Source organism: Musa acuminata, chromosome BXJ2-8 (genome assembly GCF_036884655.1).
Source record: "Musa acuminata AAA Group cultivar baxijiao chromosome BXJ2-8, Cavendish_Baxijiao_AAA, whole genome shotgun sequence".
Lineage (NCBI taxonomy): Eukaryota > Viridiplantae > Streptophyta > Magnoliopsida > Zingiberales > Musaceae > Musa > Musa acuminata.
In genome coordinates, this window is record NC_088345.1 from 42,440,743 (window position 1) to 42,510,711 (window position 69,969).

The 69,969-nt window shown below is 42.9% G+C and overlaps 6 protein-coding genes across 11 annotated transcripts; 1 reads left to right on the forward strand and 5 right to left on the reverse strand.

Moving 5' to 3' along the window:
* Nucleotides 1-6,721: 6,721 nt before the first annotated feature.
* On the reverse strand, nt 6,722-13,853 carry LOC135583901 (zinc finger transcription factor YY1-like). 4 transcript variants are annotated; one of them, XM_065121581.1, is made up of 6 exons: nt 13,656-13,853; nt 13,435-13,493; nt 12,631-12,830; nt 11,986-12,075; nt 11,592-11,735; nt 6,722-7,577 (listed from the first exon to the last, which is right to left on the reverse strand). In XM_065121581.1, exons 1-6 carry the CDS (start codon nt 13,742-13,744, stop codon nt 7,032-7,034), a joined length of 1,128 nt encoding a protein of 375 aa, XP_064977653.1. In that variant the 5' UTR covers nt 13,745-13,853; the 3' UTR covers nt 6,722-7,031. The 4 variants fall into 4 exon arrangements, with proteins under 4 accessions (XP_064977653.1, XP_064977654.1, XP_064977656.1 ...); XM_065121582.1 differs by having other exon boundaries at nt 13,435-13,553; nt 13,656-13,793; XM_065121584.1 differs by lacking the exon at nt 13,435-13,493 and having other exon boundaries at nt 13,656-13,787.
* Nucleotides 13,854-16,094: 2,241 nt separating this feature from the next.
* LOC135619500 (ammonium transporter 3 member 1-like) lies at nt 16,095-20,502 on the reverse strand. Its single transcript, XM_065121588.1, has 3 exons — nt 19,179-20,502; nt 18,802-19,087; nt 16,095-17,297 (listed from the first exon to the last, which is right to left on the reverse strand). Exons 1-3 carry the CDS (start codon nt 19,821-19,823, stop codon nt 16,774-16,776), a joined length of 1,455 nt encoding a protein of 484 aa, XP_064977660.1. The 5' UTR covers nt 19,824-20,502; the 3' UTR covers nt 16,095-16,773.
* Nucleotides 20,503-20,552: 50 nt separating this feature from the next.
* LOC135619499 (uncharacterized) lies at nt 20,553-25,400 on the reverse strand. Of its 3 annotated transcripts, none has more exons than XM_065121587.1 (6): nt 25,175-25,400; nt 24,308-24,494; nt 23,250-23,336; nt 22,818-23,168; nt 22,121-22,283; nt 20,553-21,980 (listed from the first exon to the last, which is right to left on the reverse strand). In XM_065121587.1, exons 2-6 carry the CDS (start codon nt 24,374-24,376, stop codon nt 20,914-20,916), a joined length of 1,737 nt encoding a protein of 578 aa, XP_064977659.1. In that variant the 5' UTR covers nt 24,377-24,494; nt 25,175-25,400; the 3' UTR covers nt 20,553-20,913. The 3 variants fall into 3 exon arrangements, with proteins under 3 accessions (XP_064977659.1, XP_064977658.1, XP_064977657.1); XM_065121586.1 differs by having other exon boundaries at nt 25,134-25,400; XM_065121585.1 differs by having other exon boundaries at nt 24,308-24,500; nt 25,134-25,400.
* Nucleotides 25,401-32,492: 7,092 nt separating this feature from the next.
* On the forward strand, nt 32,493-35,487 carry LOC135619502 (uncharacterized). Its single transcript, XM_065121589.1, has 3 exons — nt 32,493-32,732; nt 33,348-33,845; nt 35,053-35,487. Exons 1-3 carry the CDS (start codon nt 32,538-32,540, stop codon nt 35,281-35,283), a joined length of 924 nt encoding a protein of 307 aa, XP_064977661.1. The 5' UTR covers nt 32,493-32,537; the 3' UTR covers nt 35,284-35,487.
* A 1,835-nt stretch (nt 35,488-37,322) lies between these two features.
* On the reverse strand, nt 37,323-40,263 carry LOC135619503 (actin-7). Its single transcript, XM_065121590.1, has 5 exons — nt 40,105-40,263; nt 39,215-39,285; nt 38,737-39,130; nt 38,047-38,660; nt 37,323-37,736 (listed from the first exon to the last, which is right to left on the reverse strand). Exons 2-5 carry the CDS (start codon nt 39,272-39,274, stop codon nt 37,671-37,673), a joined length of 1,134 nt encoding a protein of 377 aa, XP_064977662.1. The 5' UTR covers nt 39,275-39,285; nt 40,105-40,263; the 3' UTR covers nt 37,323-37,670.
* Nucleotides 40,264-43,186: 2,923 nt separating this feature from the next.
* LOC103994714 (2-Cys peroxiredoxin BAS1, chloroplastic) lies at nt 43,187-47,452 on the reverse strand. The gene is made up of 7 exons (XM_009415133.3): nt 47,138-47,452; nt 46,976-47,050; nt 45,073-45,154; nt 44,892-44,971; nt 44,193-44,318; nt 43,911-44,024; nt 43,187-43,456 (listed from the first exon to the last, which is right to left on the reverse strand). Exons 1-7 carry the CDS (start codon nt 47,351-47,353, stop codon nt 43,340-43,342), a joined length of 810 nt encoding a protein of 269 aa, XP_009413408.2. The 5' UTR covers nt 47,354-47,452; the 3' UTR covers nt 43,187-43,339.
* Nucleotides 47,453-69,969: the final 22,517 nt, after the last annotated feature.

The window sequence follows — 69,969 nt, forward strand, 5'->3', positions numbered from 1 at the left end:
GAGTCTTGAGTAGGAGTCCTATTAGGAGTTGGTTAGAAGTAAGAGTCTTAAGTAGGAGTCATATTAGGAGTTAGGGCTTAAAAGCCCTATAAATAGCCATGTATTCCTTCTCTTTTCTTAAGAAATAGATGAATCTTTTCTGCAGCCTTTGAGCAGCAACTTGGAGGGAGGAACCCCTATAGAGTTCCAAGGAGGCCGATCTCCTAAAGAGATCAACCCAAGTTTAGAATCTGCAAGGGTTCTAACATCCCCTCCGTTGAAGGAGACAGAGAATTAGGGTTCGATTCTGATCGCATAATGCTCGATGACACGTTAAAGTTTGTTATGAACATTACATTGTGTTGTCCTCTTTGCTACGATTCATTTTCCACGTTAAAGTTTGTTATGGACACTTGTTTGCGGCAAATTGTTTGTTAACTCATGCAAAACCTTTGATCCTGGATTAGTAATTAATTTTCTTTTGAAGGATTTCCAATCTATCAAGTATATTTCACTATTTTTTCTCCCTTTGTGCTTTTCCATTGTTTCAGTTTCCTTAAGTATTAATCATAAAACTCTTTTTTATTTGTTTCAGATTGCTTAGTAATCAAACATAAAACATGAAAAGATAGTGGTGAAATATATAATTAACAATGACAAGATTTATCTCTAGCCCTCTTATAATTGACAATGAAAAGATAGTACTAATACTGATTGAATTGGATTATATATATATATATATATATATATATATATATATATATATATATATATATATATATATATATATATATATATATATATATATATATATAAAAGATGTGGCATAATGATAGACTAAAAAGTTCATATTGTTGGGAATATAATCCAATGCAATCAGTATTAGTACTATCTTTTCATTGTCAATTATATATATATGGAGCCACTTGCAGGACGGATACATGATTGGGTATTCACCCCCACAAGAGATCGATTAGATCGAACTAAAATTAAGAGGATTAGCGAAAACACGTTATATGTAGGTTTGTGCCTCATAGCGAACGAATTATTTTCTCCAACCAAGATAGGATTTGCAATGACACTTATGATTGGAAGCAGCACGGAGCTCGCAACGGACCCACTTGTTGGGCCGACCGTGACTCCAATCATAGGAAAGGTGCATAATCCGGGTATCTGACAACGCAAGTGGTAGATTTAATCGAATTAAAACTAATCATCATTAAGGAGAGGGATTAAGGATATTACATAGAGAACATTACGTATTTATCGTTTTGCCTCGCAACGGACGGATCCTTTTCTTCTAGCGTTTCTGATCCCTCTTGCTCTCTCTCTCTCGTTTTCCCCCTCCGTCGAAGGAGACGGAGAATTAGGGTTCGATTCTGATCGAATAATGCTCGATAACTCGTTAAAGTTTGTTATGAACATTACATTGTGTTGTCCTCTTTGGTATGATTCATTTTCCACTTTGATGGTATCAAATTTCAGTAAGATATAATTGTGCAGGAATTTAGAATCAGGATTATCTATGCCTGGACACTTGTTTGCCGCAAATTGTTTGTTAACTCATCCAAAAGCTTTGATCATGGATTAGAAATTAATTTTCTTTTGAAGGATTTCCAATCTATCAAGTATATTTCACTATTTTTTCTCCCTTTGTGCTTTTCCGGTTGTTTCAGTTTCCTTAAGTATTAATCATAAAACTCTTTTTTATTTGTTTCAGATTGCTTAGTAATCAAACATAAAACATGAAAAGATAGTGGTGAAATATATAATTAACAATGACAAGATTTATCTCTAGCCCTCTTATAATTGACAATGAAAAGATAGTACTAATACTAATTGAATTGAATTATATATATATATATATATATATATATATATATATATATATATATATATATATATGAGGCATGATAAACTAAAAAGTTCACGTTGTTGGGAATATAATCCAATTCAATTGGTATTACTTTTTTTTATAGTCAATTATATATATATAGAGCCACTTGTAGGACGGATAGATGGGTCTCCACCCCCGTCTGAGATCGATTAGATCGATCTAAAATTAAGTGTATTAGCGAAACTAATCATCATTAAGGAGAGGGATGAAGAAGATTACACATTACGTATTTGTCGTTTTCCCTCGCAGCGCACGGATCCTTTTCTTCGAGCGTTTCCGATCCCTCTTTCTCTCTCTCTCTCTCTCTCGTTTTCCCCCTCCGTTGAAGGAGACGGAGAATTAGGGTTCGATTCCGATCGCATAATGCTCGATGACTCGTCCGGCTTTGGCGACGGGGATCGCTGCTGGTGGTGGTGGTTATGGGTGCACGCTACCGTCTTCCTCCTCCGCCCTCTCCTTGCCGTCTCCTTCGTCCTGTCCTTGATTCTCCTCAGTTAGCTCTAGTCCACGAAACCCTAGATCCTCTCTGTCTTCTCGATTCCTGTTTGACCTCAGCTTCGATTCTTCTGCAGGTTGGTTCGTGGCGTGGAAGACGGTGTTGATTCACGTTCCGCTGGTGCAAGAGATCTGCGGCCTCCGGAAGAAGCCTGCGAAGCCCAAACCCCGCGACACTCACCGCCTCACCCGATTGTATAACTCCAATCCCGCTCTAAGGTTTCCCTCCTCTCTTTTCCTCTTAATTCCTTAGCAGTTGTTAAAATCTTGATCTTTGATCTGTTTTATTGGTGATTTCATCTTGTTTCATTAATGATGTTAGTTCTATTGGATCATCTATGTTTTCTAGTTTTATGATCATGTATTATTTCCATATGGCTCATACTCGTCGATTATGATTGTCTGCGTATTAGCATGGTATACCTACAAGAAAAAAAGAACAATACTTTTACATTCAATTAAAAGGAAATAAAGCTCAAGGCCAAACAAATTGCATATCTATATTTCAACTTATTTTTCTTTCTGACTGCATAGAAGAGGCTTATTAGTTAGTTGGGGCATGTCACATATCCATATGTTCATCTTTGCAAGTTTGTATACCTCCTGGTTAGGGGCCCAAAAACCGCAAGGAGAGGTGATTGGAGGAACCCATCCCTTTAGCATAAGTTACCACAATTCGTTAACCACCCTCTTTTACTTGCATATGATTGCATTAGTTGGCAGTTAAGAGATATGTGGTATCGGTTAAAATGCCAGAAATATGATTTGACTGCATGATTCAAGTTGGAAAAATATTTAGGACTCAACTCAGAGTTAATTTTTGCAAAGGAATATGGCTATGCCAAAAAGGGAAAAGGAATAAAGAGAAAACCAGTGCCACAAAGATGTCAAAGAGCCAATCATTATGAATGAAAACATAGAAAAAAATTGCATATTAGGTGACATTGCCACAATTGTCATTAAATGAACCGGATATAATTTATGTAGCCACAATTGATTATTTAAATAAAAGTCAAGGCTTCCTTTGGCTTGACAGCGAGGCCCACAGGATTTTCATCAACTACGTAATTCCTCAAAGAGACATGATATCATAGTGATATACACCACTAAATCAGAAGTCCTAAGATGTTAAAGTGACAGCGGATGTCTACATCCTTGTGACCATGTGCAATTTCTGCACAGCAACACTAGTCAATGCATGAACACTTCTTTTTGCTTGTTGAATATTCTTCTTGTCAAAAAGCTATGAATGACTATTCTGAGGCCTCCCTTGAAGTTGCAAGAGAACAACAAACTTTCATCTTCATTTTTATAATCATTTTCAATTTTTCATACCCTTGGCCTTCAAAAGCCCTCTTTTTTTTATCCTTCACTGTAACAGGCCTTCATGTCCTTGAAGGTTCTTGTGCAAGACTATCAAATTCGCTGTCCTACCTAGGATCGTAAGGGGTCACAAACTCAAATCGTAGGATCGGATTGTAAGATTGTAAGATCATACTAACTGTAAAAAAAATAAAAATTATAATTTTAAGATACATATATATACCTAAAGAAATTTATAAATAGTATATTTCAAATAGGAATATGGTTAATAAGAAACATTGGTTACATATATCAATGTAACTTAGAATTTAGATGAAATTTGCATATGTAAACGGACCATATAATATTATTGCACATCCTAACAGTTTCTAAATTCTTATCATGACATTTTCCACATCCAAATAATAATCTATTATGTAAAGGAATATTGTGCTTGGCAAATTAGATATAATTTTGTAACCTCTATGTTAGATAACATCAATGCAAGAAATATGAACTGTCTTTCAATTATATTAAAGATGACACCTCACAGTATAGATGCTATTATGGCCAAATGAAATACAGAGATCATTATATATGGAATGGATAGGAAGAGAGGGTAGGAGAGGAGAAGAGAGAAGAGATGAGAGATGGAAGGAGAAGAAAGGAAGAGGTGATGGGAAGAGAGGTAGAAGGGAGGAGAGGAGAAGATTTCTCATGTATTATTAGTTAACTAATAAGCGATGATACTTATCGTTATATGTTATCTCATGTATAACTTTTAATTGATCAAATGACGATAAGATCATATGAAGCAAGATTGATTTGATAAAAAAATATTTGTGTACAAATATTTATTAAACTAATTGACCGTTGAATGGACTAAAATATAGATTGTTCTACCATGTACCAGTGTTATACTGGCTTAAAGTATCCAGCTGGGTCTATTTTTCTTTAATCTTCAGTGATATAGGCAGTATAGGTTAGTATACCATCCAGTGTTACTGATACTATACCAATCAGACTAGTTGTGGAAACCGGTATTAGACCAGGATTTATAACCTTGACTGGTATGTATCACCTGGTTCAGTTGAAACCATGTAAAGAAGGGGGCTTCTCCACAACCTGGATAAGGTTTGGAGTATATGCTTGTAGACAGAAATATGGTAATTCTTGACTCAAACAACTGGCAATTTTAAGTCCAAGAAGGATAAATCTACCTAGAGATCTATCTAGGACAAGAATGCAACAATATAGCTATTAAATTTTAGGTGATGTATAATAACTACTACAACATATGTTGCAGTGTCCCAACTATTTGGGGAATGTAATGACACTTTTACATTGTAATCATAAGAAGAAAATGTTAAAGACCTGGTAAACAATAACCAATTTAGAGGACCTAGGGCTAGTTCACAAAAAAACATTCTCTTCTTGCTTATGTAACCTATCACACATCCAGTAAAATAGCAGAAGAGAAGTTGAATTCATAGGTAAATAGCAGAAATAGCAATGGCTTATTCGTGTCATTTGAAAGAATGAAACAGATGTAATGTTAAAATTGTAGGAATGTTAATTTGGTTAGTGAGAATCTTATGCACATTATGCCCTATTTTCCTTCCATGATCTTAGCAGAACAGTGAATAGGCTCCGGATCTATATGAAATTTATAAGATGGTTTGCTACTGACATTGAACAGAATTTATTCACCCCTCTAGCGGTTAAACTTTCTTGGTTTTGCACAATAAATTATCATCAGTAGGACCAGTGAGTTTGACACCCTTCTATTTGATTTTATGCATCAGAAGTGATTGCCTTTCGTAGTTGCACGATGAGAAACCATACCAAAGGATAAGATGTTATTCCAAGGTTTTAGGAAAGCCTGACCTGCACCATAGTCCAATAAACTATTTGTGCTGATGGTTATTTTATGCCTTTCTGGACTGCATGGTTGAAATAAAATCTGTTTCTCTTTCGCTGCATTCTTTTGTTAGTGTTAATAACATTCGGCAATAAAGATACAATTACTCTGATAATTTGCTCTGCCCTCTCAGACGCAACAGTTCGAACGCCCAAGAAACATCATGAATACTTCAGGACTTCGATGACAGGCATCCATCGGTAGCAAAGTTGCAGGTTGTCATTTTATTTATTTGCCAAGATTCATAGCATTTTGTTTTCCTATGAAGTAGCCATTGGAGTTTGGCTCGTCCTAAGTGGGTTGTGCCTCAGGGTATTTGATGCATGCCGTATTAATTTCTTTTTTCCTTTTTCTGCAACATTGTTTCGTCAGAGACGTCTCTGAATCCCATTATCTGTACATACACTAGTTTGGCATCTCAAAGCCTGGTATTTGGATTTGCTTACATGGATCTCAACAAGTGAATATTTCCTCATAAATTCCAGCACAAACAGCAGATCGTGGATGAGAACGTTAACACGCAGTTATCGTCACTGTTCAGCTGTTTTTGTACATTCGTTGATTGCGTGAAATTTATTTTGGGAACATGGATTTGTTGGTTGTTTCGGACATTCATTGATTGCCTGAAATTTATTTTGGGAAAATGGATTTGTTGGTAAACTTATTTTTTCGGGGTGATCATCATCGCAGGGTAGTGTTGTTGACATGCTACAGATTGTTCAATAATAACAACTGTCATAAAGTCCCAATTATTTTGACCCAATAAATGCATCTGTTTTTGCCATTCAGTCCTGCAGGGTAGTGGTGTTGACATTCTACAGATTGTTCAGTAATAACAACAGTCATAATATTATTTTTGACCCGATACATGCCATTCACTCCTGCATGTAAAAGTTTGCTGACTAACATAAACCCCTGATTCTATTTGTCATTGTTTGTTATGTCAGGTTAATACGTTTTGCTTTGGTGGTGGTGTTCATGGACCCAATAAATCCATCATGTCTCTGGTTGTTTTGTTACACCCCTTCTTGTCACCAACTTAATGATCTGCTTCGTGAAAACACAAAGCAACACCAAATTAGATCACAATTTATCGAGTTCACCATTATGTCAAAAGAAACCAATCACACATAAATATATGCTAACATTTATTATGTTAATTTGATAGGATTCCAATCATAATGTCAGCAAGCTTATTATTTTAGCTGTACTCTACAGGCAATGTGGTACGGCATCGATGCTAGTATTGTTTGACATATACAGATTCGGAAATAGAATAAGGAATAACCCCCCACGATCAATTTTACACTCATCTTTCATCACATTCGTCGATATTAAACAACAACTCTGAAGTAAATACATCGAGATAAAATAACCATTGCTCATAACGACATTGTCGTTATTATTCAAAACAACATAGGCAGCAACTACCATCGCTCATTCTTCCTCCTCTGTCTCCTCGTCGTCCCTGTTCACCTCCTGACATCTCCATCCTCCATCTTCTTCTTCGACATTATCCTGGTCTTCCTCTGTTTCCTCGCTGTCTTCCTCATACATCTCTTTGCTCGGCAATTGCTTCTTGACCACCACCACCGGTGTACTCTTCTTGGGAGTCGAACTTGTGCCTTTGCGGTTCGAAACTTTTGCAGGTGGCATCTGCGGCGTCAGGTTGGGCTTGCTCCGCTTTGAGTTCTTGCCGACGCTGCGTTTTGCGAGGTACACTTCCTGATCACTGCCTTCCTCCGCAGCTTGGTCGACAGCCGGAGAAGGTTTACCATTTTCCTCTGAGTTATGACCAGGATGTTCCCTTCTAAAATGGAGATTCAATTTGTACTCATGGATGTAGGCTTTCCCACAACCTTCATATGGACAGACATACGGACGCTCTGCAGAACCGGAACCATATGCAGCTGCAGATGACTTGGGGGTAGTATGTGGCTTTTCCACTGGTGTAGTGTGCTTCACCGTATCCATCACTGTGCTCTGTGATATAAAACTTAGATTAGAGATTTCACACGACCAAATATAATGTCAGGTTCTATTTGACCATTTATAATTCAGAAAAATACATGTCTTTATCAGTGCATAAGCTACTTCAAGGACTTCACCTCACCGATAGCTATCTAGTGTCGGGTAACGAGTTACATCCTCAGAAATGAAAGCTAAATTAGTTTGATGGATTTTGTCAAAGGTCCTTACGAGTGTATTCGGAACCTTTGATGAACATCAAACCAAATCATTGGCTTGCATTAGTTTTGTGCAAGTAAATTACCGTACAAAATGTCTTGAAATTTGAGCTAAAAAAATTATCCAGGACTTCTGTATTACATCTATAACTATCCACGCAAAAACATTGCTAAAATCAAAGTTGAACAATAGATAAAGTGGTTGTGCGATAGATCATATTAGCTTACACCGCAATAGTTGCACCTCTTTAAACCTTTGTTGCCTTCTAATCTCTAAAATAAATAGTCATTTTTATATGTTTGTCTATTTAATATTGATGTGAGATCATGGTAATTATTGTTTATTCAAATTAAGATATATTACTTTTGGGTGTTTATGCAAATTGAAAATGTTATCATATGACAACATCTAGAATACTCGTAATTTTAGTTTCCTATATTATTCAAGAAAAACAGAAACGAAGCAAATGTGAAAAAATGAAAATAAATCAAAATCTGAATTTGAATAAAGATTATAAATCGTAATTGTAGAGGAAAAAGATTCACATAAGATGGAAGTCTATCAAGAATATATCATCGAATTTTTTTTTTCAAGTTGGATATGGAATGTTATCTTATTTGAAGAAGGAAAGAATAGATTATTTATTTGATTTGATATAATTATAATTTTTTATTTTTATATCTTGTCTTTTACTTGGGCCATATAGAAAGAGGCAAATGAAATATAATGACCCATTTTAATGGATCAATAGAAAAAAAAATTTCTCATATTTTGTGTGAGCAGTGTGAGACCACCTATGTTTTTCCGATGATCTGATGGATTCCATCTTCCACGTGATGTGCGAAAATACACAACTTTCATCTCGTGATTCTCTCATTGAACCAGAACGAGTCTAGTAGTTATTTATTTATTTTATTATATTCTTGTTATTATCTTTCATCCCTCTGTTCCTCTTTTACTATCACAAAAGAACTTCCTATGTTCATCACTATCTTGTTCGACATCAAATATATATTTCAATTCTCTTTACAGGTTCCTTACCCTCTCTATATGAGTCAACTTTACAAGACTCGTAGTATAGTGTAGGGGATTAGCTAGTTCTTAGTTACATTCCAATCAAGGAATGTCATCTTGTAACAAACCCATAGCAATCCCAGTCCAAACTGGTACATACCACCAGCATCGGTGTACCAACATTGGTGCACTAGTATGTACCGAAGAGAGAGACGACAAAGGAGAACAAGAAAGAAGAGGTGCTGGAGGAAGAAGGAAGAGGAAGGAAGAATTGGATGTGGATACATCAGAATGTATTGAAGAGGAAAAAGAAGAGGAGATACTGAAGGAGGAAGAAGAGGTGATGGTAGAGGATGAGAAGAAGAGGAAGGAAGAAGTGGAGGCGACGAAGGAAGAGGAAGAGGCGGTGATTCTCTTTAAACAATTATTTTATGGACCGGACCGTCCGAAATGGGAGCAGTCCCGTCTCAATTAGGACTAAGACCAATAAATGTTGGTCAATACAAGCCGAATTGAGAAATTGCAATCATCAATATAAGTTTTTCATTCAAAAAATGTGTATGTCAAATGTGATAGCTCTTTAAAGCAATACAACCCAAAACATGGTATACATTAGTAGACCATGTTCTAAGTATACATTATTTCCAAATTTTCCTTTACCTTCTTGTTTAGTTTTAATGGAGAATTTTCGGACAAAGTCCTTTTTGAGTTTTTCAAATAAGGTGCCCCTTTTCAAAATTCCCAAAGAACAAAACAACTTGTGCAGGTATGTTACACCCTATGAACCAGCCTATAAGGTAAAGTTATCATTATGCTATAGACCAGTCCAATCCCCATATATAAGATTTATGATTACAAGATTTTTGAATAGGCTTCAAAAGTATTTTTGACACTTCACCAAAATATCATGAGTCCATTAAGAAACATTGTAAACAAACTCAAAACCAATAAAAACATACTCATATATAAAAATAGGATCTCAAATACGTATCACTATTGGTTTATGAACAATAACAACAAATAGGAAGATTTCTATATTAGTCACAGTGCTTTTGAATAAGCTTATAGAATTTTTGATAGCATTTTTGGTAGTACCTCCAAAATACTATACACCTATAAGGTTGTAACTGAAGCAAATGGACCCAAAACCTAATAGAATCCAGCTTATATACAAAAGTAGAGTTTCAAATAGGTATCTTCAGGAACAAGACAACCAGGGTTTCAAATAGGTATCCTTGGGAACAAGATTGACCAAATAGAAAGACTTCTATGTTAGTTATAGTATTTTTTTAATAAACTTACGGTGTTTTTTCAAAATACTGTAAGATTAACCAAAAACAGTTTAACTGAAGAATAATTAACTGAGGAATTGTTCCCCTGATATGACCATCAGATGAACAAGTTCATAGGTGAACTAGTCCAATCCTTCAATTATAATATTTTTAATTAAGCTTACAGTGATTTACAAAAACACTACCTCATTTGTCTTATCAAGGGACATTTCAGAGATTACAACAAATAAGGGGCACAAACATGGAAAAGGGACACCTCTTAGGAAAAGCCCGAAAAGAGAGGTTTTTCCAAGAAGTTGCCCTAGTTTTAATTAACTTCTATCAATAACTATATTGTGATATTAATATATGCATATATAGGCAGCCCACATAGGAGAGATCATATCAGACAACTAATTATCATGGATGCTTGTCAACATTGACATAAAATGCTGAAGTTACCAATGGTATAGTACCTTCTGGACATGGAGGCACTTCATAAATCTATAAAGTTGGTATTTGACATGGTCATAAGAGGTACAACCATCTACATAGGTTACATAGGTTCTAGAAACAATTTATTAGATCTATCACCTAGCACTAGCTGGTTACTCAGGTAGGGACTGAACTGAAAATGAAGTACAAATAGCAACTGGACGTAAAGAAGCTCAATAGTTCACATATTTCAATCGAGACAAATGGGAAAATAGGATGAAAATAAAGGATAAGAAACAGTGGAAGGAAAGAAGCTCACAAGTCCAAACAATTCAATTGAGACAACTTGAGCTTAGACGAAACAAATGAGGAAACTTCTACAATGAAATGCTTCAGTACAGCACCATAATTTATACAATAATTTTAGCCTGCTCTGAGTTGTTACTAAATGACGCCTAAGCCTGCTGGCCTGGCTTCTTCAAAGCAAGCATCATAAATAAGCAAATCCAGAAATGAAGAGAGAAGTGCATCCTGGTCTTGTAGACCATTATTACTGCCTTATAGAAATTTAGAAGAGTATTTATTCAGCAAGTTGTAGATTCTTTTGAACTCCATAAACAAGGTCAAATGAATATGAACAAGAATGCTACACATCTACAAAAAGGAATAATACACATTTAGGCTGCTAAAAGGTAAAGAAATTAAACTTGTAATTATGACAATTTTGCTGAACCAGCTTAAATCAATGCAACATAGAATTGTTTACGAAGCTCAGACTTGTTTGTCTAAGCCTCCAAGGGTGATGCCATCTAATGCAAAAGCCTTATAAAATGCTATCCACAAAAAAAGAGTTATTCTCAAATGATAAAATCACCTAAAGAATCATGTGTTGAGCGACTTAGGCATGATAAAGTCTCTGTTGAGACATCCGATTGGTTAGTGCATTGTTGCATAAGTGATCGGTGGCCGTCTTGTATGCCATTAATGCAATGAAAATATCTTCTTTAAAAAACAAAACTTAAGTGCAATAAATTAAGTACTGCAATATAAAACACTAGCATTCAATTCAAAATCAATTAGGATTGACTACCTTCTCGTGTTGTGTCTTTATGTGGGTTCGTAGTTTGCTTTCATTTGTGAATCTCTTCGCACATTCTGGGTAAGGACAAACATGATAATTTTCTAGTGAATGCGTCCGCATATGTGCCCTCAAGTTAAAATCCAATGAGAAGGCCTGCAGTTCAAATCTTTGCAAGTCATAACTTTGTCAAAAGTTAATATAAAGTTCATAAAAATACAGGGAAAACTGTGGCAATAGTAAAAGAATTATGTAGAAAATGATCTAGAAATGAAACAAAACATGAGATCAAAATGGAACTCCAACATGGCATAGAAATCAAAGTGCAATTGGGACAAGTCAGAGAAATCAAAGTGGAGCTTCACATTTATGGTGTACATTTACCAATAAAGGATAGAACAATCACCTTACCACAGCCTTCATGGGGGCATATGAAATCTCTTTCACCTGTATGAATAAGATAATGCCTCTTCAACTTCGAACTGTCTAGAAACTTCTGCAAGATACAGGTTGATCTTAGAAAGAGAAGAAGCATGAGAAGCTACCTCATCTGTCAGAAACATCTCATATAAATACTCGTGTGTGAAGCTAATTGAACTACAAGTGACCAAACAATGCCAAAGTAACAATAGATAGACCAAAACATATTGTAAACTCTATATTTTCGGAGAATAAGTTGATTTATTTTAACTTCAATCACCTAAGCAATATATATTTGACAAATACGACAAATTTGTGCAAAAATATCCTCTTTTAGTGAAAAAGACATGTGGAAATTTGACTCCTGACTTCTTAGATAATTTTTTTGCTTTAATCACTGAATTAACCACATTTTACTAAGAAAACAACCCTCATTTTGGAGAACTAAAGGAAGGAGCAAAAAATAAAAAAAATAAAAAACTTTGTTAAGGATAGGTGTAAAATTAACAGAGAAGTTTTTTTAAAAAAATACAATCAGGTACAATTGAAATATATAGGAACTTTAAGCTTCCAGATGAAAAGAACATTCAAGATTTGAAAGCAACGGTAAACAAAAAATGAAGCAGGTCACCTTTCCACATCCATCGTATTGGCAAATGTGTTGCTTCTCTCCATGGATGTGAGCATGTTTCTTTAAAGCCCCTGCATCAATAAAAGTTCTCCCACAACCTTCATAGCTGCAGAGGAATAGAACTTCTGTAGCTGGTTCAGGTTTCTGCTCTTCTGCTTCTGTTTCCTTATTCTTCTCTTTCAAAGCTTTTAGCATATCCTCTAATTAAAACATGACGAAGGCCCAATTACTACGAGTCAGATAACATGAAAGGTAAGCAATTAGGAAATCCATGCTAATTAAATTATTGATCAAAATGGAAAAACCATGCAAGAGCCACATATCTAGCTAATAGGCTTGCAAGAATATATTAAAAATCCTAATTATTCCGGAGAATGATATGTGAAAATTTAAGTAATCGTGCCATAGTAAAAACTCAAATTCTTTTCTTCAGACATCTTATGCACTCAAACTGCTAACTGTCAACAGTATGTAACACAATAAACAAACAAAAGAGCTTCAACATAAGGGACATCTGACAAATAATATTGTACATGATCTTAAACTGTTCATGATCAGATACATCAGAATTCTCACATTAGTCATAGGTACCTCTGTTACAGAAAGTTGATATTTGGTAAAGAAAGCAATATATAAGAAAAAACAATAAGAAGGAGAAAGATTTGACATGAATCAAAAACGCATGTCAAGACTCCTACTCTGATGTGGGAAAATTAGAGAACAAAGAAGTTTTTAGGACTCCATCGGACAAAGATTCAATCTTTACAACTTGATAACCAGACAGCAATCACGACAGAAACATACCCGTAACCCACTTCAAAAGCATGCACTTCCCACCCGTCGCAACCACGTCTTGCGGAACCCTAGATCAATCATCCAAGAAACCAAATTAATTGCTTCCGGATCAAGCCAATCAAGAGACCCTAACCCACAAGACCAAGAAACCAATCAACACAAAGAAAACAAGAGATTTCAAAGAGGGGAACGACGAAGGAGGAGCGGGGTTGGGGGAAAAGGCGCCGCACCATTCCTTGAACCATCGGACGGCGGTTGGACGACGATTCTGGGCGGCGTGACGCTTCTCCGCCATGGCGTGGTTCATATGGAGCTCCATGGGCGCGCGGGCCTCTTATGCAGTCGCCTGTGGGCGATCGAAGAAAGGCTAGGGTTCGGAAGCGGGAAGCGGAGAGGGAGATAGAGGACATAACGGTTTCGCCTCCCGACTTCCTCCTGTTCGTAACTGTTATCATCATATCATCCGAAACTTCTCCATATTATAACGGTTTCCCAAAAAAACGCATATTACAAGTATTATAAAAATCCGTCCAACATTTATTAAAAGGAAAATTATATATATATATATATATAAGAGTAATTAGCTATTACTTTTATTTTATTTTAATGTTATCGAATCTTAGATTTTGACGATGAATTAAAGATCTAATCTATGTGTTGAGATAAGTGATGTAGGATTAACTGTGATAGTTAGAAAAGTAAAACGATTAAAGAAGAATGGGTTGGAATTAATAATCGGGCATCGGGTCGGATGAATCGAATGATACACTAAAGGATCGGACGATGTAGTGAAAGCTCGCCGAATGTTTGCCGAGAGTTTGCTAGAAGATTGCTGGGAATTCGTCAAAAGTTTATCGAGAGTTCGATTGAACCATTCATGTGGAAGACAACCAAGATTGCAAGTAGAATAATTATTTTAGTCTTAATTATCGTAGTTAGGACTTTGATTTGAGTTAGTTTTGAAAAAAATCCTACTAACTCAATCATGGGCCAACTAGGCCTATAACTAAGCTGAATTGGGTCGGATAGATGGTTCATTTAGTCACTTAGAGCCATGTTAAGCGGTGGAATCGCTTAGGGCTCAATCTCCCAAGTGGTCTTGGTAGTAGTACTATCGACAATTAATGCTATCAGGTGATGGTACCGCTAGAGCCTGATCTCCAAGGCTTTGTCAGGTAATCATACCGCCTAGACTAGGTGGTGGTATCACCCAATGTTAGGCCGCAAGCAGTGGTACCATCCAATAATGATAGTGGTACCATCAGTACCTCGAAAACATAGGATAAGACACTCTTTAGCTCCATTTTTAAAGTCATTGGGGCCTATAAATACCTCACTCTTTCCTTACATGGAAGACCAATGAAAGTGTGAATAAAAGTCTTGAGATTTTGGAGTGTAAAAGTGTTGAAAAAGTACTAAGAGTCCTCCTCCCTTTCTAGTTTTGTGATCATTCAAGAGAAGTGTGAGACTTGTAAGGATTGTCTTCTAAACCCGTAAAAAGGAAAAAGAGTTATAAGAGAGTGGTTGATATTCGCCCATTGAAGAAAAATCATTAGTGGACGTCGACAGCCTTAACAAAGAGGAATCAGAAATGGACATACGTCACTACGATCGAACCACTATAAATCCGATGTGATCTCTACTTTATCATTCCTATTCTGTTTTTTCTTCGTATTGCTTATTGACTTGGTTGCTTACTCCCCTTCATACCTTCTTAATATTTTCATAAGCATTAATTCAACCTCCCACCCTGCTGCAAATTTGATCCTAACTTAGTGCAAACTTGATCCTAATATATATATATATATGACATATATCTCTCTTTATATATATATATATATATATATATATATATATATTATGAGTATGTTTTTGATAATGCCGTTTGTATTTTTAAGAAGGGTGATGCATATGATGTCACATGCCGATTTGTGGATTAAGTGAAGGACAAAATGGTGCTTCCACGGCATAAGACCCATGCAACATCGATGTTGTTTTGAATGATCTCGACTTTAACATTTTGCCTCAAATTTTTTGTCTTAGGATTTGCAACAAATGACTTGGAATCAACAAATTCTTCTATATAATGACTTGAATGGATTATGTTATTATGACATCCGATTTGTGACGAGGACTTATTAGATGGAGCAAAACCGCGATTTGTTGCTTCATGTTAAATACATTTTTGTGAGTTGTACAACCAATTACTTGTATCGATTTTATGTTTATTAGTTGCATACATGGGTTTTTTAATTGCGAGTTGGTGTGAACATGTGGATGTCGACGATCAATCCTCGTCTATGGTGTAACAAAAATATTCATCAAATGATGAATATTTTGAGGCAAATAGATTTTTTTGTTTTTGTTTTTTGGGCAATGTTGTACATGCAAACTGAGGTGACTTGTTGTCCTCCTCCACTATCAACATGATCTAATAAGATAAGCAGAAACACTACTCATCATCCATAATACAAGTATCGTCATACTCACCACTAATGCAGATTGAAAACAATTATTCAAAACACAAAATAAAGATTCTTTCGTATAATTAAAAACAATGATTCAAACAATGTTTCAAGAATATAAGCAGCAGCACAAATTCATGATTACGATTCAAAGCTATTACTCAAAAACAACATTGATTCAAAAACACTGTCGATTGGCAAAACTATGATTCAAACAGAAACGTAAAAGTATGATTCAAAACAAAACAAAAAAAAGGAAAATAATTATTGAACTCCTCATTTCTTTGCCTTGACTCCTCATTGGTCCTTATCTATTTTAGCATAGTCATAAACCCTAATCCTCTCTCTCTGTCTCTCTCTCTGGTATGTGCTGTGTGCTACGGAAACATGGAAAGAACTGGACCTGCACAAGTTCTGAATCTGCGCTGCTGGTGTTGCTCTCTCTCTCTCTCTCTCTCTCTCTCTCTCTCTCTCTCGTTGTGTATACGATAACATCCTACAGTATAGAGTGTAAGCATGGAGTCCTCTAAGCTGCTATTCCTATGGAAACATCGAAAGGCCTGGACCTGCACAAGTTCATAGTATCTCTCTCTCTCTCTCTCTCTCTCTCTCTCTCTCTCTCTCTCTCTCTAAAATTGCCATACAGAAGTAGCTAAGATTCACTTCTACTTGGAGAAGAATCTTTTAGGTCAAAGATGTTTTCTTTGTGTGTGTATATTTCATCAAATAAACGAAGAATCACTTCCTCCCACCACCATAGCCACACGCTCCTTAACAAGCATCATATATGGCATGAACACTGAAGAACCAGGAATCCTGCACTGCCTTCAAACCACCTCGGTTTGCACTCACAGCCACCACCACCACAGCCTTCCCCTACTCCTTAGAGATTCTGCGTTACACCAGTCGGAACATGAAGCTGTTGCGACTCTGATTCCGAGTTCGATCCATGCCTCGTTACGTCAAACCTCTCACCGTCGCCCCACAGCGCGTAAGCCTCCTCGCCATGCACCTCGTCGTCACCGATCTTGAGCTGTTCCTCGGACATGCGAAGCGGGGTGACTACTCGTATGGCCACGCAGATTAGGGTGGTGACGACGGCGTTCCACGCCACGACGAACCCGGCGCCGACGACCTGCTTAAGGAACTGGACCCCACCCACGCCGCCGTAAACGCCTCCGCGGGAGTCGGTGACGGGCAGGAAGAGGCTGCAGAGAACGGGCTCGGCGAAGAGGCCGGTGGTGGCGCCGCCTACGAAACCTGCGACGGCGTGGGTGTGGAACACGGCGAGCGTGTCGTCGATCTTCTGGAGGAAGGCCCATCGCCTGTGCACCACCATCATGGTGTACCAGGGGATGCTCCCTGATAAGATCCCCATAACCATAGCAGCCCAACCCTGGACTAGTCCTGCACACCATGATGCTTTAATGTCAGTGCTACTGTATAACATACGTGTGTGTGTGTATATATATATATATATATATACACACACATCATGTTGCAAACTTATATTAACCATTGTTAATTTTTGTTAATATTAAATAGTATGAGTTAGTATAATAGATCAAATATATCTGCAATGTTCTCATAATCATAATGAATTTTAAAAGGTATAATCAAGGTTCGCCGTACCGTACCGTACCGGCGTTTCGACTCGGGCTCGGTACCGGTACGGTACGGTATACCGCTCGGTACACCCAGGTGTACCGAGCGGTACACTCACGTGTACCGAGCACTGTACACTGCTACAGTTGTACTGTACACTGCTACAGTGTCGGTACGGTACGGAGCGATCCGCGTACCGCTGGCCTGTCGGACCGGTACGTACCGCCCGTACCGGGCGGTACAGTCCGGTACGGCAAACCTTGGGTATAATATTATTTAGTATTTTAATAATGACCATGTATATAAGTTTTCATACTTTGAAAGGATATATATGCTAAACTTAAATTGAGAGGGATAAATATAATAAATCACTTAATTATGCAATTTTACCTAAAAAAGCTGTAAATTATAAGTTAATTACTTTGTCATAGCTATGTCATTACTTTCTCATAGCCATGTCTTTCACCATGTCATAGTCCAGCCTCATAAAATCTAAAATTGACTCGTAACAACTTGATGAGTAAATTATCATTAAATTAAATATATTATATTAATACTTCAGATTCAATAATTTAATGAATTAATTATCTCAATGGTTGGAAGACCAAAATAGTTTAGTACTTGACATGTTATATATATATTATGAGATAATTATCAACAACAATAAAAATTTATACAACACTCTTTAGGATAACCTAATGTACATCCCAAATGTTACATCCAATCTTGTGGCAATAATTGGATGGATCTTAAACACCAACCCATCACCACATCATACATACATACATACATACATACATACGGTGATCCACTAGTAAATATTTCTATCAAGTATCTATCTATCTATCTATCTATCAGAAGCATACATTTTAATGCAGAACCAAAGGCCTACTCCGGGGAGGATGATGAAGAGCAGGCATCTCCTCCTTATTCCCAAGCTTTGACTTAACATCATAGGTATCATAATCATAAGTAAATCCGAAAATGACTCGATTGGGCTATTGGATCAACCTGTCCAACTGCATATCTAACTATAAATTATGTTTAAATTACAAAAAATTAATTTAAACTTATGTATCCGAAGACAGAGAATAGATAGAAAATGAGGCGATATGGTCGGCGTGAGAGGATATGGATAGAGGGAAATGTTTCCGAGTATGAATGGTTCGATTTTTATGATCATGTATGCTTAAGAGTTGGAACTCAGCCGACGACAGATCAAGAGATTCAAGCCGAACTTAATCGTGGGAAGAATCTTCGGAGATGATAATGAATGAAGGCAGGAGAAATAAATGGGTTGGGTTACCTGCGCCAGGAGTGATGCAAACCAGTCCGGTCATCATCCCCTGCACGGCGCCGATGACGGAAGGCTTCTTGAAGAAGGCCACGTCGAGGGTCGTCCACATGAGGAGGCTCGTCGCGGCGCAGATGTGCGTGTTGAGCACCGCCATGGACGAGTCGATGTTGGCCGCGTATGGGTCGCCGCCGTTGAACCCCGTCCATCCCATCCACAACATTCCCGCCCCCACCAGCACCAGCAGCACGTTGTTGGGCGGGAACCTCTCCCGATCGCTTGGCGTCCTCGGTCCGACCTGCACCGTTTGTTCATGCGGGTGTAGTAGGTGAGTCGGCAGTGCGAGGAGTAGGTGGTAGCGGTCGTGGAGATGGATGGAGGAGCCGGACCCAGTAGGCGGCGGTGAGGCCGGCGACGCCGGAGGAGAGGTGGATGACGTAGCCGCCGGAGTAGTCGATGACGCCCAACTGGAAGAGGAAGCCGCCGCCCCAGAGGGAGAAGGCGCCGACGGTGTAGCAGAAGGTGAGCCACAGGGGGACGAACAGCATCCACGCCTTGATGCTCATGCGGCCGAGGAGGGAGCCGGCGAGGAGGATGACGGTGATGGCAGCGAACACGCACTGAAAGTAGACCATGGAGGCCATGGGGTAGAAGGGCGTGATCATGGGCGTCTCCTCGGTGCCGTCGCGGCGGTAGTGCGTGGTAGCCGGCAGCGCCGCCTGCTGGATCAGCAGCTTCTGGCCGAGGGCCGGCCTGGCCTTCCCCCAGAAAGGGAGCAGCTTGTCGCCGAAGGACATGTCGTAGGCCCACGTGACCCAGCAGATCCAGACGGCGGCGAAGGCGTACAGCGCCATGAAGGCCGAGTTCACCGCCCACTTCTTCTTCACGATGCTGCCGTAGAGGATCACCAGCCCCGGCACGCTCTGCAGCCCCACCAACGTCGCCGAGATCATCTGCCACGCATTGTCCCCCTCGTTCAGCCACTCCGCCACCGCCCCCGACCTGTTCCCTTGGTACGCCCTCGCCACCGACATGGCCACCCACCTCCTCTTCCTCCTCCCTCCCAACGCTTCTCCCTTCTACTACCAGTAAGTTGGTGCCGGAGACAAGCAACAAGAGTTTGCTCGGTGACGGGAGTCGATGATGATGGAATGTGACTCTTAAGAGACCAAGTGGCCATTTAAATTGATGGAAAGTCCTTCTAATCTTATGCTAATACTATCCAAGATTCAAGTTGAGTATACTTACTAGTGTTTCCAATCACATGTTGCCATATCAGTGGGTGAAGAAGGATTAAGATCTGTGCTCTCAGTGGCAGGTTTTGTTTTGGAGCCTGTAAACTATTGCTGGTTTTGGAACTTGTGATCATAAAGTCCATGGTCAGTGAGCATGTGGTGCATCATCTACAAATTACATAAAGATTTCATTTGCATGCTGTTCTCCAATCATTCCTAGGTTTTGAGTTCTTGTTTGCAGATGTACAGAGAGAGAGAGATAGAGAGTCCACTAGGTAAGGTAACATGGTAGTTCATGATGACAACTGTGATGTGGTTTAATATAGGACGAAGTCGTCTCGTTCCATAAAAGAACTTGTGTTGGCTTGTTCCTGGAAATGAGATGTCAGTGTGGAACAGATAAACAATACTTAATACTGTTCTTGGCAGCTGATAGAGATTTAGGAGGCAACCGAATCAAATCATTGATATGTTCATGCATCCTGAAGAGTCAAGAATTTTGATATGAATGAGAAGCAAATGCATCCGTAGAGTTCACCAATTCACTTCCAAGGAAAAATTACAAGGTACAGTATCTATTTACATCTTTTCTTTATAAAACATGGCTAAGCAACCAAAAACTCAGAAATAAAATTAGTTCTTCTGTCTCTTTCTCAGTTACCAGCATAATTTTATGGACAGAACATGCTGCATAATGAACTAGCGTCAGTTTCTCGATTTCGAGATGGATGGTAAAACCTTCAGACCAACAAAAGACACTCATTGCACCCCAAACTGGCGCCATCTGATGCAGTCAGATTCAGGTTCCACGGGATCGCCATTTGCAGGCTCCAATACTCGTGGCCGAGGTCCTAAAACTTGTCTGCCATGACCTATGATGCTCATTAACTTACTGTTTGTCATTTGTTGAGATATCACAGTCATTGGTGGCATGTCTTTTGCTGCCTGATGCAGTGTCCTCTGGAAGCGCATGTTGGTTGGCTTCATTGCATCCCTTCTTGACCTCATCAGCCATAATTTCCACACCAGTTAACTGTTCTTGATTAATAATATGATTCTGACTATCCAATTTCTCCACGGGTGAAGTGTTACCAACCATGGCATTGAATGATGCAGTCCCCTTCTCAACCGATGTGTTATCTCCATTATCATGGACTTCCAAGGCTTTGTTCTCAGTAGTTTTAGCATCAGAGGGAAGATCCTTCTGCTTGTCCACATTTGCTTCTGCATCATTGTCCTCAGTTGCATCCGTAACCAAATTCAGCAGATCAGTCTGAGGTTCATCAGCCATTATATCATCCGATTCCATCTCAGATGCATATTTTATGTCTGCAGCCAATATCTCATCAACATCAATGGCAGAGATATCAATATCATCCTTTCTCTCAGACAAATCAGCCATTTCATGTGAAACTGTGTCTGGAGGATTGTTTGTAACTCCTTGAAAGCAGCCTTGCGCTTGCTGCCCCCCATGCCTCACACAAGTTGCTGATGATGAAACTGCATTTTCTGGAGGTTGCACAGCCATGGTAATAGCAGGTCTGCTGAAGTGGACACTAGCAGGCTGCAGGCCTGTTGTGTTAGTAACAGCCAGTGATTTAACGTTGTTAATTGTAGAAGATTGAGAACCTCCGCGAGGCCTGATATGAACAGCATTTTTTGATTGTGCAGCCTTGAACAAAGAGGCAGCAGTGGAAGGTGTGGCAATGCGACCCCCTGCAGCAAATGCAGCAGCTTGTATCAGAGAACTTGGACCGGTAGAAGGCTTCACAAGGGCCATGGACTTTTTTTGGGTTGTCCGAGATTTGTTCAAAGTGTTAACTATCATCTTTTTAGATGTTGCAGGAGTGGAAGCTTCCCGAAGTTGATTAAGTGGTTGAGTTGAGACTGGCAATCCTTCAGATGGCACAGCTGAAGGTGCAGAAGAACTAGCTGCTGAGATTAATTGTGTTCCACCTGTTTCAAATGTCAGTGAATCATTACTCAAAAGACAGTTTGTACAGTTACTCATGTATATATATGCCCAAGATTAACCAGGTACAAGAGGGAATCAGGAAAAAGAAAACAAAAGCCAAACCAAGTACTAGAGAAAGAACCTGATAGTACAGCTGATAATTTCACAGATTTGGGCACATCAAGAGCCAAGGAAATTGCCTTTTGTGCCGCCGCCAGCCTCTCCTCAGATCGGGTCGAGCTGGCGGACTTGTTGCTGGAACCTGCTAGTGAGTTGGCATCATTCTTCCGAATGACGGACCATCTCTGAAAAATTACAGGGGATACAAATTATCAAGCAACATTTGCAAATGCTGGAAAACTAACAGATGTACCACAACAAAACACAGACACACAAATCTTGAAATGATCTCATCATCTTATGTAGTACTAACACTAAATTTGCATTCTGGCTCGATACATATTACACTTGCAGACTCCTTCAAGTATCCTCCAATATTGAACAATAGGATGATCCATGAAAAAATCATAACTAAATTTATCCAGATTACTTGTTCTGGATATGTTCATCATAAGGATAGATAACAAAATTGCTGAGTAACAGAACCTTCTGGGAAAGCAAAACCAAAAAAAAAGATCCATCCGCAAGTCTCTTCTTCATTGTAAGAAAAAACTTTACAGGTACATGCACCATTGTCATAAACATTCAAGTTCGAGACTCAATTAGCAAGGTCCAGAACTGCAAACTACTAACTCATGATACAGATAATCATATTACTGAGAACTAATAAAAGACATGAGATAGAAACATCTTAACACTCTATGTAGTAGCTGAGATACCTGTGAAGCATTTCTGCCTTGTTGGTGATCTCCTTTAATAGTGTTTGCCCAATTCCTTTCACCAAACTTCTGCCCTGCAGATATGATTTCCATATCCTCCTCTTCGGTCCATGTTCTCCTCCTTTTTTTATCATTTCCATCTGATACATGAGCAAAAGTTCCTGCTGGCAGGGGTTGCTTCTGGAGAGAAGTAATTGCACTGCTACTTTCATGGTTAACCCGAGAGAGCAGTTGTTTGTCTGACGGGAGATGTAACCTTTGATCACTGGATATATTTACAGCCAAGGGAGCTTCTAGATTTGTCCGATTTGTGGGGCCTGGTTCACGTGGCAGGCCACATGAGATCAAAACCTGATCATGTACCAGGTATATTTAATGCGATCAGACAGAAATAAAAGTCAGATAATACTTGTAAATATCAGACGACAATACCTTGACACATGCAGCAGCCTCAGATAAGGCTTCACCACTAGCAGCAGGCACAGCTTCAATTTCTAGTTCAAGATCGCTCTCATCATCCTGAAAGGAAGTTGCGCTACATATTAGACAATCAGGATAGGTGAACTTGTATATGTGAGTAAATAATACTCAAAGCTAAGATGAAATATGAACATGAGATGAATTTTTCAGTTAAGCAGAGGCAAGGAAGCACTAGAATTAAATATTCTTGGACCAAGACAACATGAAATTAGTAATAAGGTCTCAAAATAGTTAGAGAAACAGGTTCACAGAATCGCACACAATATAGCATGCTACATGATCATTCTAAAAAGCAAGCTTGTTAGAGGCACAGAATCATGATACAAAATGCTACACGATCATTCTAAAATGAACCTATCAACGGAAAAAAGAGAGTGGAAATTATTGTCTTAAGGATCTACAGTTTGTTGGAGACATGTAACTACAAGAATAAAAAATCCAGGGTGTTCTTGCACTGTTAAGGTTTAAATTATAAGCCTTTATCTAAAATTATCTAGTACCATTTTGTCTTGAGCCTGAGTTTTGGGCCATGCCATTTTGGTTGACTAATTAATAACAACAAAGAGAAGGTTAATAGGTTCAAAAGATTCTCATCACCTTCTTGCATCTATAATTTCTGACTTCTAGTGGATTTTCTTTCATGCTGATTCAATGGCTAATCTACTTTACATTTTCAAACTTGTCTTTACAACTCTGAATTTGGAGTTCATATCTCATACGCCACAAGCATTGAATACCCAGATAGGTCTATTAACTACAAAATCATATAAATACATGAAACATAATACTACCACACAAGATGAATCCTGCCAGTTTACATCAACTTAATCTAGCAAAAACTTTTACTTAGAACCAAATTTGGTGGGCTATTGCAAGTAAAAGAAGCTAAATTGTAGAAAAGAAATCTTGCCACAAGTAAATCATAGTATTGTGTCTTAAGCAATCTCTCTCAGCTCCACAATTAGATAACACTTGAAGGCATGGAATAAGAACTACAGAAGTGAACAAACCAAAGGCTCAGCTGCATCATCTGTCTTCTCCAGCAATGCATGATGGTAGGCCAAATGCCGCCACAGCATCTGGTACTCCCGAGCATTAGTAATTCCAGTGGCAGTTCTCTTGACCAGTGCACTCCAGTCGATACTAACATCAGCAACCTGAGAAACCTCTTGGAGAAGAGTAAGTATCACTGCTGGGCTGTACCTACAAGAAAAAAAAATCTTATATTGTAATGTAAAAAAGTTTAACTGGATGTATTATTTCTGATAAAAACATGTCAACGTAAATTCACATATTTATGATCTTAATAAAACAACAAATGCAGAGAACAGGATCATGCTTTGAGATTGCTGTGGACACTACTAAAAGGTAAGTGCCAAGCCACATTGTGCGAGAATACAGACAATTACATCGTGTGAACCCCACATAAGCAATTCCTATTAACGATCAAAGAAGGGGAGAAAAATAAGATTGAGCATAAGCTTACCAACTTATGATCGTAACCAAATATTGATGTTAAACCCAATAGCGCACAAACATAAAGGTCCATTTTTGGCATAAAAAACGAAGAATTTCCATGCCCTTGGCACGTAAACCACCAATGACGACAAAAATTAGATCTTTTTTCCCCAGCGATCTCATACCAAACCGTCAGATGAGTTCCAATCCGAGAAAAAAACCTCACGGACTTGGTGCAGAAGGTAGAATCCGACAGAAAACTCCAGACCGATCAAACCACCGAAAGATTCTTGATCCAAATTGCCGACTAAAGACGCAGAAAACCGTAAAAGACAGGATCGAAGAAACAACGGATAGAAAAAGGATTAAAAGAGAAACCTTTGCAGAAGCAAAGAGACATCTTCCTCACTGAATCCGACCTTCTTGGTCGCCCCCGTCGTCATCGAACCGAATCGAAACCGTGGGGACACGGCAACCAACAGAAACAATGACAACCCCTTAGGGGTTGCCGATCTACGGGGCGCACGCTGCTCGGATTGGTTCGATGGCGCCGGCTACGGCGGACGCCGAGGAGGAGAGGGGGGAATCGGAGCGGCGCAGGAACAGAGGGGAGAAGGAATCGAGGGTTCCACGGAGTTGAACAGTATTCGGACTCCACTAATTTGATTCTTACACGTGTGCCATATCGGAGATAGCTGCGGTCGCAATGGTTCTTTTTATCCGTTGATGCAAGGAGTGACCGACGATCAAACGGCGATGAAAAAAAGATTTTTTCATTTTTGATTAAATGAGTTTAAAATATAAAATACTTAAAAATACTCTTAATGTTATCGACATCATAACCAGTCTTTAATAACGAAGATTAATTAAAATCTAGTGATCAAAATAACTAGATTTGATGATATTGAAGTAAGAGGAAAAACTAATAAAATCAATTTTATATGTTTATATGAATTTCGAAAAATCATAATGAAATTTGAAAATTTTTTAGTATGATTCCAAAAATATGTATAATGTTGTGGTTCATTTATAAGTGTAACGATACAAATATTATCCACCTTGCTTCACAACGAGTAATAACATTGAATATTAAATTAATAAATTTTTTTATTTATGTGGATTAAATTTAGTTTGTTTGCATCATGATATTTTTTAATATGATTTTAGAACTAAAAATTAATATAACAAAGTTCGTTTAAGAGTATGGTAATGCATAGTAAAAGAAGTCGAAAATAGAAACAGGAAAGAGGATCAAGATAATAAGAAAATAAAAAATGATGAGTAAATTATCTCTAAAGGAAGGAATTAGGGTAAATTCTCGAAAAAAACCTAAAAAATTATCGTAGAATTTTTAAAAAAATAATTATTCTATCTCTATTGATCACCTCTCTCCACCTCGTCCTTTGCCTCTTTGATCGTCATGCTAGTTACCTCCTTATGTTATACATCATCCCATTTTGCTAGACTTGCTTAGCAAGAAAAACACAATGACTTCTATTGGACTAATCATAGAAGCACAATCTTTACGACCAACAACAAAGGCTACAAATGACAACGAAGGCATGCTTCCTCTTTCCTTGCGAGCAGTTGACGATGAGGTTTTGGGAATCCTTCACAACTCCGATGAAGGCCGTAAGCGAGGGTCAGTCACTCCCCTCCTTTCCTTGCTTATGGTTGATGGCGAGTGGGGCGAAAATGATGATTTCAATGAAGAGACCCATTTAAAAATAAAGATAGTTGACAGTATTTCTCTGGAGATGACGGTGAGTCTAATGAAGATACGAGTAAAATATATTTTTCATGTCATCATAGGTGATGAGTGCAATAATGGCGAAACGACGTGAATGACGTCAGCCACCCTGTACCGTGACTTCACTCCACGGTCAACGAAACCCTGGGACACCGTCCCAGGCGCATTAACGCCCGGACTGGATCCCGTCCGTCACCACAACACCCTCACCCCTCGTCCAACGAGCCCAGCTCTGCGCCTTCCAGGGCTCGGTCAAGGGTAAGGAACACGCCAATCGAGATGTGCCATACCCTGCAGCAGCCCGGTCTCCAACACAGCCCCAATGGGCGTGTCAGACGCAGCGCGAGGTACTTACCCAGGCCCATCTATAAATACTAGAGGGTTCCAGACGAGGAGGGGGGGAGACTGGGACACCACACTTGTACGGAGGCATTCCGTCCTCCAAAACCTCCTCCACATCTCTCCCTAACTTGATTGTCGGAGGGGTCGGGCCGAGCTTCCGACCCGACCTGTGTGCAGGAGCGAAGACGAGGTGACCTCTTCCCGGCGCCGCTGCGGGGCTGCCGACCCGATCTACTGCCCGCAGCCACCATCCTGACCGGGAGACTCCGAGGGAGCTGCGCCCGAGATCCTCGACATTCCGAGCCCCAGAACCGAGCCGCGTCGGCCCCGAGGCCACGGCTTAAAAAGTTACTTACCGTAACATTTTGGCGCTAGAAGGAGGGTCCGGAATGACGGTACGTTAGCTTTCTCCTTGGTTGCTCCGTTGCAGCCGACCTGCACCAGCAGCAGCGACTGCTGGGGCCGGTCTCGGCTCCTCGGCCTCTCGGCCACTCGGCCCCACGCGCGCGGCCAACCCGCGCGCCTTGGGCCCCTCGGTCCCACGCGCGTGGCCACCCCGCCCGCGTCCCACGCGCGCGGCCAACCCGCCCGCGTCCCACGCGCGCGGCCAACCCGCCCGCGTCCCACGCGCGCGACCAGCCCGCGCGTCCCGAGCTCCTCGGCCACGCGCGCAACCAGCCCGTGCGTCCCGAGCTCCTCGGCCACGCGCGCGACCAGCCCGTGCGTCCCGAGCTCCTCGGCCACACGCGCAACCAGCCCGTGCGTCCCGAGCTCCTCGGCCACGCGCGCGACCAGCCCGCGCGTCCCGAGCCCCTCGGCCACGCGCGCGACCAGCCCGTGCGTCCCGAGCTCCTCGGCCACGCGCGCGTCCAGCCCGTGCGTCCCGAGCTCCTCGGCCACACGCGCGACCAGCTCGCGCGTCCCGAGCTCCTCGGCCACGCGCGCGGCTCGGCCCCACACGCGCGGCCAGCCCGCCCGCGTCGGCCCCACGCGCGCGACCAGCCCGCGCGTCTCGGCCACTCGGCCCCACGCGCGCGGCCAACCCGCGCGTCTCAGCCACTCGGCCCCACACGCGCGGCCAACCCGTCCGCGTCGGCCTCACGCGCGCGACCAGCCCGCGCGCCTCGGAACCCTCGATCTCACGCACCGGCCAAACCGCCCGCGTCCCATGCGCGCGGCCAGCCCGACCGCGCCGAACACCTCGGCCATAGCGTGCCCGAGACCTCCTCGGCCACAGCCTACCCGAGACCACCTCGGCCATAGCGTGCCCGAGACCACCTCGGCCACAGCCTATCCGAGACCACCTCGGCCATAGCGTGCCCGAGACCTCCTCGGCCACAGCCTACCCGAGACCTCCTCGGCCATAGCGTGCCCGAGACCTCCTCGGCCACGGCTTACCCGAGACTTCCTCTACGCGGCCTAAGTAGCTCCTCGGCCATGGTATGCCCGAGAGCTCCACGGCCACGGCTTGCCCGAGACTTCCTCTATGCACGCGCAAGTAGCTCCTCGGCCGCGGCATGCATGAGGAGAGATATGGCGTCGCCTGAGAGACTTGGCTCATGCGCGGCCAACACGCTGCCTCGCTGCCTCGGCCCCTCGGCCTCATGCGCGGCCAACACGCTGCCTCGTTGCCTCGGCCCCTCGGCCTCATGCGCGGCCAACACGCTGCCTCGGCCTCGGGCGCAGCCAGCACGCTGCCTCGGCCACTCGGCCTCGTGCGCAGCCAGCACGCCGCCTCACTGCCTCGTCCACTCGGCCTCGTGCGCAGCCAGCGCGCAGCCTCGCTGCCTCGACCTCATGCGCGGCCAGCACGCTGCCTCGGCCCCTCGGCCTCGTTCGCAGCCAGCGAGCGGCCTCATGCAAACACGCTGCCTTGCTGCCTCGGCCACCCGGTCACATGCGCAGCCAACACGCTGCCTCGCTGCCTCGGCCCCTCGGCCTCATGCGCGGCCAACACGCTGCCTCGCTGCCCCGGCCACTCGGCCTCGGGCGCAGCCAGCACGCAGCCTCGCTGCCTCGGCCTCATGCGCAGCCAACATGCTGCCTCGCTACCTCGGCCCCTCGGCCTCATGCGCGGCCAGCACGCTGCCTCGGCCCCTCGGCCTCGTTCGCAGCCAGCGAGCGGCCTCATGCAAACACGCTGCCTTGCTGCCTCGGCCACCCGGTCACATGCGCAGCCAACACGCTGCCTCGCTGCCTCGGCCCCTCGGCCTCATGCGCGGCCAACACGCTGCCTCGCTGCCCCGGCCACTCGGCCTCGGGCGCAGCCAGCACGCAGCCTCGCTGCCTCGGCCTCATGCGCAGCCAACATGCTGCCTCGCTACCTCGGCCCCTCGGCCTCATGCGCGGCCAGCACGCTGCCTCGGCCCCTCGGCCTCGTTCGCAGCCAGCAAGCGGCCTCATGCAAACACACCGCCTTGCTGCCTTGCTGCCTCGGCCACATGCGCAGCCGGCAAGCAGCATCGCTGCCTCGGCCACTCGGCCACATACGCGGCCGCCTCACTGCGTCGTCCACTCGGCCTCGTGCGCAGCCAGCGCGCAGCCTCGCTGCCTCGACCTCATGCGCGGCCAGCACGCTGCCTCGGCCCCTCGGCCTCGTTCGCAGCCAGCGAGCGGCCTCATGCAAACACGCTGCCTTGCTGCCTCGGCCACCCGGTCACATGCGCAGCCAACACGCTGCCTCGCTGCCTCGGCCACTCGGCCACATGCGCAGCCGGCAAGCAGCATCGCTGCCTCGGCCACTCGGCCACATACGCAGCTGCCACACTGCCTCGGCCACTCGGCCACATGCGCAGCCAACACGCTGCCTCACGGCCTCGGCCACTCGGCCACATGCGCAGCCAACATACTGCGCGCTGCCTCGGCCCCATGCGCGGTCTATCTGCCTACACCGAGCACCTCGGCCAATCACTGCCGAGATCCACCTCGGCGCGGCCCGACCGCCTGTCGTGTTTCTCGGTCGCGTGGTGCCCGAGGCCACGTCCTCGCGTCCTGCCCGCCTGATCGTGCTACTCGGTCGCATGACCCTCGCGACCACGCCTGCGCGGTTACCCCGCCTGCGTCGTGCTCCTTGGCCCCATATTCCCGAGACAGACCAGTGCCGCCAGTACGCCCGCGTCGTGCCCCTCGGCACCATAAACCCCGAGACACGTCTGCGCAGCCAGCCTGCCCGCGCCGAACTCCATGGCCCTATCCACCTGATTCACGCCCCTCGGCCGCGGCTTGCCTGCGCCGAACCCCACAGCTCCATGCTTGCCAAGCCCACCACCTCGGTCGCAGCCTGCCTGCACCGAGCACCTCGGCGACTCTCTGCCGAAATCCCACCTCAGCGCGGCCTGCCCGCCTAAGCGGCGTCCCTCGGTCGCAGCCTGCCTGCACCGAGCACCTCGGCCAATCTCTGCCGAGACCCACCTCGGCGCGGCCCGACCGCCTGTCGTGTTCCTCGGCCGCGTGGTGCCCGAGGCCACGTCCTCGCGTCCTGCCCGCCTGATCGTGCTACTCGGTCGCATGGCCCTTGCGACCACGCCTGCGCGGTCTGCCCGCCTGCGTCGTGCTCCTCGGTCGCGTAATGCCCGAGACCACACCTGCGCCGCCAGCCGCCTGCGTCGTGCTCCTTGGCTCCATGTTCCCGAGACAGACCAGTGCCGCCAGTACGCCCGCGTCGTGCCCCTCGGCTCCATAAACCCCGAGACACGTCTGCACGGCCAGCCTGCCCGCGCCGAACTCCTCGGCCCTCTAGCTTTACACCACCCGGGACACGCCTGCGCGGCCTGCCCGCTTGCGTCGTGCTCCTCGGCTCTTCGGTTTCACGCCACCCAAGACATGCTCGGCCGCTCCTCGGCCCCTCGGCTTTACGCCACCCAAGACATGCTCGGCCGCTCCTCGGCCCTTCGGCTTTACGCCACCCAAGACATGCTCGGCCGCCCCTCGGCCGCTCGGCTTTACGCCACCCAAGACACGCTCGGCCGCTCCTCGGCCCTTCGGCTTTACGCCACCCAAGACATGCTCGGCCGCCCCTCGGCCGCTCGGCTTTACGCCACCCAAGACACGCTCGGCCGCTCCTCGGCCCTTCGGCTTTACGCCACCCAAGACATGCTCGGCCGCTCCTCGGCCCCTCGGCCTTACGCCACCCGAGACCACGCCTGCGCGGCCTGCCCGCCTGCGTCGTGCTCCTCGGCTCTTCGGCTTTACGCCACCCGAGACCACGCCTGCGCGGCCTGCCCGCCTGCGTCGTGCTCCTCAGCTCTTCGGCTTTACGCCACCCGAGACCACGCCTGCGCGGCCTGCCCGCCTGCGTCGTGCTCCTCGGCTCTTCGGCTCTACGCCACCCGAGACCACGCCTGCGCGGCCTGCCCGCCTGCACCGTGCTCCTCGGCTCTTCGGCCTAACGCCACCCGAGACCACGCCTGCGCGGCCTGCCCGCCTGCGTCGTGCTCCTCGGCTCTTCGGCCTAACGCCACCCGAGACCACGCCTGCGCGGCCTGCCCGCCTGCGTCGTGCTCCTCGGCTCTTCGGCTTTACGCCACCCAAGACATGCTCGGCCGCCCCTCGGCCCTTCGGCTTTCCACCTCCCGACACATACTAGGGCCCTTTCCGGTCCCTCGGCCTTGGGCCGCACGGGAGTCCATTCCTCTGCCGCACCCCCAGGGTCTACGACTCCGCACCCGACTGACTCGAAGAACGAAAGCCATGCCTCGAACTCTCGCTACGACTGCCGACGCATAGCTTCTTTCCGGGGGGGAATATGATGAGTGCAATAATGGCGAAACGACGTGAATGACGTCAGCCACCCTGTACCGTGACTTCACTCCACGGTCAACGAAACCCTGGGACACCGTCCCAGGCGCATTAACGCCCGGACTGGATCCCGTCCGTCACCACAACACCCTCACCCCTCGTCCAACGAGCCCAGCTCTGCGCCTTCCAGGGCTCGGTCAAGGGTAAGGAACACGCCAATCGAGATGCGCCATACCCTGCAGCAGCCCGGTCTCCAACACAGCCCCAATGGGCGTGTCAGACGCAGCGCGAGGTACTTACCCAGGCCCATCTATAAATACTAGAGGGTTCCAGACGAGGAGGGGGGGAGACTGGGACACCACACTTGTACGGAGGCATTCCGTCCTCCAAAACCTCCTCCACATCTCTCCCTAACTTGATCGTCGGAGGGGTCGGGCCGAGCTTCCGACCCGACCTGTGTGCAGGAGCGAAGACGAGGTGACCTCTTCCCGGCGCCGCTGCGGGGCTGCCGACCCGATCTACTGCCCGCAGCCACCATCCCGACCGGGAGACTCCGAGGGAGCTGCGCCCGAGATCCTCGACATTCCGAGCCCCAGAACCGAGCCGCGTCGGCCCCGAGGCCACGGCTTAAAAAGTTACTTACCGTAACAATAGGTGTTTCGAGGTTGAGGTACTCTACTAAAAATTATCAAACTTAATATATATCTTTTTCATCAAGTCACTCAATCAAGATCACCCATGGAGGGGAGGTTGATTTAGGAGTGAAAAAACGATATTTATAAAAAAAATATAAATCGTAGAGAAAAAGAAAGTATATAGTTATTATTAAAAGAAAGTGTAAGAAAAAGTTTTCTTTTATTTTTGTTTTTATAAATATTATTTAATCCCACCATAAAATTGAAGCGCATTAGAGACGGAGAGAAGCCCTCTCGGGTTGGTGGATTGCTCTCGTCATGGCCGCCATCGCCAGTCACTCCCTCTCCTTCGCTTCTCGCCGCCCACTCTCGGCCTCCCGACCCACCAAAACCCAAACTCCGACAGCGCTCCCTGTCCACCGGCACCCGATAGGCAGATCCGCCCTCTCATCTTCGCAGCCGCCCCGGAGACCCTTCAAGGCGTGCGTCAATGTCGCAGATTCCACCTCAAAGGTGCCAGCCTTTTTTCCTTTTTCGTTTTCGCTCTTCAATTTTAACCCGGTCGATTCCAATTCTTGGATCCAGTAGGATAAGAACTCAGCAATTGTGATCGGTATGTCCCTCTGGATTGGTTTGATGCTCAAAGAAGGTTCTTTTTGTTACGTCTTTTGTCGTTGAACATGAATTGTTATGCACAAGTTCGGATCTTGCATTTCCCAGTGCTTTACTCTCTTAAAATTGCAACGAATTCTTCAATTTGTCGTCAAATCAGGGAAAAGAATATTATTTTGATAGTCTGTTCACAAAAACTGCTCTCACTGTATCTCTTTCAGCTGAAAATTCAAGTTTTGTTGGCTGTATAATGTTAGATGTAGTTTCTTCTTCTTCTTCTTCTTCTTCTTGTTTGAATGATTAGTTAAATAGAGACTACTAAATTTGCTATAAATTTCTATAATTTAAGGAAAAAAGGTTCAATTTGCAGACCATCCTATATAGATGGATAAGGAATTGGGGACAAAAGTAATACGATTACTGGAAGAGAAATAATTTCAGCTTTTTATAAAATGCATTCTTCTTATTTAAACTAAATTTGATAAATATGTTGATGATGGTACTAATTTGCTTCAGACTATAAATGGTGATGAAGAGAACCAGATATCAGGAGCAGTTGATAAAAAAGACCTGCCTGCAATGAAGACCCTCATTCAAGCATACAAGAAGGCTATTATAGATGGAGATGAAAAGAGTGCCCAAGAAAATGAGACTCTGATATGTATTACTGAGAATGAGAAGAATAATTTGACTGCAAAATTTGCAGAGATCACAGCAGAGATAGCTTCTGGCAAGGAAAGTTTCCTTCGACTGAAAGCTGATTTCGAGAATTTTAGAAAACAGTCTGAGAAGGACCGCCTTAACTTTACATCTGATATACAAGGGGATGTGATTGAGAGTTTGTTGCCCATGGTCGACAGTTTTGAAAACACCAAAAAGGAGATAAAACCGGAAACAGAGAAGGAGAAGAAGATCGAGACAAGTTATCAAGGCATATACAAGCAGTTTGTGGAGGTCATGAGAAGCTTGGGTGTGGCTCTGGTAGAGACTGAGGGCAAGCCGTTTGATCCTTCTGTAAGTTGACCTCTTAAAATCCTTCCACTGCAGATCTTTCTGTCTTCTTCCAGCATGCACTGAAGTCCAGGTTATTTACTTAGAAGTCGACAGTACATTATCCTTTGCACACGTTGTTTGCACTCATTTTCTTATGAGATTATATTTTTGTTGGTTTCTAGTTAGGTAAAGAAATAAATATTAAGAACTATTGGCAGCATTAGTTGATACAAGGTCCTTTTTTTATTCTGAGCCATCGTGAGGTTGTGACCTAATTGATAAAACAAAAGGGGCGTACCCGAGGCTCCCACCGATTCGAGGTCTGGGGAGGGTCAATGTACGCAACCTTATTCTTAAATATTCAAAGCGGTCATTTTCGTGACTCGAACCCTAGTCTCCCAAGTTGCAAAGAAACAACCTTACTACTGTACCGAGGCCCGCCCTCATGTATCTATGACCTAATTGATGGTTTGGTTAAATCAACATTTAGCTTATGTGACTCCCAGCATATATTTATATCCACCTGGATGCCTTGCGATCTGCCACTTTTAGTTAAAGTAAGCAGTCAAAGGTTTTCCTAGTATAGTACGAATTAAACATCCAGCTGTCCTTGAGTCCAAGCTCAGCCCTAGCACTAACTAGAAGTATGTGAGCACTTAAAATGTTGCCAAGTGGTGCCAAAATGCGCTAGGAATGTTAATTGTATCGATTATATATTGGAATAATGTTTGTTATTAGATGTCATGAGGAACTTTAAGCATTAATCGATCATCAGTGTTTCACGAACGTGTGGTGTCTCTATATTAGGGAACCAGATGATAGAGTTTATGCATCCATGGATCATCATTTGAATAGGAATTGCTGTGCTTTCTTTCTTCACAAAGTGGGAAGATTTTGTTCCTGCCTTGTTCTCTAAAGTTTTACATGGCAAGAGGTTGTGTGGGACCTTAAAGTATTGATATTAATATTTATTTCGGTTGTTATATTGATAAGAATCAAACTCAATTTGTAAGCCAGATATTACTTTTTCTTGACTTCTCAGGTTTTATATTTACTTCAAACTTGGTCTCAGGAGCTCCTGTAGCAGATTAAATTTTGGCCGTTGAACTGCATTTTCTGTTGATTATTCGATAAAGTTTACTTCCTGCCTTGTTGCACATTCTTGGTGTATTTGATTAAACTGATGGAAGTTAAGTTGATTCACATTCCAAGCCTTCTGTTCTTATAGATCCATGAGGCTATTGCAAGAGAAGAATCCCAACAGTTCAAAGCCGGCATTGTCTCACAAGAGCTCCGTCGTGGATTTGTTCTGGGGGAGCGGCTGCTCAGAACAGCGACTGTCAAAGTTTCCACTGGCCCGGGTCAAGTGAAAGGTAGTTCGGACGCCGAAAGACCTTTGGAGCAGCCTTTGGAAGCTAAATCTGATGAGGATTCAAGCCCAACAACAAGCAACAGCTAGTTTACAATATGGGTTCAAAATCATCAGGAGGAACTGTTTATTGAGGTAGAGTCACAGTGAAAAAGCAAAGCCATTTTACAGCCCTAAAACTTGGGTTTTACAACCTCTCTTCCCAGCCGTAGTTCTATTGGGAACATCTATTGAGAATTATTAACAACAGTGTTCTGATTTTGCTATGGAATGACCAATTATCCTGATTTCTTATATGGTAGTCGGACTAGTGATCTGTTCAAAATGCGATTTGTTGACCTTACTTCTTAACTTTGCTCCTTTTTTTTTTTTTTTTGTGGGATGGCAAATATCTTGATCTCTGATATGGCAGTCTGGCAAGTCATAAGTTTACAATGCAATTCACTAACATTTCTTCTAAACTTTGCTCTATTTTTGCTATGAAACAGAAAATATCTTGATTTATAATGTGGCAGTCAGAGTAGTGATGTGTTTAAAATGCAATTTCTTATATGGCAGTCAGACAAGTAATATGTTTGTTTACTATGCAATTCACTGACATTTCTCCATAATTTCCTTTATTTTTGCTATGAAATGGCAACCATCTTGATTTATTGTATGGCAATCAGACAAGTCATCTGTTTACAATGCAATTTACTAACATTTCTCGATAGCTTTGCTATGGAATGGAAAATATCTTGATTTGTTGTGTGGCATTGGGAGTAGTGATATGTTTAAAATGCAATTTGCTAACATTTCTCCACAAGTTTGCTCTATTTTTGCTATGAAATGGCAAATATCTTGATTTCTTGCATGGCAGTTAGACAAGTCATATGTTTAATGTAATTTACTGACATTTATCCACAACTTGCTCTATTTTTGCTATGAAATGGCAAATATCTTGATTTCTTTTAATTTTCCCAAAAAGTAAAGACATATATTACTTGAATAGCAAAAAATATAACTCACTGGGAAAACTACCATTGAAGACCTATCTATTACAGTTATTGGTTCTGACAAAATTAGCAAGTCATTCAGCCACACAGTTTCTCTCTCTAAAAACTAAAGAGTGTCTCTTCAACACAAAGTTTCAAAAGGTTTTTAATAACCCCTAATGATACTCAAAATTTGCCAATTGAATGAGGATAGTCAACATTGTTGAAGGCCTTTCTGGAATTCTTATGTGGCAGTCAGACAAGTCAAATGTTCACAGTCCAATTTACTGCTATATACATATTTTTTTGCTATGAAATGGCAACTATCTTGATTTCTTACATGGTAGTCAGACAAGTCATCATCTATTCACAACAAAGTTTGGTGACATTTTTCCACAACTTCCCTATCTTGAATTCTTACATGGCTGTCAGACAAGTCATCTGTTTACAATAAAATTTGCTGAGATTTGAAGTAATTAATGCCTTATTTCATGACTTGAAACCTTGTGGAGTGCATGTGTGCAAGTGTGGGAACAAAGTGTCTGGTGGGAAACAAAGGCATGGATAATGGTGCATATACCCACATTTCCTAGTCAAGTAATACTCTCAAACAGCTTTGGTTGCTTTCAGAAAATCCTGCACAAATAATTTGCTAAAGCATATTTGATCCAAGATAAGACTAAATTTAAAATAAAATATAAAATCATAATCATCAAAACTGAATCGGTTATCAACTTGATCAATTATGATCATCCGTTGAGCCAATGGGTCACCTGATTGGACCATAATTTAAAAAAAAAAATTATATTTTATGTTAAAAATATAATATTTATAGATAATACTATAATTTTTTTTATTTATATTGGGATGGGATGGAAAGAAGAAAAAAAGAAAACAAATATATCCTATTCTTTTTTAACTGCAGATGCGCAAAGCCTAAATATTTCTCACTAAAGCAAAACCTTCACAATGCTAAACAAGCTGAGCTAACAGTAATGGTTGGCCTTCAACTTGCTTAGTGACTTTAAATACACTAATAATGAAGCAAAGCAAACATTGGCAATTTAGAGTCAACAAAACACATTGGAAATCTTGCTCTCAGAACACAATTTGGGTGACATGCAACAAAATCCACACAGTGAAAGAATTTGCAGATAAATCTGATGCTCTCTCAAACTTGAACACGATCGATCTAATAAACAAGAATACAACATGTCACCGAAAAGAAAAAAGAAAAAGCAAAGCACAGATCAGGTTGTATCGTATATATACTCCTAATACTACTGCCAGACTTGAACAGCCTAGTTTGCCAAAAGAAAGTAAGAACAAGGAACGCTTGCTCATCTTATGGCAGGCATTGAATACAATGATAGTGTTGCACGTAAAAATCCCAAGCAAAGCCAATATAACCTCAACAGAGCCACAACAATATGGAAACATTACCAAACTGACACCAAAAAACTACCCCGACAAAAGCAGAGAAGGCTTGAACCAAGATATTCATCAGAAGCATTTCCTGTGTACAATAGAAGGTCCAGATTCTTCATACTCTTGCTTGGAAATCCACATCTGTTGCATCAAAATGGATAGATTCGGAATAAGCAACTTGGCACATAAAAACTGGTGTCGGATAAGCCAGAATTAACAATAAAGGAATTTGATTTGCAGATATAAACTCAGAACAAGGACAAAATAACTGTTGCTGGTAAGAAACTAGAATATAATTATGAAAATAGCCTCCGAGGAGACATTGCATCACGTGCACAGTTAGGAGGTCAAGAGTTTGAGTCCTGTTGTGAGCATCTAGCATGCATATTATGTAATGTTTGAATGAGTAAATTAACAAAAAACAAAACAAAACCGTGATAAATGGAATTACCTGCTGGAAAGTGCTAAGTGAGGCAAGAATAGAGCCACCTATCCAGACACTATACTTCCGCTCAGGTGGGGCAACCACCTTAATCTTCATGCTACTTGGGGCAAGGGCTGTGATTTCCTTGCTCATCCGGTCAGCAATTCCAGGGAACATTGTGGAACCACCACTGAGAACTATATTGCCATACAGGTCCTTCCTGATATCCACATCACACTTCATAATGGAGTTGTAAGTGGTCTCATGGATGCCAGCAGCTTCCATACCAATCATGGATGGCTGGAAGAGGACTTCTGGGCACCTAAATCTCTCGGCACCGATTGTAATAACCTGTCCATCAGGAAGCTCATAGCTCTTTTCCACAGTAGAGCTGCTCTTGGCGGTCTCTAACTCCTGTTCATAGTCCAATGCGACATATGCAAGCTTTTCTTTAATGTCCCTGACAATTTCCCGTTCTGCTGTTGTCGTGAATGAATAACCTCTCTCGGTCAGGATCTTCATTAAGGCATCGGTCAAATCACGACCAGCAAGATCCAGACGAAGAATGGCATGAGGCAGAGCATATCCTTCATAGATTGGGACAGTATGGCTCACACCATCACCAGAATCCAGAACAATACCTTTCATCGAATGAATGCAACAGATTAGCTGTGTAATCATAAATACAAGTAATTAGTAATACAAAATGAGACATACCAGTTGTACGACCACTGGCATACAAGGAGAGAACAGCCTGAATTGCAACATACATAGCAGGCACATTGAAGGTTTCAAACATGATTTGGGTCATTTTTTCTCTGTTGGCCTTGGGGTTAAGAGGAGCTTCAGTGAGCAATATAGGATGCTCCTCAGGGGCGACACGAAGCTCATTGTAGAAAGTGTGGTGCCAGATCTTCTCCATGTCATCCCAATTGCTAACAATACCATGCTCAATAGGGTACTTCAAAGTAAGGATACCTCTCTTGGACTGAGCCTCATCACCAACATAGGCATCTTTCTGGCCCATCCCAACCATGACACCAGTGTGACGAGGTCGGCCTACAATGCTAGGGAACACAGCCCTAGGAGCATCATCTCCAGCAAAACCAGCCTGCATGATGGAAATTATACTAATGCATAATATCCAGTACGAGTATACAAGAGAACATTCTGGAATCTGGATAGGATATCTAACCTTGACCATCCCAGTACCATTGTCGCAGACAAGAGGTTGGATTTCCTCACCATCAGCCATTTCTTTATGATCTGCAAAAAATTAGGTTGTAGTCAGAACAATCAAAGTTTCACACATATATATATATATATAAACATCTGACTATAGTTTTATCTCGTCACTGTTATAACCTATGAGGCTGTCGTTTTAGTCTCACAGAAATGGCAGATTGAACAAACAATGATCACTCAAAATGGTATCTGAGAATATTTCAGGCATGACAATGATGTGGTCAAAATTCAAACTTTCTAAGAGCTGCAAACAAATATTATACTTCAGCAGCAAATCTCTCGAAAGCCAACTAACAAATTGCACAGAGGCGATGTATATCTGAGTTCCTCTAACACTCCAATCATCTAATTATTGCCTAACATAATCACCGCAGACCAAATAGAACAGATTCATGGAACAATGATCTCCAATTATTAGAGACGACCGCATCCTCAAATCTGGAATTTACTCGCAATTCATTGAAAAGAGGCTCAGACATATTCCTGGACATGGTGATCAAACTTCTCAAAGGTCACATGAGCTCGCAAGTGGCTAATCCAGTAAATTCCATACATACGACATCGAAATCTCCTGTGAAAGATAGCACATGCAAAGAAGTGAATGAAGCAAATGACACACGGAAACAGGTGCCAGATGCAGATCTTAAGAACATAACAATCCTGCAATGGACCTCGCTCGAGATCCGACCTCCGATCACCAGACTCAAATAACAGAAAGGAAAATCTAACCGATCTTCGATCTCCCGATCGAAAGTCTCAATACGATTCAGGAACGAACAATGAAAAGATAAAAATCTTTCGACCGCTTTAAGACTAGAGAAGTGGAGGCAGAGTGCGAACCCTATCGATAGCAGAATGGAGGCGGTTGTGCGGTGGACGGATGCTCCGCCGTGGAGGAGAGGCGCGGGGCTCTTTCGAGGGAATCGGAAACGGGCGACGGAAGAGAGGAGAGAGGGCGAGGGGGTTTTATATGCCACAAAAGGTTTCGAATAGAGAGAGAGAGCGAGAGTGAGCGAGAGAGAGAGAGAGCTCCTTTTGCCTTCCCATTCTTTCTTGCCCACCATGGCAAGCTGTGCAGTGTCAGCGACACTAAAAAAAAAAACACCATTTCTTCAATCACCCACCCACTTACCTTTCAAGTGACATCTGTGAGTTCGTTTGCTTCCACCAATGACAAGACGGGTTTCTAAGATGGTTATAATAATAAGTAGGTAATTTTATTTATTAAAAATAGCCGAGAGTGAGCTGTCTTCCGACGACCTCAACCGTCAGATCGGATAAGGTGGGCTGACGGAGACCGTCTGATCTAGCTTTGGAGGGGATGGGCCCCGGAGGCATAACCTGCGGTGGGGCCCACGCCAACTCGTCCACCGTTCGTTCCTCGCTGGCAATGAGCCGAGCCGATCCGATATGCCTCTTCTCCGGGTTCGGATCCTCTCCGATTACTTTGCGCGGATCCGAATAAGAATTATTTGGTCCGACCCGTGGCGCTCCATCTGATGGTACGTATGTATGGTGATGGGTCGATCCACTAAGCAACATCCATTAACGGCAGAACTAAAGCGGATCCGCATCCGATTCACACACGCTCTCGCTCTCCCTAGGCAATGTGAGTAAGAATGATGCACACACGGAATGGCACAGAGAAAGACTTGGCTGGCCTCCATGGATGAATGGAATGGCATGGCGAGGAGGTGATCACATGAGAGCCAACACCCTCAGCACTGTGCGTAAAGGAAATCAAAAGCTGGGTGGGTGTGTTTAAGCTTTACGACAAAGGCAGCTGTTAATAGAAGAGCATGCTATGCTACAAGTTGGAAAGCTCTCCTTTGGATGGATGAATCAAACCTGCTTGGCTTTACTGGGGACATGAAACAACAGCAGGCCCACCACTAAGAACATGGATGATGATGATGATGATGTGATATATATATACATATGTATATATAATTACACACTTTGATTGATTCTCTCCTATCGAATTTGTGTATATCATTAACAATTTCTTATTGATTAGAAAGAGAACTTAATTTGAGTTGCCACTTGTCCAAACCCTTCGTTATTGTTACTAATTTTGGTTTGGTTCCAATCAATTCATAAATTATTGTTCGATAACATAGATCGTAAATTATTTTTTCTTTGAACTTAAGAATTTAAAGTTCTCAATAATCCCCTTTCATCTAAAAAAGTTATGACTCGCACCCATAGTCAATTTATTCCATATTTTTTTCTCCTTTTTTTTTTTGTCTTTTTTTCATTGTGAATCAATCAATCAACGCATCTATATGTCAATACGTAACAAATCTATATGAGTCCAATCATAAGTTTGAGACTAAAATTTTAAATCATTATACTTTTTATTTAAATTAAAGTAATCTTGACAAGCGAACTAAATCCAAGCATATAGTCTGAGTTAAATTATTATGGAAAACATATGTTTTGGGTGTTGTGATTATCGAAACAAAATTTTTATCATATTTTTCATGATGAAATTCATTAAGATAAACCAGATCAGATTCTCCTTTTTGACCTTTGTATGTTAATTGCATTATGAGTAACTTCAAAAAAAAAAAAAAAAGAAGCTAGTTTTATTCCTAGACATGGTGGGTTGGACCGATGTGTCCTCTATATTTATAGTTCTTTTGTACTATCTTTTAATGATCATGAATCATGATTCCAGTGGCAATGGAGATATCCATTTAGAGTTTAGATGCATCCTTAACTTTGATCCATCTTGGATTAGATGTATTCATATATTTCAGAAAAAGGATGTGGGAGATTCACATACAGCAATGATTTATATAAGGTTAAATATTTATATTATGGTGCAATTGTCATGTACAAATAATTCAATGAAAAGACCCTTTTTCTTTCTATAATGGTAAAAGCGGTAGATGAATAATGTGTGAAATATAGAGATTTGATTTTTTTATTATTTGTTTTTCAAAAAAAAAAATCTACTGAGCTAAGCATGCAATTAAGGTTTCCGAGCTGGGATTGAGATTTATAGGTTGGCCATATCACCATCAAGGGGCAGATTGCCTCAATAATAGTCTTCTTTTAACACCCTAAAGTTAAACCAGGTTGGTCCTTGAAAACGATATACTACCTACAGCCATGAGATCAAAGAAAAAGAACAATAAAAAAGGTTGTGATTTGAAAGAGAGAGCAAAAACCTTAGTCACTGTCTCTTTCAATCGGAGAAAAGCACCGCAATGAGTTGAGGGAAGACGAACTGAATCTCCAATAAGGTTAGGTTTAATCAGAGTATTTATTAATTAATTTAATCGGAGATGAGCTTTCTAGGGAAATTGAGTTTGGGTAAGTTAGTCAAGTTTCATAATGATTACCATAAAATTATAAGTCTATCATAAGATTTACAAACCAATAAATATCAATCGATCGGTGTTTATGATGATTCCTTAGCTGAAAACCATTGCTATTGTTTGTTGGTTAAAGAAAGAAAAAACTTGTAATTTATGAAGTGGTCTATTTTGAGGTTTATAGTTTTAAGGTTTACATTAGAACATAAGTTGAATTAAGATATTGTTGAATCTAATTTGAAAGGAGCTTAAATAGAAAAATAAGGATGCAAACAGTCTACTTTAAGGTTTAGCAAACAATAAAACCAATATGTATATCGATCAATATTTACGTATCCAACATAGTTTTTGACATGCGAATCATGAAATTGCTCATGATATCCTACGAGTATCGTCTCCTCCTACGAGTATTGCCTCCTCTTCTCTTCCACTTTCTCTACGGTTTGTGCAGGCCATCATGAAGGGCTAGCGGGTCGACACACACTCAGCACGTCAATATCCGTGCTCAGGTCGAGATTTAAAACCGTGGTCTATCGGTGGTCGGCCCAAGTGTGGTTCGGTAAAAAGAAACCGGTCTTTTCTTGAATGGGCCAAAGCAATGATAGGATATTGGGACAATTTTATGGAATAAACCACAATAACATCAGGACATGGTTGGGCAAAAGCCATCAAGGGCAACAAAACTCCACCCAGACTCTTCCAAACAACAGTAGAAGAAGACTTGGCCATGAACACAATTATACTGCTCTTACCTAAATAGCTGCAAAGTACTCCTTGCTAAGCTTGGGATCTGGCTTCATGGACTTCTCTCCGGGCTTCCATCCTGCAGGGCAAACCTCATCTGGGTTTTCTTGGACATATTGCAGTGCCTGCAAGGCAAGATATATGAATTAAGATTGGGATACACAACATGTTATAGTGTTGAATGCTGAAGAACCATAGTAGCTGTGTATCTCATAGCAAAAGCCATAATCATCGGTGATGATGGGTGATGGTAAGGTCCACACTAACTATGTGCCAACTCTATTAACCATGAGGAATTGTCTGTTTTGGAATTGGATAATCTTACCATCGCAGGAAAGGCACATTTGGAAAAGGAGTCGATTGACTCTCTATTAGGTCTTGACTCTCCAATCAATATAAGACTATGACCTTATCAGGTGGGATCCAATAAATATGATATCCTACAGTTGGGTTTACCATGTGATGTATCTCGTATTGGTGTCAAGCTACCAGTTTAAGAAAGAGCAAAAATATGATGGAATATCACCAATTTCATGGCAGCATCGCCATGGGAGTGAAATTAAATTTTGGTCTCATTACCTGAAGAGTCCTCAAGGTTTCATCAACACTCCGGCCAATCGCAAGGTTATTAATGGTTGAATGCTGAATCACTCCTTCCTTGTCAATGATGAATAGTCCTCGCAATGCAATTCCCTGTCAGATCATACAATTGACACATGATGGTTTCACTTTTTATCTGCCACATGTTGAAAACAAATTGCAAGGGAGGGGGTGGAACCTGATGTTAAGAAACATGAGACTGTCTAGATTATATATTGGCTATTTTATAATTTGTAATATGAAAAAAATGCATAACTTTACCTGGTCAGGAATCAAAACCCTGTAAGATTTTGAGATTGATTTAGTGACATCAGAAATCAATGGATAATTCAGATCCCCAAGACCTCCTGACTTCCTATCTGTCTGAACCCATGCAAGATGGGAGAACTGCAGATGAGATATCAGTAGGATTAGAAAACAACAATAAATTCCAGATATTGGAAGAAATAGGATTATATATCAGTACTGGAAGCAAGATGGACCAGAAGCTACAACTGATTTGCCATTTTTGCCTTACTACCTTCAAGGCTTCAACCTCTTATAACCTGGCAAACTACTTCAAAATACCATGCTCAAGATAGACACCTCGAAAAGTATGTGGCCAAACTACTGAAACTAAAATCATTTAAAAATGAGAAAGGCATTTTCAACGAAGAAGGAAAATTTTTAATGAAGACCTGCTGTTGCAGAACTTATATGAGGTCATCCCTTGCGAAACTTATTTAGTAAATCAAACAAGATCAGTAGTATCTTACTTATGCTATCATAATAAGAACAATTCATATATCAGCGGAAGTCATAGTAATTAAGAAACTAAATTCAGAAGTTTGCATGCATAATTTTGAAGCGCTCAGAACCTCATCAGTCCACTTTTAAGTCCAAAGAAACATCAGACTTCGTAAATCAAATGAATAGGTAAAGAGCAAAACAAATTCCATATATGGGCAAAAAACACTTTACCACACTGTCAACTGAAACACCTAAGATCTCTGTATTTAACTTCTCAAAGTCTGAATACCGGTCACTGAAAGCAGTTATCTCTGTACAAAGGGAATGATAGTTTAATGTCTAATTATGCATCCATAAAATCGCTCTACTTAAAATGTTTATTGTGTTCCCAAGTTAAAAAGTTTGCACTTACCAGTAGGACAGACAAATGTGAAGTCCAGTGGATAGAAAAACAGAATGACATATTTCTTCCCAATATACTCAGAGAGTTTGACCTACCAAGGCAGAGAAATGATTAAAGCTGAAGAAAATTATTCACATTAAATCTCGAGTAAATAATAAAAAAGTTCCCAAAGTTGCTTTTGTTGTCAAGTTATGTGATAGAACCTTAAAAGAATAGAGCTTTGAGGAGTTCAAAATGTTTAAAATAATGGATGCTCATGAAGCTTACAAACATCTCCGTTCATTAATCATAATACACTCAAAACATAGGCTACTCTAAATTATTGCTTGATAGTAGACAAATTGCATTTTTGGAGCTTAGGGAGTTATGGCTACAGTCAATATGATAATATAGCAAGGTTGAGGGTGTTCTATCATTAACAGTCATGGACAATGATGGTTTATTGTGTGCATCTAGACATGCAATCAACAGGCATAAACAAGGGTGTAATGACCAAAGCAAAAATGAATAATATTCTAAAATGAAAGAGAATAAACAAACAAAGATTGCAATATTAGAGCAAGTAATAACTTCTAATTATCAATTAGAGAGGAAGAAATTTTGATCTTTAGAAATTTTAATTTCCTAAGGGCATTTTAAGCATTTGCAAAGAACTTCTAATTATCAATTACAGAGAGAAAGAGAACCCAATGAAAAAACAACTAAATGGCCACTGCTGCCTAAGATGTAAGGTCATACACAAAATCCATGTCGGGAATTTTATAACATCTACAGTTACCACGATATAAAGGAAACAATTTCTACCTGTTTTATGCGTATCCTCAGTCTAAACTTATGCAAGGTTTCCAGATATAGCTCAGGATATATATACTCCTATGAACAATCTGACATGTAAATCCCAAAAGTTACTAATGAACATGTACTCCCTGTGCAGACTGTGGATACATTTAGTTGAATAAAATTTCTCTTTATCTAACAAGAAATTTGAATTTCAAATCTTGTCAACTACATAAGCAAATATTAATACTAAAGTTCCTACCAGTGAATCACAGTTCTTTCTATTATAGTTCTTAGATGGATAGAACATTTGAACCTTAAGGTTAATTTGTATCTCCCCTCCCCTCCCAGATCCAAGCATTTTAATTTGAATTTCAAATCTTGTCAACTACATAAGCAAATATTAATACTAAAGTTCCTACCAGTGAATCACAGTTCTTTCTATTATAGTTCTTAGATGGATAGAACATTTGAACCTTAAGGTTAATTTGTATCTCCCCTCCCCTCCCAGATCCAAGCATTTTATTGTTCATGCGCATCACAACTAGCTTTATTCAACAAAAAACAATGAAAAAGGAGTCTAACATATCTGTCCTCCCAAAGTTTGGAAATACCGTATTTTCCCCTACAAATTTTATATAGCATAAACATATATGTGTATCCCTCCAAATATTAGAATTCTTCACATATATCGCTCCGGTTAGCATCGATCTAGAAACTCAAATAAGCATCGACCTTAGTTAGTTTAATTAAAAACTATCTTTAAGCACCTAAGATGTCTCCAATGTTCTTATAACCATAATGAGTTCTTATAGCGCATTAACTTCGTCCAGAGTTTTAACTAACAGTCAAATGATAATTAGCTGGTGGAAATTAACCGTAATTAATTGCTTTCCATAACTCCTTGCAAACAAAATAAATCCCTAAACACTCTTAACCACCCATCAAATCACAGATACAACTTACATGGCAAGATGCTGTAATTTCAAACCAATAATTAACTTTCTTAATCATGTCCAAAACGAGTGCATATAACAAAAGAAGCTTTCTCGAAAAAACAATACAGAAGCCAACATCAAACCACAGTCGCTTCGCAGACCAATGAGTACATGAAAAAAAGCCAACATGTGCATACATTGATGAACTCCTGATCAAAAACAGCTTCCGCTTCAAAGTCTGGAGCTTTATTTCCGACTAAAGGCAGATCGTTCTGCAAGAAGAAACATCATTTAGAGCGAACCCTAATAGACCGAGACCATCAAAATTCATGAAGAGAAAAGAAACCGAGGAACAGAACCTCGCTTGAGGCTTTGACGGTGAAGCCTCTCGAGGATGATCTCGGAGCAGATGCCAATCGGGGAGAGCGAGCACCGAAGGTCCTGCCGGCCCTCAGGCCGACAAAGCCTTTCGGGATGGCTAGGGTTTTCGAGGGAGGGTACGGATGGGAAGCTAAGGAAGCCATCGGCGTTGCAGGGTTGGAGAAGCCGACGGAAGGAACGTAGCAAGAAGCCATGGCGATGGAGCTCGATGTATCTCCTCTTCTCGCTTCCTATCCCTCTCTCGATTCGGTACGCTCCGGTTTCGTTAGGATAAGACTCGAGAGGGAACGAGGGGAGTTGTTGGGCTTTAAGTAGCGAACCGGAGTCACAGGATAACACCTCCAAGGGGAGGCGGGGAGGATAACGGTAGGCTCGCTCGAGATCGGAACCCATCTTTTAGATCCGACCCGGTACGAGCGGACCCGTTTTACATGACCTGTTAGCTCGCGGGTTGGATCCATTTAAAGGATCGAAAAGAAGAAAACTGAGGCGTCTAACCCTCAGAAACTGACATTATATTCAATAATCTAACTTTATAAAATCATGAATAAATAGATTCGTATAATTTCCAATCACGTTAGCCTTATAGAAAAATATTTTTAAATCGCATAAATTCCACCAGTAAAATTACATGGCCATATTCCTTAGAAAAACATCTGTTTTTAGTTCATGTGACTTTATTGTTTCTAATTAATAAATTAAAATAATATCAATATTATTATATAAATAATAATAATAATTTTAAAATTATACATATAAATATTATAAAAACAATAAATTTATGATAATGTAATGGTACAATTTGAAGCTTTAAGCACCGAAACAAATGAAAATTATATTTTAAAGGTATAAAAAATAGTCTTTTATTCTTTTTAGATCAATTCTAAGTTAGCTATTCTGAAAAATTAAGATTTTTTTTTTTTAAGTAAGACGAGTTACATTTTTGTCCACTTAAATTGGATTAAAAAAAAGATAAGTGAGTAATTGATGGCATATTTGTCCACTTAAATTAACAATTGTTGCCATTCAACGTAGTAAAGTAAGCAGTGGCCAAAGAAGGACGGCTGACGCAGATCCAATTATTGAAGGGCGAAACGTCTAAATTAGAGCGCTGTGTCAATCCGACGGCCCTGATATCTGCCTATCTTAAACACATCTGCTTTCAGATGATCTTGACCGTTCACAAATAATTTGGTGTGACTGACTCGATTGTTCCGATCGAGATAAGAGTCGTAATGTGTCCGACTCATCAACTAACCAATCAGTTCTATACCAACTAATTTGGATTCCAATTAAGGTTGATAGCGACTACGGCATATGTTATTTTGAGCCACGAGATTGTATTACCGTTATGTGATAATACGTACACATATTCATATATACGACAATTAACATACGATTATATATATATATATATATCTCCTCGCTCTCTCTATATATCTATCTCGGTCTTCGCGATGGTAGGCGAAGTCGTCGCCGACGAGCAAGCCACAGGCACAACGGCCAGGGGCGATATCGTAATTCACTACTGGAGGCCGGGGGCGACCCACGTCGGGGACCCCTCACCGCAGCAAGGCTCCACGAACGGCGGCGGCGAACTGGGGCGCCACACCCGGGCGGAGGAGGGGACGGGGTACACCAGCCTCAGGGATCTCATCGGCCGGCGGCCACGGCCCGGAGCCACATGGTCTACGGCGAGCTCCGGCGGCTGCGAGATCCGGATCAAGAACCACCTCGTGAAGCAGGCCGCGCACGCGTACCTCCAGCCGACGCCGTTGGAGACCGAGTGCCGCCTCAGTGGGCCGCTCCGGCGGGTCCTCGACTTCGTCACCTGTTGCTGCGTCGCCGTGGAGTCGCTTGGTCCCTGCGTCGATTTCCTCCGCCGCCTCTTCCGCGGTTGGCGGCGATGACTCGACGGCAAGACGGCTGGTAGCAGATTCAGTGTGTTTTTTTGTTTCTCCCTTCATGAATTATTTTTATTTATGTAAAAATACAGGTGGAAAGAAATGAACTCATTAACTCAAAATTGTCACGTGTTCAAAAAAAAAAGTTTGATCATTTATCCACAAATTCTTCTAAATTTCATAAACTCTGATTTATGCCCTTAAAAATATAACATCAAATATATACAATTTTTTGTATGTATTACTAATATCATCCAATAAACGCAAGTCAACTATCCCTAATTTTTTTTTAAAAAATGAATATTTCAAATACCTAAAATTCCTTTTTATTATTTCCATCAACTATTTGACTCCCATTCTTCCCAATATTTCTGAAGACGGTAGTAATATCAATTTAAATTTGAGCATCATTAAATTAGTTTATAGAATGAATTATCTATAATATATATATATAAACTTTAAGTCTTGAATAGTTTGACATATATTTAAATCATTTAGTACTAATGCCACCTTCAGACTATAGTTCTCCAATGTGGATTGGTGGGACCGGCAGCAATGATAAGAACCAGCGGTCAGAATTGGACCATTCTACCAATTGATTTCAGAATGAATCGGATAAGATGGGCTGTGGGCCCTGTCAGGTACGCCGCAGGTAATTGGAAGTTCTGGGGGAGGTGGGCCCACTCCCAAGCGTTAAATCTGGTGTGGTAGCCACTTGTGTAGATGTTACCAGGGTAAAGAATTCGACAGCGCAGCGCATGAGTATCGGTGGCGTGTAAACGGATCGGATCTCATAGAACGGGTCTTCGATCCGACGAACCGATCAGGTCCGACTTCTTCGTTCCAACCCGAGATCGAGATCGAGCCCTAACCTCAGAGCCTAACCACGGCCGACCACCCCTTGGCCAGCGGTTCACAGCGTCGGGTAAGCAGTACGATGGAAAGAAGACAGAGGCGAGGAGATGGGGGGGGGGGGGGGGGGGGGGGGGGGGAAGGGTGAGACGGGAACGATTTGGGAGTTGGCGTGTGGGATTTCACTTGCAATTAGCCGTTGGATCGAATCATATCTGATATCAATATATCGAATCGGGTTGATCTCGGTTCACGTTCGGTCCATTGCATGGCGAAGTCCAACCGCGGACTAAAGGCTGGGAAACGAGCAGAAAGATGAGGGTAGAAATTAATGGTCTGTATAATCTGACGTAATTAAGGGTAGAAATAAATGTTGTGGGAAACAACTTTGAGTCGTGGCCACGGGGCCGACGCGGCTCGGTTCGGGTCCGGACGACAGGGATCTCCCCGGGGCGTTCCTCGAGCCCGCTGAGGCGGTGGGTGCGGTATCCGATCGGGACGGTGTAGCCGTCTCCTTCGGGCAGGAACTCCTCGCCTGCGCGTCCGGAGGGGACCTTTGGCTTCGCACCTGCACAAAGGTCGGGCCGAGGCGCTCGGCTCGACCCCTCCGACGATCAAGTTAGCAAATGTGGAGGGGGTTTCAGATGAAGAAGTGTTTTTATGTGTCTGTCCCTCCCCCCTCTGATGAACGAGAGGGTATTTACAGGGAAGCTTACTGCTTCCTGAGCTGCCCGCTTGTAGGGGTAGGCTGATAGCGTCTGACTTTGTGTTGGCGTGGTGTGAAGAATTAAGCTTTGGCAGGATGTTAATCCGCCTCGGTCAGCGTTCCGATCTGCATTGACCAAGTGCTGTTGCGTGAGGCGTCATCTGACGTCAGCCGAGTGTTATCATAATTACTATCCTCATCATATTCCCCCCCCCCCCCCCCCCCCCCCCCCGAAAAAGAAGCTATGCGTCGGTCGTTATAACGGGAGTCTGAGGCATGGGTTCAGCTTTCAAGTGGGCTGGCCACGTAGACACGGTCTCAGGGAGCATAGAGCCGGAGGAGCACGAGGCAGGCGGGCTAGCCGCACAGGTGTGTCTTAGGTCATGGAGCCGAGGAGCACAACGCAGGCTGGCTGGCCGCGCAGGCGTGTCTCGGGTCATGGGGCTGAGGAGCCGAGGCAGGCGAGCTGGCTGCGCAGGTGTGTCTCGGGTCATGGAGCCGAGGAGCACGATGCAGGCGGGCTGGCCGCGCAGGCGTGTCTTGGGTCATGGGGCCGAGGAGCCGAGGAGCACGACGCAGGCGGGTTGGTCGCGCAGGTGTGTCTCGGGTCATGGGGCCGAGAAGTCGAGGAGCACGACGCAGGCAGGCTGGCCGTGTAGGTGTGTCTCAGGTCATGGAGCCGAGGAGCACGACGCAGGTGGGCTGGCCGCGCAGGTGTGTCTCGGGTCATGGGGCCGAGGAGCACGACGCAGGCGGGCTGACCACACAGGTGTGTCTCGGGGCATGGAGCCGAGGAGCACGACGCAGACAGGCTGGCCGCACAGGTGTGTCTCGGGGCATGGAGCCGAGGAGCACGACGCAGACGGGCTGGCCGCGCAGGTGTAGTCTCGGGCATCATGCAGCCGAGTAGCACGACGTAGGCGGGCAGACTACGCAAGCGTGGTCTCTCTGGCCTCATGCGCCTGAGTAGCACGACGCAGGCGAGCAGACCGCGCAGGCGTGGTCTCGTGCAACAGGCCGCCCTGAGGGAGGCTCGGCAGTCTACGACCGAGGGACACGGCTCAGGCGGGCAGGCCATGCTGAGATGGACTCGACAGACTTCGGCCGAGCCGGGAGGTAGTCAGGTAGATACTGAACCTTCGCTCGAAAGAGACTGAGGCAGGGCCTAAATTTCTTTCACGAGGACTACATCGGATATCCATCGGATACTGAACCTTCTATGGAGCCCGCTGTCGAAAGTCATCCCTTCTCCTTACGGCCTCCCAGGCCTCCGCTGCGATGTACTGGTTAGCCCGTTGGAGCATCTCTGGCACCGTGGTGGGGGGTCGCTCCACGAGGGACTAGAGGAATCTGGAAGGTCGCAGGCCTATTATAAACGCCTGCACCAACAGAGAAGGGTGAGTGCCCGACAAACCTCGGATTTGCGTGGCAAAGCGATCCACAAAATGTGAGAGGGGCTCATCCTCCCTTTGTTTGAGTCCGAGGAGCAGTGCCGCGGAGGGCCTTGGCCGTGCATAAACTACGAAGTGGAGCTCGAAGTCATTGGCGAGCTGGTCGAAGGAAGCAATCGTTCCGGTCTTCAAGTCGTCATACCACGCGTGGGCCGGCCCTCTTGGAGTGGTAGGAAACGCTCTGCACATCAGGGCATCAGAGGTTTCGTATAGCGCCATTTGGGCACGAAAAGCGGCTACGTGGTCCATTGGGTCGGTGGAGCCATCGTAAGCGTCCAGAGAGGGGAGCTGGAAGTCCGGGGGGACTGTCAGATCCCGTATCTCGGGCGTGAAGGGAGACCCTTGGTGTGCATCCTCCCCGAGCTCTCCCTTGGACATGCGAACCTCTTTCTGCACCTCATCGAGTCATTGGCTGACGAAGCGCAACTGGGCCCGCAGGGAGTCCGAAGAGAGTGCCTCGGGTTCCAGGCGGCCGCTCGGGTTTGCCATCACTGGATCCCCGAGTGGGGCCGATCGAACCCGAGACGAAGTGGGGGGCTCCGGAAGCGTCATGTGGGCCCGAACGGGCGCCTTGCGTTGTCGCAGTGGTTCGAACGCAGGCGGGTGCGCCGGATGAGAAATGAGCGGGATAATGGTTTGCACCATTTCCATCAGGGCTCGGACTTGAAGAGCGAGGTCCTGAAAGGCCTCGGACGACACGGGCGTTGAGTCGGCTGGGGCGCCGTCAGGCGGCGGCAAGCCCGGGTCGTTGAATATTTGCCAATATCGTTCGGAGGTTGTGGCGGGGTGTTCGTCACGATGGTCTCCATGCGGGGGAGGTTCCCCCGAGGCTTCGGTCGGGTGTGACCTCTCAGCCGTGAGCTCATCTGAGCCGCTCGGGTGGTCACCTGACATTCCGGGCCCTCCTTCTAGCGCCAATCTGTTGTGGGAAACAACTTTGAGCCGTGGCCTCGGGGCCGACGCGGCTCGGTTCGGGTCCGGACGACGGAGATCTCCCCGGGGTGTTCCTCGAGCCCGCTGAGGCGGTCGGGTGCGGTGTCCAATCGGGACGATGTAGCCGTCTCCTCTGGGCAGGAACTGCTAGTCATAGGTGCCCAGCAAGCCAATCACGTGAGTGATGGCACGTGTGACTTGATACAAAATCTTTTTGCTTATTATATTTTGGCGTATATCACTTTATAACTATTGCATAAATGCATACATATATTGTGATGTCCTTGGATTTGTGCAATGGGAATCGGATCGTGATGAGATCACGATAATGAGATCGATTCACCTTTAAACACATATCCTAAATAATCCCGGTCATAGGTTACTCGAGAGGGACATCGTGATAACCGGATAGACTGGTGTGCTGTATACCCGTCCATATGATGGATGCAACTGGTCTCATAGTTGCTCGTGTAGGGACACTAGGGATACAGTACAGGTGCTCATTGGAGAATGAGTTCACTGATTGATCCGCTTACGGAATGCTGGATGGTTGATGATGCCTTATTGTCAGACAGCGATTCCGTAGTCCTAGTGGTGTATCTGGTCCTTAGACTTGAGACACCAAGGATGTTCTGTATGAGTGCTCCACTCTTTGATACCAGACTTATAGGTTTGGCTGTCCCAGATCTAGTATAGCTGGTCAATGGGAGTGGTAGTCGACCTTACGAGGGCTATTGAGTGTCGATAGAGGATCATCCACTCTCGGCGTCATGAGAGGAATATCCCATGTGTTCTTGCTCAGACAAATCCTTAGCCAGGGTCATTCGGTTGAGAGAGAAAGAGTTCTCCGGGAGAATCCGATTAGAGCGAGACTCGAGTAGAAACCGTATGGGTCTGACAGCACCATGCTCGATATACGGTCTCTGGGATATTAGATGGATGAGGGATTATAGGTACACGGTAACTGAGGACAGACATGTCCAATGGATTGGATTCCCCTATATCGTTTGGGGACTACGGCGTAGTGGCATAGTACTTCCGTAGTCGATGAGTCAAGTGAATTATTACAGAGATAATAATTCACTGAGTTAGAAGGAGTTCTAACAGGTATGACTCACGGCCAGCTCGATATTGAGCCTAGAGGGTCACACACATATGGTAGGCATTGCGATGAGTAGAGGTTCGGATATGAGATATCCGACGGAGCCCTTGTCTTATTGGATGCAGATCCAATACCCACTAGGGGAGGACCCATTAGGGTTTGACAGGGGACCTCTATAAATAGGAGGGATTCAGAGCCTCATAGGCTAGAGCCTTTGCTTGCCTTTCCTATTCTCCTCTTCCTCTCCACCTCAGATCAGGCCTAGAGTTTTTGAGGAGCGTCGTCGCAACCCTGCTGTGTGGATCACCGCTAGAGAGGAGGACACTTGACCTCCTTTACCCTCTCCTAAGGATCTGCAAGGAAACAGGGATATACGATCTCCCTAGGTAACACAATCTACTCTATACGCAGTTTCATGTTTCGCGGATTTTTGCGCACCAATCTTCGCACGACGACGAACATCTTTTTGGGAATTGGGGATTATGTTTTCTTGTTCTTCCGCTGCGCATGTGATGTCGCCCCCATGATTTCCCAACAGTGGTATCAGAGCCAGGTTGTTCGTGCGAATGATTGGTTTTGAACTGCGTGTGTGGTGTTTAGGAAGAATTTTGACGTCAAAATCGTTGACGCAAAAGCGAGAAAGGGCAGCAACAGTTGCTGCCCTCGATCTGCGTGCGTGAAGGGCAGCACAGGGGCTGTGTTTGCAATAGCCGACCGACGGCCTGCTTGCAGCAGGCTTGCTGCCGGCGGGGCTGGCAGCCCACGGGCAGAGGTGCCGCAGGGCAGCGGCGTGAGCCGTCGCAAGGAAGCAGCGCCTGCCGCCGTAGGGTAGCGGCGCATACCGCCGCTGCTCCCACGGGCGAAAACCCCCCCACAAGGGCGGTCGCTCGGCGGGACAGCACCCCCTACGGAGGCAGCGGCGCCCGAAGGGGGCGCCCACCCGCAGCGACAGCGCCGCCAGCAAGCGTGCCGCCTGCAAGCGAGGGCAGTGCCCTCATTTGCCGCACAGGCCGCCGCCGGCAAGGTGGCGGCGGCGGCACCATCGTAAGGGAAAATGGCATTAGGGTTTTCTGGGCAAAAGATAGTTTTGCCCCTCGGAATTTGAGAAATTCCAGTTTCTATCTTTTGTCCAAATTATGAAAATACCCCTATAAATTCAGAAATTCCCTACATGTCCCTGATTTCAGAAAATATTAATTAATTAAAAAGGTTTAGTTGATTATTATTTTTATTATTATCTAGTAGTTCTACATGATGATGATTATTTATACATGTGATGTATGATGTGTGGACGGATGATGATGGACCGTGTGATGTGTGTACTTGTGATTATTATTATTGAGGTCTGCGAGCCTCTATTATATTTCTCGTTTATTGTCGGGCCTGCGTGCCTATGATTAAGTTGTGATCACATCAGGAGGCGCAGCGAGAGCATGGATGTGATAACGAGACCCACGAGACGGATGATCGCGATGCATGAAGATGCATCAAGATGTCGACGGAACCGATGAGGATGAGATGGACGATCACAGGGCATGGAGATGCACCGTTGCACACATAGATCTTGATGTGAGTGATTAGGCCTACTGGCTCAGGCCTAATCACATTAGGTTGTGGTCCATGATCATCTGGTGTAATTGATTATACATATACTAGATAAGTATATATATTTGCATGCGATATATATATATATATATTAAATATGTATATGTGTGACATGTCATATTAGGAGACCAAATCTTAGAAACATCTCTCGATAATATTAAGTCGGTAAACGTGAGGCAATTAGATTGACCCACGTGGCCTTCCATCGTTATAAGTAGGAACCGATTCCCGGTGTAGGTTGAGTTGGTCGAGTCCCTCGAGACTCACCTATATCGCGATTCGCTATCTTGCTTACGACATAGAGATGTCACCGATGACCTGAGGGCATGGTATACTTGGTCGAGTCCCTCGAGGGTATATCATCAAATCAGACTCATCTTGTAACGAAGGTGTTGACTTAATCGAGCATCATGGTTGGTCGAGTCCCTCGAGGCCATGGTGATTCGGAGGCCGAACAGGACGGGAATCACAAGGAGTTATGATCGGCAAGAGTTGCCTACCTTTTAGGCTTAGTGTGATTGGTCGAGTCCCTCGAGGTTACACTAAGACGCTGATTGGATCCTGATCCCCACTAGAAGTCTGCCGGAGACTTCCGTTTCACGTGCTGAGTGTGTCGCGTGACTCGTTAGTAAAATAGTGGGAGCATATTAAGATAGAAGTCCATATCTTGATAGTTTATTTCTTGCAAAATCTGCATGTTATTCATTTCTGCTGCATCTTTATTTTCAGAAAATGTCGCTTTCAAATCCCTTACGTGGCATACTTGATGTCAACCGCCTCACTGGTCCAAATTATACGGATTGGCTCCGTAACTTGAGAATTGTTCTCACAGCGGAGAAAATCATGTACGTCCTTGATATAATGATACCTACGCTCGAAGAAGGGGCAAACGAGGATGAGATCACTCGCTACGTGAAATACATTGATGACTCCACTCTTGCTCAGTGCTATATGTTGGGCTCTATGACTCCTGAGTTACAGAGACAACATGAAAAGATGGATGCCATATCCATTCTCCTACATGTTTGTAAATTGTTTGAGGAATAGGGAAGGACTCAACGATATGAGATATCCAAGAGCCTTTTCCGCGCTAGGATGACTGAGGGGACACCGGTTCAGAACCATGTCCTAAAGATGATTGAGTGGATAGAGAAACTCACAGGTCTAGGAATGGTCCTAGAGGATAACTTGTGTGTGGACATTGTGCTTCAGTCCCTACCAGATTTCTTTTCACAGTTCATAATGGATTTTAATATGAACAAGCTTGAGGTGACTCTCCCAGAGCTCCTCAATATGTTGAGGGAGGCAGAGAGTACTATTAAGAAAGAGAAGCCAGTTCTCTACACTGGTGAGACCAAAAAGAAAAGGAAAGTAGAAAGGTCCCTTACGAAGGGAAAGGGCAAGGGCAGACCAAGTAAAGCAAAGGTTGCTAAGAAAGACCCAACAAAGGCCAAAGGCCAATGCTTCCATTGTGGTAAAGATGGGCACTGGAAGAGGAACTGCAAAGAGTACCTTGCAGAAAGGGCGAAACAAGAAGCTTGGTGAAGCTTCAGGTACATTCATGATCAATCTCTAATTGTTAGATTTTTGTGATAGTGCATTGGTATTGGATACCAATATTGCTTATCACATCTACAATTTATTGTAAATTCTAGCAAAGCTAAGGGGAGATTGACGAGAGGAATATTGCATAAAGGTTTGTTTATGTAAGACACTACTCCACATATCATAAATGTAAGTGTCTAAGAGGAAACGAGAGGAGGTGAACAGTGTATACCTGTGGCATTGTAGGCTAGGTCACATCCATGAAAGAATGATTCAAAAGTTACTAAATGATGGATATCTAGATCCATTCGACTACGTGTCATATGCAACTTGTAAACCTTGCATTCGTAGAAAATTGACCAACTCTCCATTTAGTGGAACTGGAGAGAGAGTCACTGAGTTGTTGGAACTCATACATAGTGATGTATGTGGACCCATGTCAACTCATGCCATTGGTGGTTACTCCTACTTCATTACATTTACTAATGATTTCTCAAGGTATGGATATGTGTACTTAATGAAGTACAAGTCCGAGGCCTTTGAGAAATTCAGAGAGTATAAGAATAAGGTGGAGAACCAGACTGGAAAGAGTATCAAAACTCTTCGATCAGATCGAGGAGGTGAGTAAAGTACAGAGTTTACTCAGTTCCTCAAGGACCATGAGATATTATCCCAATGGACACCTCCTTACACACCTCAGCTCAATGGTGTCTCTGAAAGGAGAAATCGTACGTTATTAGATATGGTATGGTCCATGATGAGTTTCGCTGACCTACCCATCTCATTCTGGGGATATGCCCTAGAAACCGCAGCTTACCTTCTGAACAGAGTTCCAACTAAGTCGGTAGTGTCTACACCATATGAGATATGGAAAGGGAAGAAGCCTGATCTTAAGGTTGTTAAGATTTGGGGCTGCCTTGCCCACATTAAAAGACATAACCCCGATAAGTTAGAATCAAGGACAGAGCGATGCAAATTTATGGGACACCCCAAGGAAACTTGTGGGTATTATTTCTATCATCTCGAGGACCAAAAGGTCTTTGTAGCTAAGAGAGCAGTGTTCCTTGAGAATGAACACATTCTTGGCGGAGACAATGGGAGAATGATAGAGTTGAGCGAGGTTGGAGAACCAAGCTCAAGCACCACTCTACAACCCAAGTCTGTTCAGGTACCTAATACACAAGTTTCAACTTTACGCAGGTCTGATATCACATCCTCCTGAGAGATATGTGGGACATATTAGAGGAGAGGATGTTGAGGATATTGGTCCTCAGACCTACGAGGAGGCTATTATAAGTATAGACTCTGGGAAGTGGCAAGAAGCCATGAATTCTGAGATGGATTCTATATACTCCAACAAGGTTTGGAACCTAGTTGATGCGCCCGAAGGTATTGTACCCATCGGTTGCAAGTGGATCTTTAAGAAAAAGATCGGAGTAGATGGAAAGGTAGAGACTTATAAAGCAAGGCTAGTGGCTAAGGGGTATCGTCAAAGGCAAGGTGTTGATTACGACGAAACCTTCTCACCCGTAGCAATGCTAAAATCCATCAGAATTCTATTGGCTATTGCAGCACACTATGATTATGAGATCTGGCAGATGGATGTGAAAACCGCATTCCTCAATGGGAACCTCGAGGAGGAGGTGTATATGATGCAACCTGAGGGATTCGTGTCCAAGAACTGCCCAGATAAGGTGTGTAGGTTGCTTAGATCCATTTATGGACTAAAGCAAGCTTCCCGAAGTTGGAACATAAGATTTGATGAGGCAATCAGACCTTATGACTTCGTTAAGAACGAAGATGAGCCTTGTGTATACAGAAAGGTAAGTGGGAGTGCTATCACCTTTTTGGTGTTATATGTGGATGACATCCTCATCATTGGGAATGACGTAGGAATGCTATCCACAGTAAAGGCTTGGTTATCTAGACACTTCTCCATGAAGGACTTAGGGGAAGCATCCTATATCTTGGGGATTAGAATCTATAGAGATAGATCCAAAAGGATGCTTGGCTTGTCCCAGTCCAGGTACATAGAAACCATTGTCAAAAGGTTTGGCATGAAAAATTTCAAGAGAGGTCTCATACCGATGAGACATGGGATATCGCTTTCTACGAGTATGTCCCCAAAGACTCCAGAAGAAAAGGCAAACATGAATATGATACCTTATGCCTCAGCAATAGGGTCTATCATGTATGTCATGCTATGTACTAGGCCTGATATAGCGCATGCTCTGAGTGTCACGAGCAGGTATTAGGCGGATCCAGGCTTGGAGCACTGGAAAGCAGTAAAGTGTATCCTTAAGTACTTAAGAAGGAATAAGGATCTTTTACTATGGAGGTAATAGCCTTAAGGTTGAAGGCTACACAGACTCAAGTTTTCAGTCTGATGTTGATGATAGCAAGTCGAATTCAAGGTATGTCTACACCTTGAATGGAGGAGCAGTATTTTGGAAGAGTTCCAAGCAAGATACTACTGCTGACTCGACCATAGAGGCGGAGTACATTGCTGCATCAGATGCAGCAAAGGAGGGAGTCTGGTTGAAGAAGTTCATTACAGATTTGGGAGTCGTGCCGGGTAGCGAGGAGCCGATTTCCTTATATTGCGACAACTATGAGACGATTACTCAAATAAGGGAACCCAGGTCTCATCAGAAGTGTTATGAGGAGGTTCCAGTTTATCAGAGAGATCGTAACCCGAGGAGATGTAGCAGTGGAATGAGTTCCATCCGAAGATAACATTGCAGATCCACTGACAAAGCCGTTGTCGTATTTTGTCTTTGAGCGTCACATGGGTCTGATGGGGATCAGACACATAGGTGATTGGCTTTACGTCAAGTAGGAGATTGCTAGTCATAGGTGTTAGGATCGAGAGCACTAAGAGGGGGGGGGGGGGGGGGGGGGGGGGGGTGAATTAGTGCAGCGGAAATCTTTCAGCGATTTAAAAACGAAAGCTGCGTTCGTCCGATAAAAACGATTTCGATGTAAAAGCCGATTCTAAGATTACTTAAGATTAAGCGCAGTTTACGTCTAAGCACAGTTTACGTCTAAACTGAGTTTGCGTCTAAATACAATTTGCGTCTAAACGTAGTTTTACGTCTAAACACAGTTTTACGTCTAAACGCAGTTTTGCGTCTAAACTCAATTTACGTCTAAACGTAGTTTTACGTCTAAACGCAGTTTGCGTCTAAAAGTAGTTTACGTCTAAAACATAGTTTTATGTCTAAACACAGTTTGCGCAGTTTGCGTCTAAACACAGTTTTGCGTCTAAACTCAGTTTACGTCTAAACGCAATTTTACGTCTAAACGCAGTTTGCGTCTAAACGCAGTTTTATGTCTAAACGTAGTTTTACGTTTAAAAGAAGTTTACGTCTAAAACACAGTTTTATGTTTAAACACAGTTTGCGCAGTTTACATTTAAACGCAGTTTTACGTCTAAACGCAGTTTTACGTCTAAACGTAGTTTGCGTCTAAAACAGTTTCAAAGGGATCTAAACTTAGAAGCTAGTTTATAAAAGCGCAAAAGACAGTTTTGTAGAATCAAAACACAAACGTAAGCTGATCGTACGAAAAACACAGATTTACGTCTGAATGCATATTCGAAAAGATCAGCACTTAGAACTTATTCGTAAAGGCGCAGAGAGCAGTAGTTATGTAGGAGGTTTGCAGTAATGATAAGGTACTCGAAATAAAAGCAAACTAGAGATTTAGAGTGGTTCGGTCAGTCTTGACCTACTCCACTTTTGGCTTCCTCCTCCGACGAGGTCACCGACGTCAACTAGCTGCCTTCCTTCAATGGGCGAAGGCCAACTGCCCTTTTACAGTTTCACTCCTTTTGATGGGCTCAGGAGACAACCCTTACGGAACCTTTCTCTCCTCGCTTTTACAATTCAGAAGCTTAAAGAACAGAAGGAGGAGACTTAAAGGCTTTACAATAATTTTGAGCTCTTAGAATCACAAAAAGAATCAAGATTTCGGTGTAGGTCTCTTGCTCTTTCTATGCTGAATGGGTGGGGTATTTATAGGCCCCAACCCAGTTCAAATTTGGAGCTCAAAACGATCAAATCCCAGAATTCTGGGATCAGGCGGTTGCACCTCCTGACTGGAGAGGTTGCACCGCCTGGCAGAGCTCGGAGACTGAGCCCAGGCGGTTGCACCTCTCTGTCAGGGGCGGTTGCACCGCCTGAGTCTAGCTCGGAGACTGAGCCCCAGGCGGTGCCACCTCCTGACTAAGGCGGTTGCACCTCTCCTGCCAGAGCTCGAAGACCGAGCTCAGGCAGTGCTACCTCTGTCAGGGGAGGTTGCACCGCCCAGTCTCGCCCGGAGACTGAGCCCAGGCGGTGCCACCTCTTGCCTGGGGCGGTTGCACCGCCCAGCTTCGTTGGGAGATCCTCTCCTGGGCGGTGCCACCTCCAACCCTGGCGGTGCCACCTCTTTCACTATTTCAGCTCACTTGGTTTGGCTCCAAACTTGGTCCAAACCAGTCCGAACTTAGGCCTAATTGGCCCATACTTGGGTTATAGGATTAACACCTAATCCTAACCCTAATTAACATGCTAACTATGAATTTAAAGACATTTTCTAAGCTATTACAAAGTCCGCAAGTCAAGACTTCTTCTGGCGAGCTTCCGGCAAACTTCCGGCGGTCTTCCGATGAACTCTCGGAAACCATTCTGCGGACTCCCGGCAAGCTCCTAGACTTCACGATTTGATCTTAGCGAGTTCCAACGAGCTTCTTCAGCAAGCTCCGATCTTTCTCGGCGAGCTCCGCGAACTTCCAACGAACCTTCCGGCGAGCTTCCGAAAAACCCTTCGGCAAGCTCCCAACTCATTCTCGGCTAGTTCCGGTAGCATTCTCGACGAACCTTCGGACTTCCGTCGAACTCTCGAACTCGCAACAAATCCTTCGCGCTTGACTCCGACACTTTATTTCGCTTTATGTCTTCATCGTTATCATAGTTAATCCTGCACAATTAAAACAAAACTTCGATCGAGACAATTAATCCTAAGCAATTAACCAAGTTGTCCGACATGTCATTGGTCCCTCGACGCTTCGTCCGATTCTTCGGCGCATCATCCTCTCCTGCAGCCTATTGCCCAATCGGCCAGTTGACTCCGCAACTCCGATATCCTTGGCACAATACCCGCTCTTCTTGGCCCGATGCCCAAGTCCACGGCCCGAAGCCTTCTGTCGATACGTCGACCGATCCACTGGCCCGACGTCCAATCTTCTGACATGTTCCTTCGGCACAACATGATTTTCCTTCTTTAATTGTCTCATCCTGATCGAAGCATCCTGCGTCACTCAAAACGCAGATTAAATCATAAACATATATCAAGTAGTTTCATCATCAAAATACGAGATTCAACAATCTCCCCCTTTTTGATGATGACAACCACTTGATGACAGAGTTAAACTTAACTCCCGGAGTTTAAACAAACTCCCCCTATCAATATGCGATATTGATAGAACCTTGAATTCAAACTGAATTCAAGTCATTGCAATATTCATCATGAATACTTGCAACACGTCAACATGAAGATATGCATAAACTTATGCATCACATGTCATGTCATCAACATACTTTCATCAACATACTTCTCCCCCTTTGTCATCAACAAAAAGGAGAAGTATCACTATCAATCGTTTGTGATATAGATTCAACTCATTGCATGAAAAACATAGTATCAAGTTTTATCATCATGCATTCTTGGAGCTAGAAGATATAGCAAGTGTTACATCATGCTTAGAACATTCATGCTATCAAGTTTTAGATATGCAAGTTTTATAGCATATAAGATAGCACTTTTGGTAATGTTCAAGATAGCAAGTTCTATATCATGCAAGCTAGCAAATTAGAGATGTTCAAGAAGGCAACTCTTGCTTCTTGAAAATTTTGTTCACTTTGCTAGATGCGCAAGTTAGCATTTTTGCCTCTTGAGATAGGCAAGATAGCACATTAGCTTCTTTTGAGATAGCAACTTTTTGCTTCTCTTTAGACCAACAAGCTAGCAATTTTTACGATATACAAGTTTCACAATATATAAGCTAGCAAAAATTTTGAAAGCAAATGCAAGATAGCTTTCTTGTGTAAGCTCATGATTCTTGCTTCCTATTGCAATGTGCAAATTGCAAGTTTTGCTTCTTGAGATATTTAAGATAGTGATGTTCAAGAAGACAAATTTTCTTCTTGAAATAAGCAAGTTAGCAATCTTTGCTACTTAAAATAGGCAAGCTAGCTATCTCCCCCTTTGTCATTGTCAAAAAGAAAGGAAGAATACAGTTTTGTGGTTCTTTTTCCTTTTACAATGATTTCAAAATCATGACAAAGGATGAATAATCAAGTCATGAATGTCAAGATAATTTTTCATCATGAATATCATTGCATGCATTGTTATCATAGGTTGAAGTATTACATGCATAATTTCATATCATCATTCATAATTACATTAATGTTTCAATATAGCAATTTTTTCTCAAAGTGTGTAACTTAGCACTCATAGCATTTTAAATCATGATTTACATCATATGCAATACATCACATCATAATTAGAAAGCACAGGTATTGCATGCATAATTGCACATCATAAATATATCATGATGGTATCAATTTTGTCAAATTATATCCTACCATACATGATTGAAACTTCTTATTTGTATATATCAAAACAAATTAATGAATATTTCATGTATTCTTCTCTTCACATAAGGAATATCAAGAAGAATTATTAGGTGATGAGATAAACATTTCATGAATATAAGGAATTGCATAAAAATCATATCATAAGTGTTTCATGTATTCATATTATCACATGAAGCATACAAGACAACAATGCAAAGAAATCATGTCATGAAGAATATCAATGTGAAAATTCAGCAACGATCACATGATACAATCGCAAGGCATGATATAATTATGCGACATATCATGAGATGATAATTTATCATATCAATGAAAGATATCAATGAGGATCAATTCGTGAATACCAAAGATATGATTCATGGTTCATTACAATTCTTCTTAACAAGTTCACGATCAAGATTCATATAATTCTTAATAAAGCAAATTGATGTACAATCATCACACAAGACATACAAGGCGAAGAAATCTTGTTATTTCTGTATTATGAAATATATGATATCAAGGCTCATGATTCATTTGAAAAGATATAGTACAAAGAGCAACTTGAAACATTCATATCAAGATCACATTTTAAAATATTCCAAGTTTCAAGATATCAATATGACACTTCATTGAATTCTAAGAAATCAAAAGACAAGTTGCATTTCATTTGAAGAACTCCTTTTTGATAAATGTAGGGAGCATAATGAACGATCTTGATTTATAAAGAGCTTCATGTTATAATTATCAAGATCATGATTTTAATAATTATTTTCTTTAGCAAAAACACTATCATTCATATTTCGAGATGGAATTTATAAGCAGGAATCATTTCATCAAATCCATTTTAGAAAAATATTTTTCATAAGTGTATGAGAAAATCCGATTGTTAGGATACCAATTGTTAAGTGAATCCGAAAATGAAATTAGTACTTTCATGCATTCGGATAAGATTTTGCTATAGATTTTCAAGTTCAATTATGAAGATAAAACATGTTCATGATCATAAAAAATTATGTATCCAAAAAATATAATTTCCAACATGTTATAGTGTAAAATCATCATGGCAATTAAGTGTTTTGAACATTGAATCAAGAATGTCCAAAAAATAATCTTAACACGTTCATGCATTCGAGCATATTTTTGCCATAGTTTTTCAAATATACTCATGAGAATAATACATGCTTATCATCGGCTTAAAATCTCATGCATAAAATTGTTAATCAAAATATTTAATTTCATCATTATGCATTTCTTCAAATCAAACATGATCTTTAATCAAAATCGAGAAATAACAATGGAAATCAACGTAATACACATTATTACTTCTTAACCATGATTTCATATTTTCAATCAAAATTATTTTATTTGTTTATCATAAAATATGCAATATTATCATTTTCGAAATTACTTAGTATGATCATAATAATTTTTTTTTTAACATGTAATTTTTAAGAAAATTAATTCTAAACTAAAAGAGAAAAATACATCATGAAAGCATCAAGTAATTTCAAAATAAATTAGGGGGATTTCGATTACCTCATCATTGTAGGCTGTTAAGGCGTAGTTTGCCGCCTTGCTTTTGTTGACTTTCTCTTCTTCGGAGGAGCTCGATTCATCCCAATTTTTGTTCTTCTTCTTGCATTTAAAGCAAGTAGTTCGATTCTTTTTGCTTTTTAATTTTCGTTTCATTTGTAGTTTAAGTTCACCATCACTTGAGCTTATGCTCGAGTGGTCTTCAAATATTCTATGTCCCAAATCCTTCCTGTTCTTTGGAAGGTTGGTTTGTTCATCATTGTCCTCATCACTTGAGTCATCGCTCAAGTGGCATTCATTTGTCCAGAGTTCCAAATCCTTCCTGTTCTTTGGAAGGTGATTGTGTTCAACATGTTCATCATGTGCATTGTGCACCATTTCATATGTCATCAATGAACCAATTAGTTCTTCAAGTGGTAAGTTGTTTAGATTTTTAGCTTCTTGTATTGCAGTTACTTTTGAATCCCACTTTTTAGAAAGAGAACGTAAAATTTTGTTTACGAGTTCAAAATTCGAAAAATATTTTCCAAGAGCTCTTAAACTATTGACGACATCCGTGAAACGGGTGTACATGTCGCCTATAGTCTCGCTTGGTTACATTTGAAAAAGCTCGAAATCATGCAATAAAAAGTTAACTTTCGAGTCTTTGACTCTACTAGTTCCCTCGTGCGTGATTTTAAGTGTTCGCCAAATGTCAAAAGCCGTTTCGCACGTGGAAATCCGATTGAACTCATTTGTGTCCAAAGCGCAAAATAAGGCATTCATAGCCTTTGCGTTTAAAGAAAAATACTTCTTTTCCAAATCCGACCATTCGTTCATCGATTTAGAGGGAAGTTGAAAACCGTTTTCAATGATATTCCATAAATCCAGATTTAGAGAAATCAAGAAAACTCTCATTCGAGTTTTCCAATAAGTGTAGTCCAATCCGTTAAAGAACGATGGACGAAAGACCGAAAAGCCCTCTTGAAGAGCCATTTCTCTCGGGTGTAAATCCGAAATGAGAAATACCCCGCTCTGATACCAATTGTTAGGATCGAGAGCACTAAGAGGGGGGGGGGGGGTGAATTAGTGCAGCGGAAATCTTTCAGCGATTTAAAAACGAAAGCTGCGTTCGTCCGATAAAAATGATTTCGATGTAAAAGCCGATTCTAAGATTACTTAAGATTAAGCGCAGTTTACGTCTAAGCACAGTTTACGTCTAAACTGAGTTTGCGTCTAAATACAGTTTGCGTCTAAACGCAGTTTTACGTCTAAACGTAGTTTTGCGTCTAAACTCAGTTTACGTCTAAACGTAGTTTTACGTCTAAACGCAGTTTGCGTCTAAAAGTAGTTTACGTCTAAAACACAGTTTTATGTCTAAACACAGTTTGCGCAGTTTGCGTCTAAACACAATTTTGCGTCTAAACTCAATTTACGTCTAAACGCAGTTTGCGTCTAAACGTAGTTTTACGTCTAAACGTAGTTTTACGTTTAAAAGAAGTTTACGTCTAAAACACAGTTTTATGTTTAAACACAGTTTGCGTAGTTTACGTTTAAACGCAGTTTTACGTCTAAACGTAGTTTGCGTCTAAAACAGTTTCAAAGGGATCTAAACTTAGAAGCTAGTTTATAAAAGCGTAGAAGACAGTTTTGCAGAATCAAAACACAAACGTAAGCTGATCGTACGAAAAATACAGATTTACGTCTGAATGCAGATTCGAAAAGATCAGCACTTAGAACTTATTCGTAAAGGCGCAGAGAGCAGTAGTTATGTAGGAGGTTTGCAGTAATGATAAGGTACTCGAAATAAAAGCAAACCAGAGATTTAGAGTGGTTCGGTCAGTCTTGACCTACTCCACTTTTGGCTTCCTCCTCCGACGAGGTCACCAACGTCAACTAGCTACCTTCTTTCAATGGGCGAAGGCCAACTGCCCTTTTACAGTTTCACTCCTTTTGATGGGCTCAGGAGACAACCCTTACAGAACCTTTCTCTCCTCACTTTTACAATTCAGAAGCTTAAAGAACAGAAGGAGGAGACTTAAAGGCTTTACAACAATTTTGAGCTCTTAGAATCACAGAAAGAATCAAGATTTCGGTGTAGGTCTCTTGCTCTTTCTATGCTGAATGGGTGGAGTATTTATAGGCCCCAACCCAGTTCAAATTTGGAGCTCAAAACGATCAAATCCCGGAATTCCGGGATCAGGCGGTTGCACCTCCTGAGACTAGAGAGGTTGCACCGCTTGGCAGAGCTCGGAGACTAAGCCCAGGCGGTTGCACCTCTCTGTCAGGGGCGGTTGCACCGCCTGAGTCTAGCTCGGAGACTGAGCCCCAGGCGGTGCCACCTCCTGACTGAGGCGGTTGCACCTCTCCTGCCAGAGCTCGAAGACCGAGCTCAGGCGGTGCTACCTCTGTTAGGGGAGGTTGCACCGCCCAGTCTCGCTCGGAGACTGAGCCTAGGCGGTGCCACCTCCTGCCTGGGGCGGTTGCACCGCCCAGCTTCGTTGGGAGATCCTCTCCTGGGCGGTGCCACCTCCAACCCTGGCGGTGCCACCTCTTTCACTATTTCAGCTCACTTGGTTTGGCTCCAAACTTTGTCCAAACCAGTCCGAACTTAGGCCTAATTGGCCCATACTTGGGTTATAGGATTAACACCTAATCCTAACCCTAATTAACATGCTAACTATGAATTTAAAGACATTTTCTAAGCTATTACAAAGTCCGCAAGTCAAGACTTCTTCTGGCGAGCTTCCGGCAAACTTCCGGCGGTCTTCCGATGAACTCTCGGAAACCATTCTGCGGACTCCCGGCAAGCTCCTAGACTTCACGATTTGATCTTAGCGAGTTCCAACGAGCTTCTTCGGCAAGCTCCGATCTTTCTCGGCGAGCTCCGCGAACTTCCAACGAACCTTCCGGCGAGCTTCCGAAAAACCCTTCGGCAAGCTCCCAACTCATTCTCGGTTAGTTCCGGTAGCATTCTCGACGAACCTTCGGACTTCCGTCGAACTCTCGAACTCGCAACAAATCCTTCGCGCTTGACTCCGACACTTTGTTTCGCTTTTGCCTTCATCGTTATCATAGTTAATCATGCACAATTAAAACAAAACTTCGATCGAGACAATTAATCCTAAGCAATTAACCAAGTTGTCCGACATGTCATTGGTCCCTCGACGCTTCGTCCGATTCTTCGGCGCATCGTCCTCTCCTGCAGCCTATTGCCCAATCGGCCAGTTGACTCCGCAACTCCGATATCCTTGGCACAATACCCGCTCTTCTTGGCCCGATGCCCGAGTCCACGGCCCGAAGCCTTCTGTCGATACGTCGACCGATCCACCGGCCCGACGTCCAATCTTCTGACATGTTCCTTCGGCATAACATGATTTTCCTGCTTTAATTGTCTCATCCTGATCGAAGCATCCTGCGTCACTCAAAACGCTGATTAAATCATAAACATATATCAAGTAGTTTCATCATCAAAATACGAGATTCAACAATAGGTGCCCAACAAGCCAATCACGTGAGTGATGGCACGTGTGACTTGATACAGAATCTTTTTGCTTATTATATTTTGGCGTATATCACTTTATAACTATTGCATAAATACATACATATATTGTGATGTCCTTGGATTTGTGCAATGGGAATCGGATCGTGATGAGATCACGATAATGAGATCGATTCACCTTTAAACACATATCCTAAATAATCCCGGTCATAGGTTACTCGAGAGGGACATCGTGATAACCGGATAGACTAGTGTGCTGTATACCCGTCCATATGATGGATGCAGCTGGTCTCATAGTTGCTCGTGCAGGGACACTAGGGATACAGTACAGGTGCTCATTGGAGAATGAGTTCACTGATTGATCCGCTTACGGAATGCTGGATGGTTGATGATGCCTTATTGTCATACATCGATTCCGTAGTCCTAGTGGTGTATCTGGTCCTTAGACTTAAGACACCAAGGATGTCCTGTATGAGTGCTCCACTCTTTGATACTAGACTTTAGGTTTGGCTGTCCCAGATCTAGTACAGCTGGTCATTGGGAGTGGTAGTCGACCTTACGAGGGCTATTGAGTGTCGATAGAGGATCATCCACTCTCGGCGTCATGAGAGGAATATCCCATGTGTTCTTGCTCAGACAAATCCCTGGCCAGGGTCATTCGGGTTGAGAGAGAAAGAGTTCTCCGGGAGAATCCGATTAGAGCGAGACTCGAGTAGAAACCGTATGGGTCTGACAGCACCATGCTCGATATACGGTCTCTGGGATATTAGATGGATGAGGGATTATAGGTACACGGTAACTGAGGACAGACAGGTCCAATGGATTGGATTCCCCTATATCGTTTGGGGACTACGGCGTAGTGGCCTAGTACTTCCATAGTCGATGAGTCAAGTGAATTATTACAGAGATAATAATTCACTGAGTTAGAAGGAGTTCTGACAGGTATGACTCACGGCCAGCTCGATATTGGGCCTAGAGGGTCACACACATATGGTAGGCATTGCGATGAGTAGAGGTTCGGATATGAGATATCCGACGGAGCCCTTGTCTTATTGGATGCAGATCCAATACCCAC

Bases quoted from the DNA above. Each gene is read 5' to 3' on its own strand.
- LOC135583901 (XM_065121581.1), bottom strand. From the start codon at position 13,744: ATGGAGCTCCATATGAACCACGCCATGGCGGAGAAGCGTCACGCCGCC. The intron at 12,831-13,434 runs GTATGTTTCTGT...TGTTTTAATTAG, and splicing joins GCTTTTGAAGTGGGTTACGG to AGGATATGCTAAAAGCTTTG. The intron at 11,736-11,985 runs GTGATTGTTCTA...TTTGAACTGCAG, and splicing joins CCCATGAAGGCTGTGGTAAG to GCCTTCTCATTGGATTTTAA.
- LOC135619500 (XM_065121588.1), bottom strand. From the start codon at position 19,823: ATGTCGGTGGCGAGGGCGTACCAAGGGAACAGGTCGGGGGCGGTGGCG. The intron at 19,088-19,178 runs GTCCGGCTCCTC...CAAACGGTGCAG, and splicing joins GCCTCACCGCCGCCTACTGG to GTCGGACCGAGGACGCCAAG. The intron at 17,298-18,801 runs GTAACCCAACCC...CATGGTGTGCAG, and splicing joins TTGCATCACTCCTGGCGCAG to GACTAGTCCAGGGTTGGGCT.
- LOC135619499 (XM_065121585.1), bottom strand. From the start codon at position 25,198: ATGACGACGGGGGCGACCAAGAAGGTCGGATTCAGTGAGGAAGATGTC. The intron at 23,337-24,307 runs GTTTGTTCACTT...ACTTCCTTTCAG, and splicing joins ATGATGCAGCTGAGCCTTTG to GATGATGAGAGCGATCTTGA. The intron at 23,169-23,249 runs GTATTGTCGTCT...GTACATGATCAG, and splicing joins AGGCTGCTGCATGTGTCAAG to GTTTTGATCTCATGTGGCCT.
- LOC135619502 (XM_065121589.1), top strand. From the start codon at position 32,538: ATGGCCGCCATCGCCAGTCACTCCCTCTCCTTCGCTTCTCGCCGCCCA. The intron at 32,733-33,347 runs GTGCCAGCCTTT...AATTTGCTTCAG, and splicing joins TCGCAGATTCCACCTCAAAG to ACTATAAATGGTGATGAAGA. The intron at 33,846-35,052 runs GTAAGTTGACCT...CTGTTCTTATAG, and splicing joins GCAAGCCGTTTGATCCTTCT to ATCCATGAGGCTATTGCAAG.
- LOC135619503 (XM_065121590.1), bottom strand. From the start codon at position 39,274: ATGGCTGATGGTGAGGAAATCCAACCTCTTGTCTGCGACAATGGTACT. The intron at 39,131-39,214 runs GTTAGATATCCT...TCCATCATGCAG, and splicing joins ATGGTACTGGGATGGTCAAG to GCTGGTTTTGCTGGAGATGA. The intron at 37,737-38,046 runs GTAATTCCATTT...TTGATGCAACAG, and splicing joins CACTTAGCACTTTCCAGCAG to ATGTGGATTTCCAAGCAAGA.
- LOC103994714 (XM_009415133.3), bottom strand. From the start codon at position 47,353: ATGGCTTCTTGCTACGTTCCTTCCGTCGGCTTCTCCAACCCTGCAACG. The intron at 47,051-47,137 runs GTTCTGTTCCTC...TTCTTCTTGCAG, and splicing joins CCGTCAAAGCCTCAAGCGAG to AACGATCTGCCTTTAGTCGG. The intron at 44,319-44,891 runs GTAAAGTGTTTT...TCTCATCTGCAG, and splicing joins GTGTTTCAGTTGACAGTGTG to TTCTCCCATCTTGCATGGGT.